Source organism: Oncorhynchus tshawytscha, linkage group LG02 (genome assembly GCF_018296145.1).
Source record: "Oncorhynchus tshawytscha isolate Ot180627B linkage group LG02, Otsh_v2.0, whole genome shotgun sequence".
Taxonomy (NCBI): domain Eukaryota; kingdom Metazoa; phylum Chordata; class Actinopteri; order Salmoniformes; family Salmonidae; genus Oncorhynchus; species Oncorhynchus tshawytscha.
Genome location: NC_056430.1, coordinates 32488367 through 32559104, shown reverse-complemented (window position 1 = coordinate 32559104; position 70738 = coordinate 32488367). Strand labels below are relative to the sequence as shown.

The 70738-nt window shown below is 43.3% G+C and overlaps 4 protein-coding genes across 5 annotated transcripts in view; all 4 read left to right on the top strand.

The window, feature by feature from the left end:
- itgb7 (integrin, beta 7) overlaps window positions 1-14813 on the top strand; it is a 15500-nt gene extending 687 nt beyond the window's left edge. The window contains exons 2-15 of one of the 2 annotated variants that reach the window (XM_024378120.2): window positions 1413-1492; window positions 7130-7325; window positions 8100-8270; window positions 8407-8648; window positions 8813-8968; window positions 9116-9211; window positions 10503-10592; window positions 11093-11239; window positions 11378-11568; window positions 11981-12207; window positions 12321-12528; window positions 13023-13216; window positions 13554-13714; window positions 14045-14813. In XM_024378120.2, the coding sequence (XP_024233888.1) occupies window positions 1413-1492; window positions 7130-7325; window positions 8100-8270; window positions 8407-8648; window positions 8813-8968; window positions 9116-9211; window positions 10503-10592; window positions 11093-11239; window positions 11378-11568; window positions 11981-12207; window positions 12321-12528; window positions 13023-13216; window positions 13554-13714; window positions 14045-14113 (2228 nt within the window). In that variant the 3' untranslated portion in view covers window positions 14114-14813. Of the gene's footprint in view, window positions 1-1412; window positions 1493-7129; window positions 7326-8099; window positions 8271-8406; window positions 8649-8812; window positions 8969-9115; window positions 9212-10502; window positions 10593-11092; window positions 11240-11377; window positions 11569-11980; window positions 12208-12320; window positions 12529-13022; window positions 13217-13488; window positions 13715-14044 lie in introns of those variants that run through there. The other variant, XM_024378129.2, reaches the window with a different exon arrangement.
- A 10167-nt stretch (window positions 14814-24980) lies between these two features.
- On the top strand, window positions 24981-54137 carry espl1 (extra spindle pole bodies like 1, separase). Its single transcript, XM_024378139.1, has 32 exons — window positions 24981-25151; window positions 25256-25344; window positions 25651-25953; window positions 26091-26834; window positions 26954-27055; window positions 27237-27348; window positions 27558-27685; window positions 28591-28790; window positions 43178-43420; window positions 43604-43748; window positions 43967-44126; window positions 44343-44482; window positions 45477-45611; window positions 45755-45871; window positions 46012-46183; window positions 46677-46802; window positions 47169-47325; window positions 47839-47948; window positions 48071-49215; window positions 49377-49797; window positions 49941-50099; window positions 50219-50432; window positions 50649-50851; window positions 51101-51228; window positions 51411-51533; window positions 51806-51955; window positions 52133-52300; window positions 52528-52632; window positions 52720-52835; window positions 52940-53023; window positions 53337-53501; window positions 53686-54137. Exons 2-32 carry the CDS (start codon window positions 25258-25260, stop codon window positions 53885-53887), a joined length of 6564 nt encoding a protein of 2187 aa, XP_024233907.1. The 5' UTR covers window positions 24981-25151; window positions 25256-25257; the 3' UTR covers window positions 53888-54137.
- Window positions 54138-54233: 96 nt separating this feature from the next.
- Window positions 54234-64020, top strand: pfdn5 (prefoldin 5). The gene is made up of 6 exons (XM_024378158.2): window positions 54234-54352; window positions 60979-61081; window positions 61292-61323; window positions 62660-62734; window positions 63334-63439; window positions 63551-64020. Exons 1-6 carry the CDS (start codon window positions 54287-54289, stop codon window positions 63628-63630), a joined length of 462 nt encoding a protein of 153 aa, XP_024233926.1. The 5' UTR covers window positions 54234-54286; the 3' UTR covers window positions 63631-64020.
- A 1049-nt stretch (window positions 64021-65069) lies between these two features.
- Window positions 65070-70292, top strand: LOC112217685 (methylosome protein 50). The gene is made up of 10 exons (XM_024378150.2): window positions 65070-65822; window positions 66415-66600; window positions 66792-66930; window positions 67176-67225; window positions 67498-67568; window positions 67772-67829; window positions 68425-68493; window positions 68611-68719; window positions 68809-68877; window positions 69014-70292. Exons 1-10 carry the CDS (start codon window positions 65714-65716, stop codon window positions 69168-69170), a joined length of 1017 nt encoding a protein of 338 aa, XP_024233918.1. The 5' UTR covers window positions 65070-65713; the 3' UTR covers window positions 69171-70292.
- Window positions 70293-70738: the final 446 nt, after the last annotated feature.

Genomic DNA, 70738 nt, shown 5'->3' with positions numbered 1-70738 from the left:
TTAATTGGGGAGAACGGGCTCATGGTAATGACTGGAGCGGAATTAGTGGAATGGCAACAAATACATCAAATACATGGTTTCCAAGGTTTCCAGGTGTTTGATGCCAATTAATTCGCTCCGTTCCGGCCATTATCATGAGCCATCCTCCCCTCAGCAGCCTGTGGTAAGAAATGACAAATACCTTATATATTATTGATCTATTTACTTTAAGCGTTAAATGACCTGGTATGCATTGATCAGTTTAAATACTTTTTATTTAGTTTTACATTTTTTCCCAACCTAAAAAAGTCAACCTAAAAAAAGGTAACTGTCCAGTGTTTCCAGATTTCTATGAAATATGACTTATCATTAATTAGAATATGAGTGAAATAGTTTTCTTTCCAAATAATGGTAATTAAGTATGTTAAAAAGCCACTTTTCTGTGTTAGAATGGTGTGGTAGTACCCCAATCACAGACTGGTGTGGGCAAGGAAACCCCTGATTGGTCAGCTCAAATCATCTTCTATGAGGAAATGGCAAGCATTTTTAAACAATCTGTTTGAGATATATGTTTTTTTCCCCCCAATTTATGCTTTGGCTACAAATACAAGTATGGGGTCAACAACATTATTTGGGTAGGACTTTAAAACTGAAACATTTTTCTCTCTGCCCCATGGCAAAATGTGTTGAAATGCAGGAAGCTTGCTGTTTGTCGCCCCACCCAAAAAATCTGTTTTGGGGCCTCCCGGGTGGCACAGTGGTCTAAGCCACTGCAACAAGCCCAGGCTCTGCCGCAGCTGGCTGTGACCGGGAGGCTCATGGGGTGATACACAATTGGCCCAGTGTTGTCCAGGGTTAGGGAGGGTTTGGACGGCAAGGATATCCTTGTCTCATTGTGCACTAGCGACTCCTGTGGCAGGCTGGGCACAGTGCACGCTGACCAGGTCGCTGGGTGTAATGGTGTTTCCTCCGACACATTGGTACGGCTGGCTTCCGGGTTGGATGTGTGTTGTGTCAAGAAGCAGTGTGGCTTGGTTGGGTTGTGTTTCGGAGGACGCATGGCTCTCGACCTTCGCCTCTCCCAAGTCCGTACGGGAGTTGCAGAGATGAGACAAGACAGTAACTAATTATTGGATACCATGAAATTGGGGAGAAAAAGGGGTAAAATAATAAATTTAAGAAATCAGTTATACTTCCTTCCATTTATACTTTCAAAATCATTTATCCCTCAACATACCCCCTAGAACTGTTTTAAAATGTCAAACAAATTTCCGGAGGGGGTACCACCTGGATCTACTGTCTACTGTTCTTCCCCCCCAATATGTACGCCACAATTTCGCCCTTGTAGCAGACCCTCCTAGACCTTGCTGTGAATTTGTGCCTGAGAGAGTCAGGGATCATTAATGATGTCACTGTTGTGTTTGGTGTTTCAGGGGTCCCCCAAGGATGTGTGTCCCAGCCCTCATGTTCAGCTTGCCTGAGGAGCCCTGGATGTGCCTGGTGCAAACACAAGGTCAGCTTTATCATGCATCATCTGGCTTGCTGTTGCTTCCTCATTTCTTTGTTTCAAACTGTTGCATGTTTTATCCTTGAGTGTTGCTATTAAAATGTCAATAGCTACTTACAATAGGATCGAGTACAATTATTTGTCACATGCGTCGTAAACAACAGTGAAATGCTTACTTACGGGTCCTTACCAATAATACAGAGAGGGAAAAAAAGAGAAATAGTAGGGAAAAAGAAGAAGAAAAACAAGGGGTAATGGGTCTTCACTGCAGGCTGAATGGTGAAAATCTTTTGCAACTTGGGTGAGATCATAGACAATGATGTCCCATCAAGCTCATGTAAGATTTTGTGGATGTTATATTTTCAACATTTTCAATAGCTTCTACAGTTCAGCAGACATTTTACTTACAGTTATGGGTTTAATTATACAGGACCTTAAATTTAATGGTGGAAGAGATCACGTGACGTGTCAAACACTTTACCTCCTTACCTCCTGGTGATAAGAGGTGTGAAAGGTTAGATTGATGGAAAGCCCGTTAGGTCAAGTGAATGTTTACATTTCTCCTTCACATTGTCATACATTTAGAGGAAAAGTTATTTTCCAATCGTTTCATTCTGAACATAACATATTCTTTGTTCTGTTCCACTGTTCCGACCAGCAAAATAAAGTTCTGAACCAGTTCAAACCAAAAACAAGTAAAAATTACATTTAGATCAACATTAAATTACTTTACCAATGGATAGAGCAGCTTGCTGTGGAGTGGGCAAGCTATGTACATACATTGGTCAGAAAAGTGTAGTGTAAAATAAAATGTTGCGTGTGAGGAGAGTGCTGGGCATGAAGCGCTGGGCATCTTGTTGTTATGACATGCGTTATCTGAATTAGGCCCACAGTATTATACCTACGGAGGAGCGGCTTCTATGAAGGAACTTTGAATGTCTTTGAACTTCAGAGAGTTGTCTTAACTAACATTGGACCAGAGCTAGCTGTTGATCATGACTCTCACTTCCATTACATTACACATAATGCCACCGAGAGCTAACAAGCTAGCTAGCTAACTAACAAGCTTGTGTGTGCAGAGCGGCACCATAATTCAAATAAAAACACGTCTTAGCTTTTTGCAGTTAATAAATCCAATGTGAAACGTGAAAACTATAGTGTCCTTAACTAGCATTGAAAAGATAATCCATCGTTCTCTAATTCAAAATCTCTCTCCCTAATTTCTGAATCACACCTGTAAGTTACAGTAGTTACTTACAGGTGTGTTACAGTAGTTACAGTAGACTATAGTAGACTATGCATGGTTCGGAGGGAGGGGAGGTAGCCTACACACACACAAACCCTGGCAAAGATTTACAGCTGGCAGGCAGACACTGGAATAAGTTTATGAGTGACAGTGAGGTCTTTGTGTAGGCAATTTGTTGCATGTTTTGTGGGACTATAAAAAAAAATGACTTGAACGTAAAATTACTTTTCTAATCCGGAACAGTATATATCACTTTTGTTTTCATTTCTGATTCTATTCCTAGAAAAATGTCATCATTTTCAGGTTTTCTTTCTGTTCCCTGAACCGGCTCCAACCCCTGGCTATAACTGTTAGAATATCTTCTCTTTCTAGATCCTCAAACATTTATACTAGTGTCAAATTACAGACATATGGCACTGCATAGGTTCTTCACCATAGCACTACTCATTAAACAAAGTGTAGTGGCTAGGTTCTAAGATTCCAAAAGGACACTTCTATAGACCAGACCTGGGTTCAAATACTATTTCAAATATCTCAATTACTTTCACATACCTAATATTCAGATATCTTTCATTTGAAAAAACAAGTAGTTGAATAGTATAATGTATTTGGAAATAGACTTGGAAAGTTTTTGAAAATACTCAAATACACTGACTCAAATACACTCCCATGCATTAACCCAGGTTTTTGAAAATACTCTCAATTACAATTTGGTAGACTATTTGTTTGTTTTTTTAACAAATAATCATTCCAAATACTCAAATAAAAGTACTTGTTGTGGGTTGTGTATTTGAAAATTCTCAATGTTTTTATTTACATACAGTGGCAAGAAAAAGTATGTGAACCCTTTGGAATTACCTGGATTTCTGCAGAAATTGGTCATCAAATTTGATCTGATCTTCATCGAAGTCACAACAATAGACAAACATAGTGTCCTTAAACTAATAACACACAAATTATTGTATTTTTATTGTCTATATTGAATACATAATTTAAACATTCACAGTGTAGGTTGGAAAAAGTATGTGAACACCTAGGCTAATGACTTCTCCAAAAGCTATTTGGAGTCAGGAGTCAGCTAACCTGGAGTCCAATCAATGAGACGAGATTGGAGATGTTGGTTAGAGCTGCCTTTCCCTATAAAAAACACACACAAAATCTGAGTTTGCTATTCACAAGAAGCATTGCCTGATGTGAACCATGCCTCGAAAAAAAAAAAGATCTCAGAAGACCTAAGATTAAGAATAGTTGACTTGCATAAAGCTGGAAAGGGTTACAAAAGTATTTCTAAAAGCCTTGATGTTCATCAGTCCACAAAAAGACAAATTGTCTATAAATGGAGAAAATTCAGCACTGTTGCTACTCTCCCTAGGAGTGGCCATCCTGCAAAGATGACTGCAAGAGCACAGCGCAGAACGCTCAATGAGGTAAAGAACAATCCTAGAGTGTCAGCTAAAGACTTACAGAAATCTCTGGAACATGCTAACATCTCTGTTGACGAGTCTACTATGCGTAAAACACTAAACAAGAAGGGTGTTCATGGGAGGACACCAAAAAAAAAGCATTCCTGGACATCTGAAGTTTGCAAAAGTGCACCTGGCTGTTCCACAGTGCTACTGGCAAAATATTCTGTGGACAGATGAAACTATCGTTGAGTTGTTTTGGAAGGAACACACAACACTATGTGTGGAGAAAAAAAGGCACAGCACATCAACATCAAAACCTCATCCCAACTGTAAAGTATGGTGGAGGGAGCATCATGGTTTGGGGATGCTTTGCTGCCTCAGGGCCTGGACAGCTTGCTATCATCAATGGAAAAATTTAATTTCCAAGTTTATCAAGACATTTTGCAGCAGAATGCTAATTATATCTGTTTGCCAATTGAAGCTCAACAGAAGTTGGGTGATGCAACAGGACAACGACCCAAAACACAGAAGTAAATCAATTACAGAATGGCTTCAACAGAAGAAAATGTGCCTGCTGGAGTGGCCCAGTCAGAGTCCTGACCTCAACCCGATTAAGGTGCTGTGTCATGACCTCAAGAGAGCAGTTCACACCAGACATCCCAAGAATATTGCTAAACTGAACCAGTTTTGTAAAGAGGAATGGTGCAAAATTCCTCCTGACCGTTGTTGAAGGAAGAGTACCAAGATGGCTGCACGGTGGCTTCAATGGATAATTGATTTGAACCCAGGTCTGCTATAGCCACTTTTACAAAGACTGGTTCCAACACATTTTCCCCATTTAAAGACTTAAGAGAGTTATTGTTCTAGTTGCAATTAAAATGTAATTTATTACTCACAAAAAGGTCCAGGTTTGTCACAGATTCCAGTTGATGAATGGTAAAACAAAGCAATAGATTCTGGGTGTTCTAAACAGATTCCAGATAATATTGAAGTCACAAATGTATAATGCACAAAGGTAAAAAGGATGAAAAAAAGATATACATTAATGATTAAGTAAATGGTTCCAATGGTTGAAAACGGTATGTCTTTCGCATCTTCTATACAGATTTGTAACAACTTTTCCAATTAAAAAAATACTAATCTCAAAACTAGACATTTTGCAGATATAGTCTGCAAGGCTTTATAGTCTCAAGGCCTTGATTATACATATCATAGGTTCTGGTCCTCTTTTTAAATAATTTAGATTTTTTTTCACCACAATTTCAGACGAATTGCCAATACATAAGCTTCTTTTATGGTAAAAATAAATAAATACAGGTGCCTTAAAGTGTTGGTCCTGTGTTTCATGAGCTGAAATAAAAGATCCCAGAAATGTTCCATACTCACAAAAAGATTATTTCTCTCAAAATTGGTGCACAAATGTGTTAACATCCCTATTAGTGAGCATTTCTCCTTTGCCAAGATAGTACATCCACCTGACAGGTGTGGCATATCAAGAAGCTAATTAAATAGCATGATCATTACACAGGTGCACCTTGTGCGGGGGCCAATAAAAGCCTACACTCAAGTGTGCAGTTTTGTCACAAAACACAATGCCACAGATGTCTCAAATTTTGATGGATTGTGCAATTGGCATGCTGACTGCAGGAATATCCACCACAGCTCTTGCCAGATAATGTTATGTTCATTTCTCTACCATAAGCCACCTTCAATGTTATTTTTGAGAATTTATCAGTACGTCCAACCGGCCTCATAACCATAGACCACGTGTATAGCGTTGTGTGGGTTTGCTGATGTCAACATTGTGAACAGAGTGCCCCATGGTGGCGGTGGGGTTATGGTGTGGTTAGGCATAGGCTACGGAAAACCAACACAATTGCATTTTATCGATGGCAATTTGAATGCACAGAGATACCGTGATGAGATCTTGAGGCCCATTGTTGCGCCATTCATCTGCCGCCATCACCTCAGGTTTCAGCATGATAATGCACAGCTCCATATCACAATACTTGGAAGCTGAAAATGTCCCAGTTCTTCCATGGCCCCCATACTTACCAGACATGTCCCCCATTGAGCATGTTTGGGATGCTCTGGATCGACATGTACGATAGCATGTTCCAGTTCCTGCCAATATCCAGCAACTTCGCACAGCCATTGAAACCGAACATTCCACAGACCACAATCAACAGCCTGATCAACTCAGAAAGTAGGACAGCAATCAGAAAGTAGGACAGATTTTATTGCACGCTTATGTTGCTTAGATTTTTGAAGATTATCAGTGAGGTTCTTGCTCACAATTAAAAACGGTTTTATTGTTTCAAGTTAATACTTCAAGTCAGCTGACAAATCCCACTGGGCACAGGTGTCAGTTCAAGGTCAATTTCACGTTGTTTAACGTAATTTCATTGAAATGAATGGAAACAACATTGAATCAACCCGTGTGTGCCCAGTGGATTGATTTACTCAGTAAACACACTGTCTTGCTTGGGTGCTCATTGTCTTACACAACATGTGTATGTTCCCTATCCTGCTCTCAGTTTGGGGTTGATAATTGAATGGTGTATTGTGCTGCTGCAGCGCTCTGTGGTTTCCTAAACTAGTCATGCAACTGATGTCAGACTCACTTCCGTCTTTCTATTCTATTTCCACATGCATTTCCTGTTAATTTATGTGGTATATATTTTGGTGAAGATATTGGTGATACATTCAAATGCTTGTTGGCTTTGACTTTAACTCTGTCATTTCTCCCTGCAACCAAAACCCTCTTCCCCAAAGCAACAGTCTAATTTATAGGTCCTATCTACAATAATGACATGTCCTATGTATCTTTAAAGATAATAATTATACAGAGATGTACCCCCATCTGTTGGATTGACAGCAGGTAGGCCCACATGATAATCTGGCAACCCACGTGTATGAGTCAGTGTTTTATTTTCTCTATCCTTAGTCCGACACACTGAACTAAGACCATAATACACATCCTCCTGACAGGACTTCCTGAAGTCTGGAGAGTCCAGTGAGCGGAGGTGCGACACTGCTGAGTCTCTGAGGACCAGGCGTTGTGAGCAGATGGACATCATCAACCCCCGATTAGATCCAGTCTTTCTGAAGAATAATGATCTCAGCAGCAACTCAGACAATGTGGTCCAGCTTAAGCCACAAAACCTCCTCTTCAAACTCAGAGTCGGTGAGAGTTATATGACTCTTCCTAAAAGGAAGTATTTCTCAGAATACAAACGGGGACAGGTCGGAAATCTGAAATACAAACAGGGACAGGTCTGAAATCTGAAATTCAAACAGGGACAGGTCTCAAATCTGAAATACAAACAGGGACAGGTCTCAAATCTGAAATACAAACAGGGACAAGTCTGAAATCTGAAATTCAAACAGGGACAGGTCTGAAATCTGAAATACAAACAGGGACAGGTCTCAAATCTGAAATACAAACAGGGACAGGTCTCAAATCTGAAATACAAACAGGGACAGGTCTGAAATCTGAAATACAAACAGGGACAGGTCTGAAATCTGAAATACAAACAGGGACAGGTCTGAAATCTGAAATACAAACAGGGACAGGTCTGAAATCTGAAATACAAACAGGGACAGGTCTGAAATCTGAAATACAAGAAGGGACAGGTCTGAAATCTGAAATACAAACAGGGACAGGTCTGAAATCTGAAATTCAAACAGGGACAGGTCTGAAATCTGAAATACAAACAGGGACAGGTCTGAAATCTGAAATACAAACAGGGACAGGTCTGAAATCTGAAATTCAAACAGGGACAGGTCTGAAATCTGAAATTCAAACAGGGACAGGTCTGAAATCTGAAATTTGTAGTGGTGCTTTATAGATTATTTTTGAAGCCGTGCAAAGTAATAGAAATAACGACATCATGTGAAGTATTGTAGTGATGCATGTATTTGCAGTTGATAACTGTTCTAGCTGACCCGTTTGTTTTAGGAGTCCCTCAGACCTTCAATGTCTCATTCAAGAGAGCCGAGGGCTACCCCATAGACCTGTATTACCTGATGGACCTGTCCTTCTCCATGAAGGACGACCTGGACACCATCAAGAACCTAGGCCAGGACATCCTCTCTGCACTGAAAAAAGTCACCCAGAAGGTCCGCATTGGTGAGTGCTGAGGAGACAGACCTTTGCAGAAGATAGGATTTCATGTCAGGATTTCAATCAACTGTGTGTAGTCATCCGAATATGCCACCTCTCCTCATCCTGTCCATCTTTATCCCTCTCCTCTCTCCGCTGTCAGGCTTCGGCTCATTTGTAGACAAGGTGGCTCTGCCATACGTCAGCCAGGTGAAGGCCAAGAAGAATAACCCCTGTCCCAACCGCCTGAACATCTGTCAACCTGCCTTCAGCTTCCAAAATATTCTGAGACTCACAGAAGACGTGGACGAGTTCAAGACCAGGGTCAGCGACCAGATCATCTCTGGAAACCTGGACTCCCCCGAGGCAGGCTTTGACGCAATCATGCAGGCAGCTGTCTGCCAGGTAGTGTCATACATAACCAAACACAGTCACCTCCACTTTATAGATTGGAGGCAAGGATGTCTAGAACATCCATATTTCTTTTTCTATGGGTTTTTCCTTCTTTCTTTCTCTCTCTCTTACTTGCCTCACACCATCTCTGTCACTCTGTGTCTCTCTCTTTCCAGAGTGTGATTGGTTGGAACAATGTCACCCGGATCCTGGTCTACACGTCAGATGACACCTTCCATATTGCCGGGGATGGCAGGCTGGCTGGTATATTCGAGCCTCATGACGGCATGTGCCATCTGAATGGCACTGGCTTCTACGATGGCACTAAATATGTGAGTTATCAAGAGAGGAGAAGGGTGATCAACACTTAGAAGACATGAGCTTGTTTCAGTGATAGGGGCTAACATTTACTGCAGGAGAACTGGGGTACTACAACATCTTTCTGTGGTTATTTAATTCACTTCCTGTATGTGTCTCAGGACTACCCATCGGTTGGCCAGCTTGCCAGGGTCCTGGCAGCCAATAACATCCAGCTCATCTTTGCTGTCACCGAGGACAGTGTTGCTGCCTACAAGGTCAGAACTGACAGCAGAGGTTGATTGTAAGAGCAGATTACAAAATGTCACAAAATGTTTATCAAATAGCCCTTCTTACATCAGCTGATATATCAAATTGCTGTACAGAAACCCAGCCTAAAACCCCAAACAGCCAGCAATGCAGGTGTAGAGGCACAGTGGCTAGGAAAAACTCCCTAGAAAGGCCAAAACCTAGGAAGAAACCTGACTATGAGGTGTGGCCAGTCCTCTTCTGGCTGTGCCAGGTGGATATTATAACAGAACATGGCCAAGATGTTTAAATGTTCATAAATGACCAGCATGCTCAAATAATAATAATCACAGTAGTTGTCGAGGGTGCAGCAAGTCAGCACCTCAGGAGTAAATGTCAGTTGGCTTTTCATAGCCAATCATTGAGAGTATCTCTACCGCTCCTGCTGTCTCTAGAGAGTTGAAAACAGCAGGTCTGGGACAGGTAGCACGTCCGGTGAACAGGTCAGGGTTCCATAGCCGCAGGCAGAACAGTTGAAACTGGAGCAGCAGCACGGCCAGGTGGACTGGGGACAGCAAGGAGTCATCATGCCAGGTAGTCCTGAGGCATGGTCCTAGGGCTCAGGTCCTCCGAGAAAAAGAAAGAAAGAATTAGAGAGAGCGTACTTAAATTCACACAGGACACCGGATAAGACAGGAGAAATACTCCAGAAAAATGGCCCAAATGGAAAAAAGGCCCGATGTAGTCAAAAACATGATTTCTCTGTGTTTTCTATATATTTCCACACTGTGAGGTTGGAATAATACTGTGAAATTGTGAAAAGGATGATAATACCCTTTTAGTGTAAGAGCTGTTTTAAAGACCACCTGAAATTTCAGGCTGTTTTGGTGGGATGAAGTTTTGGCCTGCCTGGTGACATGAGTTAATAGACCAATAAGAAAGAGAGTTCCAAACCTTTCTGCCAATAACAGCTAGTTTTCATTATCCATTCCCCACTAAGACCACTTCCAGACAGTCCCAGCAAAATTCTTGCTTGAGAAACTTCTGTTTGCTAAGAAATTATTTTTGTTTCATTATTACCATTTTAATTGAAAACAATCACATTAAGGTACTTAATTGTTACCCAGAAATGCTTTGATGTTGAGATAAAAACAGCTGCCTTGGACCTTTAACCTCAGTATTTATACCTCCTCCCATCTCTCTCTATTGTGCCCACACACACACACACACACACACACACACACACACACACACACACACACACACACACACACACACACACACACACACACACACACACACACACACACACTTCTCTAGGCATTGAGTAAACTAATCCCTCAGTCAGTGGTGGGGGTCCTGAAGAACGACTCCAGCAACGTGGTCCTGCTCATCTCAGAGGCCTACAGTGTGAGTATCTCAAGCTTAGAATACAGTTAACAAGCTACTGCAAAATGGCGAATGGCTGCAATGACCAAAAAATAGGAATGCTTTATGTGAAACAGAGATGCTGAAGCTGGAAATAAAAGCATGTCTGTGGTTATGCTCATGAGTCACACTGCAGACTAAAAGGGTAGAACCTATTCATATGTATTTTCATTGGAAACCACGGCATCATGGTTACCTACTGATCTACAGTGTATAGTGTGGGCTGTGCTCTCACAGGTCTAAAAATAGGCTGTGGCAAATTATGTCTAAATCTTCCTAGTGGGGACTTCAAAGGTTTCATACATGATAGGCCTACATTTCTCTAGATAGGAGTATGTTAAAATAGAGAAATATATACTACTTTTCCAAATGCATTACTTACAAACAAAAGTGGCCTTGCAATGAAATGCCATTTATTGGACACATAGACATAGATGTAACATCATCAGCAGTTCTATCTGGTAATGCATATCTATTCACAGAACCTGTCCTCCACCATCTTACTGGAGCACCATGAAGCTCCCTCAGATCTGGACGTGACCTACAGATCCCACTGCACCCCTGAAAAAGGGGACAACACCCATTGGCAGAGGAGGGGCGAGTGCATGAACGTCAAGCTCAACCAGCAGGTCTGGCACAAAGCAGGGGCGGGGGAAGAGATCATAATGTGAATAAGAACAGCAAAGCTCATGTCTTCAAAGGATTTAGTCATGTAACTTGGACTGAAAGAACATTTTGTTGTGTATTATCCCCTCTCTTGCTCCCAGGTCAACTTCACGGTAAGCCTGAACATTTCAACATGTCTAAAGGAGAAGCAGACGTTTTCCCTAAAACTGCAGGGCATCAGTGAGACCCTGAAGGTCTCTGTGGAAACCCTGTGTGACTGTGACTGCCAAGACAGAGAAGAGCAGTCCTCACACTGCAATGAAATTGGAACGCTCACCTGCGGCATCTGCAGGCAAGTCCTAAAATTATGACTAGAACTCACAGCACCTCCTGTTTGGTGAGATAGAGAACTGTGCTTACAAACTGCACAGAGTGAGGGAAACAGCTGCAGTCTGCAGTCTGACTGTTACCATAGAGCAGTAAACTAGTTTTTGTAGTCAATGAAATGTATCAAAGATATACTGGATGTTATCAAAACTTCAGGTGATTCAAGCCAATTGTTCTCCAGATAAAGGGAATACAGAGAAAGTGATTAAAGTGTTGTTTAGATACTGATGAGTAGGAATAGGAGTCTTCTCTGATCACGTAACCTGACCAGAAACAACTCCTGGCCCAAAATAGGCTATAAGTATCAGAATTTCCCCTGTTTTTTTGTTGTTTTTCCCTGGCTTTTCATAGTTTTTGTAAAATACTATGCCCTTTAGCTGTGATGAGGGTCACCTGGGTCAGAGGTGTGAGTGTGAGCGGCCTAAGGACATGACCTCTGCCGAATCTATGGCCGCAACATGTCGCCAAGACAACTCCTCGCAGCTGTGCAGCGGGCTTGGGAGCTGTGAGTGTGGCATGTGTATGTGTCAGGGCACCCACCGTGGCAATTTTTGCCAATGTGATGACAACATCTGTGCACGCCACAACAACATGCTCTGCGGTGGTGAGTAAACTCAAACAGTTAGTTCCTGCCATGCATTTTGATTGGCTGAAGAATGTGTTCCTTAGTTGTATTTTATTGCAGCCCATTTTTCAGACATGTAATGTCTTCTGCAGGTAATGGGCAGTGTGAATGTGGAACATGTAAGTGTAATGCCAATTACACAGGCTCTGCATGTGACTGTTCCACCCTCACCGACCAGTGCAGGACTGTTGGGAAGCTGTGCAATGGCCAGGGAACATGCCAGTGTAACCAGTGCCAGTGCAACAAAGACTTCTTTGGCATAAACTGCTCAAAGATTGCTAACGCATGCCCAAAATTCCTGTGAGTACAAGACAATAACTTAAAGTGAGTTTGGATTGAGCTTCCAGGTTGACAAAGCTTAGGTCTTGAATAGTGACCGTACAGCAACAGTTTACTTTTGCTACAATAAAATCCCCAAAAGTCCCCACAAGGATAGTAAAACAAGGAAAATTCTCCCTCGTGGTGATATTTCCCCCATCCACGTGAGGACAAATTCTATTATAAGATCAGGGGTTAGAGTTAGGGTTAGAACTGGGTTTGGGTTAGAATTAGGGTTAGGGTAAGGGTTAGGAGTTAGGTTTACGATTTAGGTTAGGGTTACGGGTTAAGGTTAGGTTTAGGGTTTAAGGTCAAGGTTATGGTTATGGTAAGGGTAAGGGTTAGGTTTAAGGTTAGGGGTTAAGGAAAACAGAATTTTGAATATAAATAAATTTTAGGTCCCCACGAGGATAGAACAACAAAACGTGTGTGTGTGTGTACCTTCAGTATGTCTGTTAACCTGTCTTTATGTCCAGGGACTGTGTGACATGTGAATTGGACAATAAAAAGATTAGCGGCCTAAAGAGTAACTGCAGCCAACTCTGTGGCTCAGTCAAGCTCACTTGGATGAAGGGACCCCAGGAGTTCCCCTGCAGTAAAGACACCATCTCCTACAAAGTGGAGCTGTTGCCTGATGGCAACATCCTGATCTTCTACGCAGATCTGCCTCGTGAGACCTTCAATTTATCTCTAATCATCATCCTTTAGTTTCATTTTATGTTCTAATGTTTTCACTTCTTCGGATCTCACTGCTCATTGTAGCAATTTATAATATTACTAGTGTTTAGGCTCACCTAAAAAACACAATTCCTATGATGTATTTTTTCTGCTCTATACTGCTATAGTTGTTTGATCAAATATTGTTTACATTAGACAAAAAGTTTGTTCAATATTTGAAGCTGTATTATAATTGGGGTTTTCCTTACCATGTGACCTGACCAGGGAAACTGGGGCCCAGTCAGGACACATGTTCTACTACAACCGCTTCCTCTCCACATTCCTGGCAGGCTCTATTGACAAGACTTACGTGATCATCGGCAGCTCTGTGTCCAGCATCATCTTCATCGGCATCGCAGTGATCCTCATCAGCAGGCTTATGCTAGAGCTCCACTACCGGAGAGAGTATGACAGCTTCCTCAAAGCAAAGGAGGCCGAAGTCTGGCAAGATGTGAGAGAAAGAACAGCACACACATGACAATGAATCACCATGACGTGAGATAGGCTAAATGTCCCTGCAATAACTGGTTGCTTGTCATAACCAAATAACTTTCTATTATTCTGTTTCATAGTTTTTTTATATGAATAGCGGATTTCATCATTATTTGTGTGAATATGTTTGGTCTTTTTGTGGTTGTTTAGTATTGATCTTAAAGAAAATAATCAACTTAATGAGTCTTTAATGCAAGATTTGTAAGGTTAGGTGTTGAAATTGATTGATGATAACATGATGCTCCCTCTGTACTAAACTTCTCTCTTGTTTGGTCCTTTTGTGTTTCAGATGAAAAATCCCTTGTTCCAGGATGCCACGACCGTGGTCGTGAACCCCATGCACGTTCAAGAGGACTGATCCAAACCATTAGACTCTAAAGCCAACAAACACTTTCATTCCAGAAAACCTGTGATCTACTGTAATAAGTGAAAGCCAGACCATACTGTATGCCGATCATAACTTCAGGGAACCGCAAGAACCGTCTGTTGCTAAGAGGATCAAAGACTTTGTCATGAGAACATTACATTCTATTTCCCTGTATTTCAAGGCCAATACGTATTTCAGATATTGTTTGCAGCACGTTTATTCCCATACTCACTTATTGGTTCTCTTCAATTTGATTGCTTCCTCTTGTTGTACAGGAGTAGTAGTGAGACCACTCCACTCTCTCTCAACTTTCAGTCTTTTTCTCATGATGAAGTCCCCCATCTCCTTATGTCCTCCTTCTCCTCTGCATTTGTCTGTTTATTTAAACATTTGATAGTTCAAATGTTCTGAAGTTGGTATGAATTATTAAGTCTTGTGAAGGGTCATTCGTTTTTAGTCTGTGCATTTAGTTTGTGTTGCATTATATTCCATTTTTCTTAATTAATTATTTTCGAATTATTATTATCAGCTGAATCATATTTCAAATTATTCTCTGTACAGTGTATTAATTAAGAAGGCCTATGTGAGCAATGTGTGATTGAAATTATATAGTACCGTTTTTAATTATATCAATTATAATAAAGTAATTTGTAGTGTAATGAGCAGGCAATAAAGGAGGGAAAAACATGAACCAGACAGATGTCAAAATTATTATTAAACTAAGATTAGTCTCTCGTCAGACTCCACACCGTCTATTAGAAAAAAAGTGTTAACACACTGTGCTGGACAATAAGGCTGGTGTTCTTATAAGGCTAGACATTTTCCAATCCTCACTGAACCAGCAACACGTGCCAGTATTGTGGAAAAACTCAATAATTATACCCAATTCCTCTGTGCTGAATGACTACCGCCCTGTCTCCTTGACATCCTTAGTAATGAAATGCCTTGAGAAAATTGTAAAAGTCATATTCTCAGTGTCACCCAGAAGCTTCTCGACCATTTCAGTTTGCCTATCAGCCTAGCAGAGGAGTTGATTATGCCATTCTTACCCTCCTTAACATGGTCTATATTTTATTTATCTGTTATTTTACCAGGTAAGTTGAATGAGAACACATTCTCATTTGCAGCAACGACCTGGGGAATAGTTACAGGGGAGAGGAGGGGGATGAATGAGCCAATTGTAAACTGGGGATTATTAGGTGACCGTGATGGCCCGATTGGGAATTTAGCCAGGACACCAGGGTTAACACCCCTACTCTTACGATAAGTGCCATGGGATCTTTAATGACTGCAGAGAGTCAGGACACCCATTTCACGTCCCATCCGAAAGACTGCACCCTACACTGGGCAGTGTCCCCAATCACTGGCCCGGGGCATTGGGATATTTTTTAGACCAGAGGAAAGAGTGCCTCCTACTGGCCCTCCAACACCACTTCCAGCAGCATCTGGTCTCCAATCCAGGGACTGACCAGGACCAACCCTGCTTATCTTCAGAAGCAAGCCAGCAGTGGTATGCAGGGTGGTATGCTGCTGGCTAGACATCTGGAGGGTGCCAAATCCCATGTCAGGGTTCTGTTTGTTGACTTTTCCTCTGCCTTTAATACAATCCAGCTTTACATTCTGGCACAGGGACTCATTCGGGCCAACGCTCACAGCGAGTCCCCACGTGTCGGATACACGCAATACCAACACAGGCTCTCCTCAGGGATCTGTTTTGTCCCCACTCCTGTACATCTTGTACACTAATAGTTGTACTAGTTCCCATACTGACAGACACCTCGTTAAGTTCACTGATGACACTGCCTTGATCAGCCTGTTGCATGATGACGAGGAACATCATGGCCCGGTCCTAGATGACTTTCTAGAGTGGTGTGAGGAATCACACTTGGTCCTCAATACCAACAAGACCAAAGAGACGTGCATAGACTTCAGGAAGCATATAACACCTACCTCTGCAACATCTATCAGAGGTCAGAACATAGACTTCAGGAAGCATATAACACCTACCTCTGCAACATCTATCAGAGGTCAGAACATAGACTTCAGGAAGCATATAACACCTACCTCTGCAACATCTATCAGAGGTCAGAACATAGACTTCAGGAAGCATATAACACCTACCTCTGCAACATCTATCAGAGGTCAGAATATAGACTTCAGGAAGCATATAACACCTACCTCTGCAACATCTATCAGAGGTCAGAATATAGAGATTATAGAGGAATACAAACATCTGTGTGTCCTTTTGGACAATAAGCTTCAGTGGTGTAAATGTACAAACCTGATCTACAAAAAGAGACAACTTTCTCAAAAAGCTGGATCTTAAGTAGACTGTACTATATTGACTCTGTTTTACAAATCTTTTATTGAGAGTATTTTAACTTTTTGTATTGTTTGTTGGTTTGGCAATGCCACTGTCAGCCAGAGAAATATGTTGAGAAGGATTATTACCACAGAAAGCAAGGTACTTGGAGTCAAACAGTCAGGCCTGGATGAGATCTTTAAGGTCAGGGCCCTCCGTAAGGCTCACAAAATCATTTTAGACCCAAGCCACCCCCTGTACCTGGACTTTGAACTACTCCCCTTTGGGCGCAGGTATGGGCACCCCTCAGCAGGAAAAACAGAACTAGACAATCATTTGTGCCGGGTGTGATATCCCTCCTAAATAGCTTGGGCTAATGTGCCTATCAACTCCGTAAGGCCAGCAGGCTAGTCTTTAAAAAAATAAGTTTTATTTCTTTATTTACTATAATAATTTTTTTATATTGTTTTATTGGTATGTAACTGTTATGAAAGTTGTATTGTCAACTTGTTTTGTATTTAAATGCCACTTTAAATGTGTACATGACACTGCAACAACTTTTCCCCATTGGGACAATAAAGTCAGTAAGTAAGTAAGTAAGTATGAGAATGACCTAAACAATTGATCTTTCTGTTACATAGACTGTACACAGTATTTACAATTCTGCTGCTGCTGCTGGGTATTTTGGACATGAAAATACATTTCTATATGAACTAAACTACATTAGGAAAGGAACTCTGTTGCTACCTCGCTCTCCAACCACTGTGCATGAATTGTGAAGATGTTCAGCAACTTGTGTGCAGTTGAAGTTGCTAAAATATTTTTCGGCCCTCATCCACTGGTCAGGATTTATGAAGGAGGCTTTTATAATGAGGGAGTTTGAAGGTTCATCTGTGCTGCTCGGTCTTATTGTCAACAACGCAGCATGGTGCATCATTCAGAAACATACATCTTTCCCATAAAGTATACTGTATGTTCAAATGTTCAAAATAGGTTTCTTTGGAAAGGCAAATAAAGGTTGTACATGTACAATATAACATTTTGTTTCACATTTGTTTCATTATGTGTGTGTGTGAGCACACTTAGGGAGAAAGGTGGAGAATTGGGACGTAGCCCTCGTGTGCTCTCTCAACCACCTCTACCCCCAGATCTGTACTGAAGGCTACGGCGATATTACAACATAACTATTCCAAGGCATGAATTAAAATGGAATTATATTCATATTGTAGTCCCATCCTCCCCCACTGAGTTCTTGTATGTGACATTTTATTTGTTGCAAGTCAAGCTTTTGTTTCATACCAGTAAATATTGTCTATTGTCAACAGTGGGGACAGTACCAGAGACTCCGAAAGGGGGCTGATCTATGATATGGACTGGAATTAGTCTGATTCATTTTCATTTTCCTGTCGTGATATTTGAAGATTACAAATGTGATTTTTTGGAAGAAAATACTTTTCTATATAAGTTAATTTGCTCCAGACCTGACAGTGTGCCTTTCAAATAATCTATTTTGTGTTCCAACCCTCAGGAAACTATGAGAAGGTAGTGGTTCCGCTGACCAACGGCATTGTTGTGTGCGGGCAGCCCCAGCATCTTCTCTAGCAGATGCTGCCCCCTCCTGTCTTTCAGCTGCTGCTGACCAAGCTACCCACCATCAAACAGGTGAGGATTCTCTCCCACGGGTGCAAGGTTTCATTTAAGGACCATTGACCACTATTGTTTTCCCTATATATTCTACCTCTTGGTGATCTCATTCAGTCACACAATGTCAACTTTTACTGCTATGCAGACGACAAAAAGCTGTACATTTTGATGAAACATGGTAAATCCCCAAAAAGACCATATTTCAGACAACAGGAAGTGGATGGCGACAAATGTTTTACTTTTAAACTAACATAAAACAGAGATGCTAGTTTTAAGGTCCCAAGAAACAAAGAGATCTGCTGTTTGATCTGACAATAAATCTTGATGGTTGTACAGTCGTCTCAAATGAAACTGTGAAGGATCTCGGTGTTACTCTGGACCCTGATCTCTCTTTTGACGAATATATCATGAATATTTCAAGGGCAGCTTTTTTCCATCTTCGTAACATTGTACAAATCTGAAACTTTTTGTACAAAAATGATGCAGAAAAGTTCATCCATGCTTTTGTCACTTCTAGATTAGACTACTGCAATGCTCTACACTCCAGCTACCTGGATAAACTACTAAATAGACTTCAGTTAGTGCCAAATACAGCTGCTAGAACCTTAACTAGAACCCCCAAAATAAATCATATTATTCCAGTGCTAGCTACTCTACACTCTAGGGTTGATTTCAAGGTTTTACTTGCTAACCTACAAAGCATTACATGGACTCGCTCCTACCTATCTCTCCGATTTGTTCCTGCCGTACATACCTACACGTACGCTACGGTCACAAGAGGCAGGCCTCCTTTTTGTTCAGTAGAATTTCTAAGCAACCAGCTGGAGGCAGGGCTTTATCCTACAGAGCAACATTTTTATGGAATGATCTGCCTATCCATGTGAGAGACATAGACTCGGTCTCTTCAGTAGGTCCTATGATTGAGTGTAGTCTGGCCCAGGGATGTGAAGATGAACGGCAAGGCACTGGAGTGACGAACCGCCCTTGCAATCTCTGCCTGGCCAGCTCCCCTCTCTCCACTGGGATTCTCTGCCTCTGACCCTATTATTGGGGCTGAGTCACTGGCTTACTAGTGCTCTTCCATGCCGTTCCTAGAAGGGGTGCATCACGTTGTGCCAGGCTTTTTTCGCTATACTCGACTTGAGTGGGTTGAGTCACTGACCTGATCTTCCTATCCGGTCGGGCGGAGGAAAACTTTGTGGGCTATACTCAGCCTTGTCTCAGGGGAGTAAATTGGTGGTCTGTTGATATCCCTCTAGTGATGTGGGGGCTATGCTTTGGAAAAGTGGGTGGGGTTATATCCTGCCTGGTTGGCCCTGTCCGGGGTATTGTCGGACAGAGCCACAGAGCCATAGGAGACATCGGCAGCCGCCTAGGGCGGTATCTTGCCGGGGGCAGCACGGGGTGCCCTCACCAAAATAATTGGAATGGTGACAATTGCGCGATCGTTTTTTTATCGCTCATCTGCACGTCAAGTCAATGATATCATGTCACTGCGTGGGACTGTGGGTCAATTAACCTTGTCAGAGTGGGCGCCCTGATTCTAGTTTGTGAGCTAGGCAGGCTACTGCATGGGATGGTCTCCCACTCAGAAGTACGAGATGGGGAGGGTAGCGGGGGTAAGTTAATCTCAGGTCTCTCCACTGGAAGTCCGAGATAGGGGGAGCAGGGGAATCTATCAAAAAGCACACCTCTAACTTTGTACAGTACTAATGCAATTAGTAAAATCAGTCACACTACAAAATGCTACCAAATAAAACACAGTTGCATTTTTTTCTAGTTTGTGCGAAATCGTTAAGAATAATATAAAAGCAGTCTGCACAACACCAAAGTGAATTGGTTTAGTCTTGACTCTTGGTTGACAGTGTTAGGGGATGGGTAATGTATTGATGCTCCAGTGCCAAATCAACACAAATTTGTTTCTATTTGTCTTTGTTAATTCTTTTAGATATTTATGAGTCTTATTTTTGTATATATTATTATATTTATATAGTTTAAAATGTTCTGATTATTTCTTTGTGTTGTTCCAAATGTCTGAATAAAAATGACAGTTAGTGCAGAATGGTGCTAACTCTGGCGGGGGTTCAACCAGGGAGCCATACAAGCTAGAACCATCACTGGCCGGGGGGCTAGGGTCAGTCTGTCCTATCTGGGGAAATTCTCCTGTCTTATCTGGTGTCCTGTGGGAACTTTAGTATGCTTCCTCTAATTCTCTGCTCTCTCTCTCAATCCCCCCCCCCCTCCCCCCTTCTCCTGGAGGACCTGAGCCAGAAGACAATACCTCAGGACTACAGGACTACTTGGCCTGATGACTCCTGGCTGTCCCCGTCCCCAGTTTCCTCTGTTTTGCCTGTGGCTATGGAACCCTGATCTGTTCACCAGACGTGCTACCTTGTCATGCTGCGGCTCCAGTTTCAACTGTTCTGCCTGCGGCTATGGAACCCTTGTCCTGCTCACCGGACGTGATACCTTGTCCCAGACCTGTTATATTCGACCCCCTCTCTCTCTCTCTTTATCTCTCTCCTCCCTGTTTCTCTCTCTACCCACCTGCTGTCTCAACCTCTGAATGCTCAGCTATGAAAAGCCAATTAACTTTTACTCCTGAGCCGCTGACCTGTTACCCCTCTACAACCATTGTGATTTTTATTTTACTCTACTTGAACATCTTGAAGAACGATCGGGCATTAATGGCCATGTACTCTTATAATCTCCATCCCGCACAACCAGAAGAGGACTGGCCACCCCTCAGAACATGGTTCCTCTCTAGGTTTCTTCCTAGGTTCCTGCCTTTCATGGGAGTTTTTCCTAGCCACCATGCTTCTACATCTGCATTGCTTGCTGTTTTGGGGTTTTAGGATGGGTTTCTGTATAAGGACTTTGTGACATATGCTGATGTAAAAAAAAAAAACCTTTATAGATGCATTTGATTTGATTTTGATTTGGACTGGCACCAAAATGGCTGAAAAATGCATTGGTGCTGTGATGTAAAATGCTATATTGGTGCATTTTATATTATTTATTTAACCTTTATTTAACCAGGTAGGCTAGTTGAGAAACCAAGGCTGTCGAGTCTGCCAATAAGAATGTTGTGATTGACAGAGTCGAAAGCCTTGGCCAGGTCGATGAATACGGCTGCACAGTAATGTCTCTTATCGATGGCAGTTATGATGTCGTTTAGAACCTTGAGCGTGGCTGAGGTGCACCCATGACCAGCTCTGAAACCAGATTGCATAGCGGAGAAGGTATGGTGGGATTCGAAATGGTCAGTAATCTGTTTGTTAACTTGGCTTTCGAAGACCTTAGAAAGACAGGGTAGGATAGATATAGGTCTGTAGCAGTTTGGGTCTAGAGTGTCACCCCCTTTGAAGAGGGGGATGACCGCGGCAGCTTTCCAATCTTTGGGAATCTCAGACGATACGAAAGAGAGGTTTAACAGGGGGTTGCAACAATTTCGGCAGATAATTTTAGAAAGTGAGGGTCCAGATTGTCTAGCCCGGCTGATTTGTAGGGGTCCAGATTTTGCAGCTCTTTCAGAACATCAGCTATCTGGATTTGGGTAAAGGAGAAATGGTGGGGGTTTTGGCGGGTTGCTGTGGAGGGTGCCGGGCAGTTGACCGGGGTAGGGGTAGCCATGTGGAAAGCATGGCCAGCCGTAGAGAAATGCTTATTGAAATTCTCAATTATAGTGGATTTATCGGTGGTGACAGTGTTTCCTAGCCTCAGAGCAGTGGGCAGCTGGGAGGAGGTGCTCTTATTCTCCATGGACTTTACAGTGTCCCAGAATTTTTTAAATTTAGTACTACAGGATGCAAATTTCTGTTTGAAAAAGCTTGCCTTAGCTTTTCTAACTGCCTGTGTATATTTGTTCCTAACTTCCCTGAAAAGTTGCATATCACGGGGGCTATTCGATGCTAATGCTGCAAAACGCCACAGGATATTTTTGTGCTGGTCAAGGGCAGACAGGTCTGGAGTGAACCAAGGACTATATCTATTCCTAGTCCTCATTTTTTTGAGAGGGGCATGCTTATGTAAGATGGTGAGGAAGGCACTTTTAAAGAATAGCCAGGCATCATCTACTGACGGGATGAGGTCAATGTCATTCCAGGATACCCCGGCCAGGTCGATTAGAAAGGCCTGCTCGCAGAAGTTTTTCAGGGAGCGTTTGACAGTGATGAGGGGTGGTCGTTTGGTCGCAGACCCATTACGGATGCAGGCAATGAGGCAGTGATCGCTGAGATCTTGATTGAAAACAGCAGAGGTGTATTTGGAGGGCGAGTTAGTTAGGATGACATCTATGAGGGTGCCCGTATTTACTGATTTGGGGTTGTACCTGGTAGGTTCATTGATAATTTGTGTGAGATTGAGGGCATCAAGCTTAGATTGTAGGTTGGCCGGGGTGTTAAGCATGTCCCAGTTTAGGTCACCTAGTAGCACGAGCTCAGAAGATAGATGGGGGGCAATCAATTCACATATGGTATCGAGGGCACAGCTGGGGGCAGAGGGAGGTCTATAGCAAGTGGCAACAGTGAGAGACTTGTTTCTGGAAAGGTGAATTTTTAGAAGTAGAAGCCCAAATTGTTTGAGTACAGACTTAGATAGTAATACAGAACTCTGCAGGCTATCTTTGCAGTAGATTGCAGTAAATTTTCTATTTTATACATTTGTGTGTTCTATGTTTGTGCTTTTCTAATAACCGTTTTCTGTGTTCATGGAAGTGATTGATTGAACAAATCCTCTGTAATTTTGCAGTTTGCCCAGAACCTTTTTTTTCACCTTTATTTATCCAGGTAGGCTAGTTGAGAACAAATTCTCATTTACAACTGGGACCTGGCCAAGATAAAGCAAAACAGTGCGACACAAACAACAACACAAAGTTACACATGGAATAAACATGCGTACAGTCAATAACACAATAGTAAAAAAGAAAGTCTATATACAGTGTGATTCAGAGAGGTGCGGGGGTTAAATGTGTTAAATGTGGAAGATGCATTCAGTTGTATAACTAACTAGGTATCCTCCTTTTCTTAAACCCCCTTCTTCCATTGGTCGTTAGTTACTCCCTTTCATTGACTTGAGAGCAATGGTATAATCATGGCTGGAGGCAGTTCCACCATATTCCTTACACCATCAGTCCATTAATTTTAATATTTTTAAGCCCATGAGGGTGATTGTATGAGAGCTTACGTCGACTTAGGGGTCAAGGGTAGGCTTATGTCCTGATTGTTCACCCTTCTCCCAAAGTGTGCACTGCCATGGATTTTAAAACGATGGAATCTCCCTTTATAGCCAATGACTACACAAATCCAATGTTTATAAAGGGTGGTGAATCGGGAAGCAGATAGTCATATTCACCCTTCATTTGCCCTTGACCCTCTTAGTGCATTAGACTGACCTCTTCTGGAATAGTTGTGCCAATAGTCTTTAGTCTAGTTCACACTCAAACTCAGTCCTGCCTGTCTAGCTCAGTGTTCCTAATTCTTGGTCCTAGTGGGAAACAGTGTGTTAATTGTCATCCCGACCTGTGCTATAACTACTTAATAAGTGAATTAATGCTTGGAGCGTACAGTTATTGCAAACAATAAAAAAGTAGGGTATTTGAATTGTGACTAGTGCAATTGACACGAGTTGTACATAATCAGTTTTAGGCTTCCACACATGTTAACCATTGCATAATATGCACTACTTTTTCGCAGGTGGTTCCACCTGATGACCTGTCGCCATATCTGAGAGAAACTGAGGAGGAATATCACTTTGTCCCCAATGCTGCTACTAATGTTTCTAACTGTACTGATGAAGAAGAAAAGGGCAGACTTATCCATTGTTGCTAAACTATGTTCAGTCAAATTGACAGTGCCACTTTGTTACCAGAAACTATTCACATGTTCAATAAGGTATTCTGCAAATAGAATTACAAAAATGTTCTTGCCCCTCAGTGAAGTTCTGCCAACCGTATGTTGGAAACCATTATCAAGGAAACCTAGTGGAATACTTTGTGTGAATTGTAACATGTTTCTTGAACACCAGTGATTCTCAGGACAAGTATAACTGTGCTACCTGTATGACAATATCTATATCACAGGTCGCTAATAAAATAATTTGTTAATTGTGCAGACTGATTGCTATGGCTTGGGCATGACAAATCAATGAACTAATTAAATTCTGTTATTGGCTATTATGCCTCAAATTCCAGTCGTCATTGGCAAGGAAGAAGTCAATATGCAGTATAGCAATACCTATGGCTAGCAGCTTTCACAGTATTGAGTCAAGCAACAGCTTTACTGTTTCAGAAAATATGATGTCACAGTGCTGGAGGGGCAGAGCAGGAAGGTGGGCTTCCTATCTCCTATTACCCTGATGATGCACACTGGCAGAGATGACAACCAACACTATTTGTAAAGACTGTCTCACCAAGGATGAATACTAAGACTGTAAAGGCCAAAGGTGTCCTTCTCCCTCTCTCACACACACACACGCACAAAATCATTGTGTGCAAAAAAAAAGTATTTTAATGTGTTCAACCAGAATTATTGCAGTAGGTTATGTCCATCTTCTCAAAACAAATGTAATCAACACATACCCGAAGCATTAATATAACTCCCTCATTTAAACTACAGTACCTCCTATGGATTCAGGCAGGGTTTCCACGAGTCACCACAGCCACAAAGTCAACATTTGCGATATTGTAAAAATGTATTAAAACAAAAAAGTGATTTAAAGAGGATAAATTGAAGAAATGGACGGGGTTTATGACTTTGTGGCTGTGGAAACTAGTCAGGTAGGCACAAATCACAATGGGAATGCAAAGCATAATGTGATTGGTCAATGACACATCTGTAGACGTTATACTGATTTACATTTCTTGAACTACATTACCCAGCGAGACTTCAGTAAGTATGCGGATGTGCAATCTGATTGGCTAGATACATATTTTAAAATACAGTGCGCGAGTTTTCGCCTTTGAGTGTTGTGGTTGTCATTTGACTTTTTTACCTTTTAAGATAAATGTTATATGTAATATTTTAGAAACTCGTTAGAACTGTAGTATAAGACGAGGATAAGAGGATAAATTGTCGGTTTAACGTGGTAAGTAGCTAACGTTAGCTAGCTTGCTAACGTTACCGTTAACTGAGCTGCAAAACTAGCCAACGTTATTCAATAGCGAAAATATGCATTCATTTGTTTTGCAGATATGAAAATGAAGTGCTTAAAGGTTGACGAATACATCAAACGGACAGCGTGTCCAAAAGAGACAAGAGTTCTACATGAAGAATTAGAGGTGAGTGTGTTTTAGCTAACGTTAGGACAATTGGCTACCTAGCTAACGTTAACTGTTAATTTTAGCTAGTTTACTAACCACTGTAGCTAGTTAATCTTTGCAACTGACCTTGCCCTGCAGTGTGGCTACTAGCTAGCGCCTGCTTGGTCTCAGTGGACTCCGTCATCATGCGTCATCTCATCAGTTAAATTTAGTTAGTTTGGTAGGTGTAAAATATCCACCTAGCAATGTTCTGACCATGGATAATAAATGCCTCGCCTGTGGCCAAAAGTTTCATTTGCATACTTTGTCCTGTATTTCCTACAGACTTACATGAGAAATGGACCAGGGCCACAAGGTCGAACATTGTATGACCGAGTTGTCAGGGCCTGTAATCACCAACTTGGAGTTGGGCCCCTGGACAGTGACCATATTGCTGGACTCATAAAGCTGGTGGAGCTTGCACTCAGAGGGTATGACATCTCAGGGGAGCTCGGTGTGCAAAGCACCCCTTTGTATATGGAGAAAATCACCTTTCACGTACTCAAGAAACTGGCCTCCTTGGGAGTGTACCATCCATGTAGCTACTTGGGAAGCCTACTCTACCAGAGGTTGGCTCCAGCTCCACAGGTAAAGGATGGATGATAGAGTATTAGTACAGTACTTCCTATTATAGTAACTGTAGTCAGCTGTTTTTACATCATCTTTGATTGTGTCTTCTCAATCTCTTTTTGAATGTGTCTTCCTTCCTCTTGTGTGCCCCATAGACAGAAGACTACTGTGTGCTTGTACGCAGCTGCTTTGCTGTACTGTGGAATGGACTTTCTGCAGCACAAGACGGTGCCTGCCTTAAACCCAGGGACAAATTCTGCTGCCAGTTGCAAGCCCTGAGCTTCCTGCTGCTGCTGGACAGGGAGAGAACCTCACCCCCCTCCTGCTCCAAAACCCCCATATATGTGGAAGATGCCCTGACTGAGTTTGAGAAGGGCTGTGGGACCCTGACTAAGGAGGATGCCTCCTTGATCTTGGAGGAGACCCATCGTCATCTCCTGTCCCCCTGGGCTGGGGGACGGGGCAGGGATGGGCAGCCTTCGGGGCGGCCCTGCCTCTCTACACTCTGTGAGGTGGTGCTGATCACCTCAAAGCTTCTGTCTAAGGCAGGTTTCTGGAGCCTAGCTGCAGGGCTGGTGGGTGGAGCCCTGGGAAAGGTCAGGAACTCAACAGACTGCCTCAGCCCAGCTCTGGTGCTTGGCAGGCTGGCAGTAGACATCCACCGTTCCATGAGCTCCGGAGAGGAGAGTGGACAGGCTTTTACAGAGTGTGCCCGGACCCTCCGATCTCTCCCTAACACCCTTGGGGACCGGGAGGCCCATGTGATCCTGGAGGGGTGCAGTCTGGTGGTATGGGCAGTGGAGGCAGGGCAGAGCAAGGGGCTAAGTGGCGCTGTGCTCCTGGCCTGGTTCTCATTTCTGGAAGAGCATCAGGAACTCATGCAGAAGAGATTACAGAAGGTTAGTGTCATTCACTTATCATTGACCAGAAAAAACATTAGGGAACATCTCTGCTGTCAATGATGATTGACAAATGTTACATTGTGTGTGTTTGTTTGTGTGTGTGTCTCCCCGGACAGGACTTGGGATCACAGTCTGAGGAGACCCGACTTCAGCAGTCCCTATGCTTCAGCATGTACCAAGGCTTTGTGTTTTCTTATGAGAGCATGCTGGCCTCACAGGTAAGGAGGGTTTCACCCCAAACTAGTTTTATCCTTAAGTTACAGAGAAGTACTGTTTCAGTAGCTGCTAGTCATCGGGTGTACACGTTTAGCCCTGGTCTGTCAGTGTAGCTAGTAAAGATATTCAGATTTGACATGTGCATTATTTGACTGTTGACACAATATATTAAATGTATTGTAGCTGGAAGATACTGAGACCCTGGACAGAGTACTGCTGTACTGCCAGGCAACAGCTGGCCGGATGATGACTGAGCTACGCAAGCTGCCCAGTGACAACATCCTCATCAAAGCAGGTATACTAACTGATAGCTCTGATTTCTCATTTTTACAGGCTTCTTACCAGAGTGCACTGCAGATGTTGTGATAACCGTTAAATGCTCACCGTATCATTGTACGCTCTTGTGAATTTGTGCCTTTTACATTAAATCTACGTTATCGATTATTATAATAATATTCTCCCTCTTGCTTCCCTATCTGACTCTGTGTCACTTCATCTCCTCAGTGACCGCGGTCAGTAACCTGGTGTGTGGTCTTTATAACCGTCGGCTATACGACCAAGCCTTCACCCTGGTGGAGATCCTGTGCCAAGAGCTATGCAAGAACTGCCCCCCCTCGCTGTCTGTGGACAGGGTAAGATACCCACCCGCTATCTAATTGGTTCACTGTGTGTAAAGTGTTGGTCCCATGTTTCGTGAGCTGAAATAAAAGATCCCAGAAATGTTCCATGCAAACAAAAAGCTTATTTCTCTCAAATGTTGTACACAAATTCGTTTACATCCCTGTTAGTGTGCATTTTTCCTTTGCCAAGATAATCCATCCACCTGACAGGTGTGGCATATCAATAAGCTGATTAAACCGCATTATCATTATGCAGGTACACCTTGTGCTGGGGACAATAAAAGCCCACTCTGAAATGTGCAGTTGTCACACAACACAATGCCACAGATGTCTCAAGTTTGATGGCGTGTGTGATTGGCATGCTGACTGCAGGAATGTCCACCAGAGCAGTTGCCAGAGAATGTAATGTACATTTCTCTACCATAAGCCACCTACATCGTTTTAGAGGATTTTGCAGTACATCCAACCAGCCTCACAGACTACATGTAACCACACCAGCCCAGGACCTCCACTTCTGGCTTCTAAACCTGTGGGATTGTCTGAGACCAGCCACCCGGACAGCTGATGAAACAGGAGTTTTTCTATCTGGAATAAAGCCCTTTTGTGGGGAAAAACTCATTCTGATTGGCTGGGTCTGGCTCCCACGTGGGTGGGCTTACCCCTGCCCAGTCATGTGAAATCCATAGATTAGGGCCTAATATATTTTATTTAAATTGACAGATTTTCCTTATGAACTAACTCAGTAAAATAGTTGAAACTGTTGCGTTTTATTTTTGTTCAGTATAGTTTTTGGTGGGTGGATGGCTTTCATATAAAGTGCTTGGAGAATTGCAAAAAGTGCTATAAAAATCACTATTTATTACAAATGTAATTTGTTTCTATTATGTAATCTGAATAGTCATCTATTTCCCCTTTAGTTGAGCCGGGCCTTCATGCTGGCGGTGCAGAGCTCGAGGCGTGGTAGTCATCTGGAGCGGGCGCTGGACTGGGTCATCCTGTGGCTGCAGACCCTGGGGCCGGGGGAGCGGCTCACTCAGCACATGACGGAACCTGTGTCCCTGTGGGTCAGGACCAAGGCTGACGCCGCCCGGGCTGGTCAGGAGGACACACGCCTCAGGTAAGCTACACTCAGAGACGTGACCGAGCCATGAGCTCTCGTCTTCACATCAGATTTTCCTCATCCTTCACTGGGCTGGTGCTAAATAGCATAACCACTTTTGCATTTTCTATGCATATATGAGCTTAAGTTGAAGGCTATTTCTGCCATTGCCACACAATTTAAAAACAAATATTATTTGTCTCATTTAAAAACATGAATTTTCTTCTTTCTGAGTACTCTGACAAGTGTATATATATCTCTCTCTCTCTCAAACTACTGGTCAAAGGTTTCAGAACCTACTCATTCAAGGGTTTTTCTTTATTTTTTACTATTTTCTACATTGTAGAATAGTAGTGACGATGTCAAAACTATGAAATAAGATATGGAATCATGTAGTAACCATAAGTATTGAACAAATCAAAATATATTTTAGATTCTTCAAAGTAGCCACCCTTTGCCTTGACAGCTTTGCACACTCTTAGCATTCTCTCAACCAGCTTCACCTGGAATGCTTTTCCAACAGTCTTTAAGAATTTTTTTTATTTTTAAATAAGTTTTACAACTCCCGTACGGGCTCGGGAGAGACGAGGGTCGAACGTCAAGCGTCCTCCGATACACAACCCAACCACCCCACACAGCGTGCATCCAACCCGGAAGCCAGCTGCACCAATGTGTCCGAGGAAACACCGTGCACCTGGCAACCTTGGTTAGCGTGCACTGCGCCTGGCCCGCCACAGGAGTCGCTGGTGCGCGATGAGACAAGGATATCCCTACCGGCCAAGCCCTCCCTAACCCGGACGACACTAGGCCAATTGTATGTCGCCCCACGGACCTCCCGGTCGCGGCCGGTTGCGACAGACCCTTGGCGCGTACCCAGAGTCTCTGGTGGCCCTTAACCACTGCGCCACCCGGGAGGCCTTCCTTTTCCAACAGTCTTGAAGGAGTTCCCAGATGCTGAGCACTTGTTGGCTGCTTTTCCTTCACTATGCAGTCCAACTCATCCCAAACCTTCTCAATTCGTTTGAGGTCAGGTGATTTTTGGAAGCCTGGTCATCTGATGCAACACTCCATCAGCCTCCTTCTTGGTAGCCCTTACACAGCCTGGAGGTGTGTTGGGTCATTGTCCTGTTGAAAAACAAATGATTGTCCCACTAAGCGCAAACCAGATGGGATGGCATAAAGCTGCAGAATGCTGTGGTAGCCATGCTGATTAAGTGTGCCTTGAATTCTAAGTAAATCAGACAGTGTAACCAGCAAAGCACCGTCACACCTCCATGTTTCACTGTGGGAACCACACATGCGGAGATCATCCTTTCACTTACTCTGCATCTCACAAGGACACGGTGGTTGGAACCAAAAATCTCAAATGTACCTGTATTTGTGGAAAAATCACCATTATGGTGGAAAATAAGTATTTGGTGAATAACAAAAGTTTATCTCAATACTTTGTTATATACCCTTTGTTGGCAATGACAAAGGTCAAACGTTTTCTGTAAGTCTTCACAAGGTTTTCACACACTGTTGCTGGTATTTTGGCCCGTTCCTCCATGCAGATCTCCTCTAGAGCAGTGATGTTTTGGGGCTGTTGCTGGGCAACACGGACTTTCAACTCCCTCCAAAGATTTTCTATGGGGTTGAGATCTGGAGACTGACTAGGCCACTCCAGGACCTTGAAATGCTTCTTAAGAAGCCACTCTGTTGCCCGGGCGGTGTGTTTGGGATCATTGTCATGCTGAAAGAACCAGCCACGTTTCATCTTCAATGCCCTTGCTGATGGATGGAGGTTTTCACTCAAAATCTCACGATACATGGCCCCATTCTTTCCTTTACACGGATCAGTCGTCCTGGTCCCTTTGCAGAAAAACAGCCCCAAAGCATGATGTTTCCACCCCCATGCTTCACAGTAGGTATGGTGTTCTTTGGATGCAACTCAGCATTCTTTGTCCTCCAAACAAGACAAGTTGAGTTTTTACCAAAAAGTTCTATTTTGGTTTCATCTGACCATATGACATTCTCCCAATCTTCTTCTGGATCATCCAAATGCTCTCTAGCAAACTTCAGACGGGCCTGGACATGTACTGGCTTAAGCAGGGGGACACGTCTGGCACTGCAGGATTTGAGTCCCTGGCGGCGTAGTGTGTTACTGATGGTAGGCTTTGTTACTTTGGTCCCAGCTCTCTGCAGGTCATTCAATAGATCCCCCTGTGTGGTTCTGGGATTTTTCGAGGGAGATGATCAGTGGTCTTGTATGTCTTCCATTTCCTAATAATTGCTCCCACAGTTGATTTCTTCAAACCAAGCTGCTTACCTATGGCAGATTCAGTCTTCCCAGCCTGGTGCAGGTCTACAATTTTGTTTCTGGTGTCCTTTGACAGCTCTTTGGTCTTGGCCATAGTGGAGTTTGGAGTGTGACTGTTTGAGATTGTGGACAGGTGTCTTTTATACTGATAACAACTTCAAACAGGTGCCATTAATGCAGGTAACGAGTGGAGGACAGAGGAGCCTCTTAAAGAAGTTACAGGTCTGTGAGAGCCAGAAATCTTGCTTGTTTGTAGGTGACCAAATACTTATTTTCCACCATAATTTGCAAATACATTAATTAAAAATCCTACAGTGTGATTTTCTGGATTTTTTTTTCTCATTTTGTCTGTCATAGTTGAAGTGTACCTATGATGAAATTACATGCCTCTCTCATCTTTTTAAGTGGGAGAACTTGCACAATTGGTGGCTGACTAAATACTTTTTTGCCCCTCTGTAAATCCAAACTGGTTCTCTAGTAAATTGGTAGGAATGTCTCATCCTATGTTCAAGAATGGCCCTTTCCCTTTATTCAGATTACATCTCTCTTTCGGTTGTTTTGAAAAGGAAATCATCTCCAATATCGTTATTTTTTTAAACAAGCCTTAGAAAGTTGGTTGCAATTTCAGTTTGATCCACCTGAAAAGATAGAACAAATATTGTGGTTAAACTCAAATTTACTAATTGATAAAAGAAATTAAACATTTTTGAAAAATGTTTTAAAGGGTATCTTAGTGAATTATATCATAAATAGGACTGGTGGTGTTATGTCACACATGCAGCTAACACAGACATATGGAAATGTCTGCTCTACCCCAAATTACAACCAATTAATTGCAGCATTACCACAAAAATGGAAGACGCAAGTAGAAAGGGAAAAAAGTATGTCGGCCCTGTAAGGAACTAAAATGGTTAAAGAAAAGTGTGATAAATGAAATTGGTATATGTTTTTATTTAAGGGCCGCAAAACTGACAGCTGTGCCATATAAATTGCAAGATATTTGGGAAGAGATTTTCGATGTACCCATTCCATGGCACATGGTTTATGAACTGATATGCAAAACAACGCCATATTCAAAACTTAGAATTTTTCAATTTAGATTCCTATACAAAATTATTGCAACCAATAGAATTATTTATATATATATATATATATATGGGGATACAATCTTCCCAGCTCTGCAGATTATGCTCTGAGGCAGATAATTTATTTTGGTATTGTCCATATGTAGCTTGTTTTTGGTCACAGGTCCAGGAATGGCTGAATAATTGCAACATTTGCCTAGTACTAATGCTGCAGATGGCAATACTGGGTGATTTGAAAAGCCATAGTCAATCAAAATATAATATAATTATTTTAGCAAAAATGTTTCTAAATTAAAAAATACTCTGTAGAAGCTATGAGAATAGAAAGGTCTATTACTTTTGAAGTATCACAGCACAGTTGAAAAATATATATGGCAAATAGAAATCCAAAATGGATGTTGAGAGATAGATGAGAGGTTGAATGGAGCAGAAGGGTGGGATTAATAACAAGAGAACCAATGTAAAACATACAGGATCTGCAAAATGTGTATATAGGTTCAGAAAATTTGAAATAGCACAGTTACAAATAGAAATCAAACTGGATGGACATCAGAAATAGAGGAAGGGCTAAAAACAAAAAATAACTATTTTAAAATGGCTTGTCTGTAAAATGTTTTATGTAGATGCCTAAGTGTTTATTAGTTTTACTCCAATTGGGGGAAGGGTAGTTGGGTTTGTGGGGAATAATAAAGGTATATTCTTAAAGTATGTATATCTACAGTGGGGCAAAAAAGTATTTAGTCGGCCACCAATTGTGCAAGTTCGCCCACTTAAAAAGATGAGAGGCCTGTAATTTTCATCATAGGTACACTTCAACTATGACAGACAAAATGAGAAAAAAAATCCAGAAAATCACATTGTAGGATTTTTAATGAATCCAGTGTTGGATGGTATAGAATACAGTATATAGAGATGTTTACATATTATATTACTCATCTTTTTAGCCTTCCTGTGACATCGTCTGCTGTATGTGTCCTGCAGGGCAGGTATATTGCCCCTGATGATGCGCCGTGCTACCCTCTGGAGAGCCTTGCGTTTGAGGGCGGTGCAGTTGCCGTACCAGGCGGTGATACAACCCGACAGGATCCTCTCGATTGTGCATCTGTAAAAGTTTGTGTTTTTAGGTGACAAGCCAAATTTCTTCAGCCTCCTGAGGTTGAAGAGACACTTTTGCACCTTCTTCACTACGCTGTCTGTGTGGGTGGTAAATTTCAGTTTGTCTGTAACGTGTACATCGAGGAACTTAACTTTTCACCTTCTCCACTACTGTCCTGTCGATGTGGTGCTCCCTCTGCTGTTTCCTGAAGTCCACAATCCTCTCCTTTGTTTTGTTGACATTGAGTGAGAGGTTATTTTCCTGACACCACACTCAAAGGCCCCCCCCCTGTAGGCAGTCTCGTCGTTGTTGGTAATCAAGCCTACCAATGTAGTGTTGTCTGCAAAATTGGTGATTGAGTTGGTGTGCATGGCCATGCTGTCATGGATAAACAGAGAGTACAGGAGAGGGCTCAGAACGCACCCTTGTGGGGCCCCAGTGTTAAGGATCAGCGGAGTGGAAATGTTTCCTACCTTCACCACCTGGGGGCGGCCCGTCAGGAAGTCCAGGATACAGTTGCACAGGGCGGGGTCGAGGCCCAGGGTCTCAAGCTTAATGATTAGTTTGGAGGATACTATGGTGTTAAATGCTGAGCTGGAGTCAATGAACAGGATTTTACAGAGGTATTCCTCTTGTCCAGATAGGATAGAGCAGTGTGCAGTTTGATGGCGATTGCATCATCAGTGGACCTATTGGGGCGGTAAGCAAAAGAAGAGAATTCTCTTGGAAGATAATTCGGTCTGCATTTGATTGTAAGGAATTCTAGGTCAAGTGAACAAAATAACTTGAGTTCCTGTATGTTGTTGTGATTACACCATGAGTCGTTAATCAGGCATATACACCCAGGCATACACCCCCGCCTTCTTACCAGAAAGATGTTTGATTCTGTCGGCGCAATGCATGAAGAAACCGGGTGGGTGTACCGACTAACAACATTCCAAGTGAGCCATGTTTCCGTGAAACAGAATGTTACTATCTCTGTCTCTCTGGAAGGCAACTCGTGCCCTAATTTCGTCCACCTTGTTATCTAGAGATTGGACATTGTAGAGTAATATGCTCAGAAGCGGTGGATTGTGTGCACGCCTTCTGAGTCTGACCAGTAGGCCGCTCCATCTGCCTCTCCTGTGGCGACCATGTTTTGGGTCAGCCTCTGGGTTAAGATCCCATGTCCAGGGTGGAGGTCCAAACAAAGGATCTGCTTCGGGAAAGACGTATTCCTGGTCATAATGTTGGTAAGTTGACATCGCTTTTATATCCAATAGTTCTTCCCGGCTGTATGTAATAACACTTGATATTTTTCTGGGCTAACAATGTAAGAAATAATACATAACAATACATACCACGTTCATCTGTAAAAACAATGGTACGCAAGTATAAACACCATGGGACCACGCAGTGTCATACCGCTCAAGAAGGAGACTCTTTCGGTCTCCTAGAGATGCACGTACTTTGGTGTGAAAAGTGCAAATCAATCCCAGAACAACAGCAAAGGACCTTGTGAATATGCTGGAGGAAACGGGTACAAAAGTATCTATATCCACATTTAAAAAGATCCAATATCGTCACAACCTGAAAGGCTGCTCCACAAGGAGGAATCCACTGCTCCAAAACCTCCATTAAAAAAAGCCAGACTACGGTTTGCAACTGCACATGGGGACAAAGATCGTACTTTTTGGAGAAATGTCATCTGGTCTGATGAAATAGAACTGTTTATCCATAATGCCCATCTTTATGTTCGGAGGTAAAGGGGGAGGCTTGCAAGCCGAAGATCACCATCCCAACCTTGAAGCACAGGTGTGGCAGCATCATGTTGTGGGGGTGCTTTGCTGCAAGGGGGTCTAGTGCACTTCACAAAATAGATGGCAGCATGAGGCAGGAAAATTATGTGGATCTAATGACGCAACATCTCACGACATCAGTCAGGAATTTAAAGCTTTGTTGCAAATGTGTCTTCCAAATGGACACTGACTCAAAGCATGCTTCCAAAGTTGTGGCAAAATGGCTTAAGGATAACAAAGTCAAGGTATTGGAGTGCCATCACAAAGCCCTGACCTCAATCGTTTGGAAAATTTGTGGGCAGAACTGAAAAAGCATGTGCGAGTAAGGAGGCCTACAAACCTGACTCAGTTACACCAGCTCTGTCAGGAGGAATGGGCCGAAATTCGCCCAATTTATTGTGGGAAGCTTGTGGAAGGCTACCCAAAACGTTTGATCCAAGTTAAACAATGTAAAGGCAATGCTACCAAATACTAATTGAGTGTATGTAAACCTCTGACCCACCGGGAATGTGAGGAAATAAATAAAAGCTCAAATAAATCATTCTCTACTATTATTCTGACATTTCACATTCTTAAAATAAAGTAGTCATTCTAAGTGACCTAAGACAGGGATTTGTACTATGATTAAATGTCAGGAATTGTGGAACTGAGTTTACATACACTTTAGCCAAATACATTTAAACTTCTGACTTCATCTCTCTTGCTCTCTCGCTCGCTCTCTCTCATATTACTCGGCAAAAAAAGAAACACCTTTTTCAGGACCCTGTCTTTCAAAGAGTTCATTAATATCAAAATAACTTCACAGATCTTCATTGTCAAGGGTTTAAACACTGTTTCCCATGCATGTTCTTTAATTGTTTATGGTTCATTTAACAAGCATCTGTGGAACGGTCATTAAGACACTAACAGCTTACATACGATAGGCAATTAAAGTCACAGTTATGGAAACTTAGGACACTAAAGAGGCCTTTCTACTGACTGAAAAACACCAAAAGAAAGATACCCAGGTTCCCTGCTCATCTGTGTGAACTTGCCTTAGGCATGCTGCAGTGAGACATGAGGACAGCAGTTAATATAATTGCACTGTCTGTACTGTGAGACATTGTCTGTACTGCTTATGTCCTGTCTCCCTGTAGCGCTGTCTGTCCTCGCAGTGGCAGACCACCTGCACAGGATCGGTACAATCTGAACATCACACCTGCGTGACAGTTACGGGATGGCAACAACAACTGCCCGAGTTACACCAGGAACGCACAATCCCTCAATCAGTGGTCAGACTGTCCACAATTGGCTGAGAGATGCTGGACTGAGGACATCACAGGTAACAATGTCGCCTATGGGCACAAACCCACCTTCGCTGGACCAGACATGACTGGCAAAAAGTCCTCTTCACTGATGAGTCGCAGTTTTGTCTCACCAGGGGTGATGGTCGGATTCATGTTTATCGTCGAAGAAATGAGCGTTACACTGGGGCCTGTACTCTTGGAGCGGGGTGAAGGGTCTGTCATGGTCTGGGGCGGTGTGTCACAGCAGCATTGGACTGAGCTTGTTGTCATTGCAGGCAATCTCAACGCTGTGCGTTATGGGGAAGACGTCCTCTTCCCTCATGTGCTACCCTTACTGCAGGCTCATCCTGACATGACCAACCAGTATGGCAATTTGTGGTTGACCGATTATGATATTTCAACTCCGATACCGATTTAATCGATTGGCCGATTTTAAGAAACAAAAACAAAACAAAAACATTAGCATTTTCTTTATATGTATGTATGTATGTATATATATATGTGTGTAATAATGCCAATTAAGATAATACTGAATGAATACGTTTATTTTAACTTAATGTAATGCATCAATAAAATCAATTTAGTCTCAAATAAATAATGAAACATGTTCAATTTGGTTTACATAATGCAAAAACAAAGTGTTGGAGAAGGAAGTAAAAGTGCAAATGTGCCATGTGGGGGGAAAAACGAACCTTTTAAGTTCCTTTTGCTCAGAACATATGAAAGCTGGTGGTTCCTTTTTAGAGGTCGACTGATTAATCGGAATGGCCGCTTTAATTGGGGCTGATTTCAAGTTTTCATAACAATCGGTAATTTTGGATGCCGATTTTTGCCATTTTTTTTTTTCTCTTTAGGCAAGTCAGTTAAGAACACATTTTCAATGACTGCCTAGGAACGGTGGGTTAACTGCCTTGTTCAGGGGCAGAACAACAGATTTTTACCTTGTCAGCTCAGGGATTCAATCTTGCAACCTTGCGGTTAACTAGTCCAACACTCTAACTACCTGCCTTACGTGGAGCCCGCCTGTTACACAAATGCAGTAAGAAGCCAAGGTAAGTTGCTAGCTAGCATTAAACTTAAATCAATCATAATCGCTAGTTATAACTACACATGGTTGATGATATTACTAGTTTATCTAGCGTGTCCTGCATTGCATATAATCGATGCAGTGCACATTCGCGAAAAAGGGCTGTCGTTGCTCCAACGTGTACCTAACCATAAACACCCATGCCTTTCTTAAAATCAATACACAGAAGCATATATTTTTAAACCTGCATATTTAGCTAAAAGAAATCCAGGTTAGCAGGCAATATTAACCATGTGTAATTGTCACTTCTCTTGCGTTCATTGCACGCAGAGTCAGGGTATATGCAACAGTTTGGGCCACCTGGGTCATTGCGAACTAATTTGCCAGAATTTTACGTGACTATGACCTAACATTGAAGGTTGTGCAATGTAACAGCAATATTTAGACTGATGGATGCCACCTGTTAGATAAAATACGGAACGGTTCCGTATTTCACTGAAAGAATAAACATCTTGTTTTCGAGATGATAGTTTCTGGATTTGACCATCTTAATGACCAAAGGCTCGCATTTCTGTGTTATAATTAAGTCTATGATTTGATAGAGCAGTCTGACTGAGCGGTGGTAGGCACCAGCAGGCTCGTAAGCATTCATTCAAACAGCACTTTTGTGCGGTTTTCCAGCAGCTCTGCTGTTTATGACTTCAAGCCTATCAACTCCCGAGATACGGCTGGTGTAACGATGTGATGTGAAATGGCTAGCTAGTTATCGGGGTGCCCGCTGATAGCGTTTCAAACGTCACTCGCTCTGAGACTTGGAGTGGTTGTTCCCCTTGCTCTGCATGGGTAACGTTGCTTCAAGGGTGGCTCTTGTCGATTTGTTCCTGGTTCGAGCCCAGGTAGGGGCGAGGAGAGGGACAGAAGCTATACTGTTACACTGGCAATACTAAAGTGCCTATAAGAACATCCAATTTGAAATACAAATGGTATAGAGAGAAATAGTCCTATAATAACTACAACCTAAAACTTCTTACCTGGGAATATTGAAGACTCATGTTAAAAGGAACCACCGGCTTTCATATGTTCTGAGTAAGGAACTTAAACGTTAGCGTTCTTACCTGGCACATATTGCACTTTTACTTTTTCTTTTCTTTTTTTGCATTATTTAAACCAAATTGAACATGTTTCATTATTTATTTGAGGCTAAATTGATTTTATTGCTGTATTATATTAAGTTAAAATAAGTGTTCATTCAGTATTGTTATTGTCATTATTACAAATTTAAATTATTGGCTGATTTTTAATCGGTATCGGCGTTGAAAAATCATAATCAACCTCTAGTTCCTTTTAACATGAGTCTTCAATATTTCCAGGTAAGAAGTTGTAGGGATTATAGAACTATTTCTCTCTCTACCATTTGTATTTCATATACCTTTGACTATTGGATGTTCTTATAGGCACTATAGTATTGCCAGCCTAATCTCGGGAGTTGATAGGCTTGAAGTCATAAACAGAGCAATGCTTCAAGCAAAGCGACGAGCTCCTGGCAAATGCAGGAAAGTGCTGTTTGAAGGAATGCTTACGAGCCTGCTGCTGCCTTCCACCGCTCGGTCAGACTGCTATCAAATCTTCGACTTAATTATAATAAACACACACATATGAGCCTTAGTTTCCGGATTTTACCATATTAAATGACCTATCATTTTGAAAACAAAACGTTCATCCTTTGTGAAATACGGAACAGTTCCGTATTTTATTGAATGGGGGGCATCCATAAGGCTAAATATTGCTGTTACATTGCACAGCCTTCAATGTTATGTCATAATTATGTAAAATTCTGGCAAATTAATTACAGCCTTTGTTAGGAAGAAATGGTCTTCACACAGTTCGCAACGAGCCAGGTGGCCTAAACTGCTGCATATACCCTGACTCTGCTTGCACAGAACGCAGGAGAAGTGACACAATTTCCCTAGTTAAAAGTAATTCATGTTAGCAGGCAATGTTAATTAAATATGCAGGTTTAAAAATATACTTGTGTATTGATTTTAAACCATAAACATCAATGCCTTTTTTGTGAATGCGTTTGATAAATCATCACCCGTTTGGCGAAGTAGGCTGTGATTCAATGATAAATTAACAAGCACCACATCGATTATATGCAACACAGGACAAGCTACATAACTACACATGGTCGACGATATTACTAGTTTAACTAGTGATTATGTTAAGTGTAATGTTAGCTAGCAACTTGCTCCTTGCTGCACTCGCGTAACAGGTAGTCAGCCTGCCACGCAGTCTCCTCAGAGTTCAATCCCATTGAGCATGTCTGGGACCTGTTAGATCGGAGGGTAAGGGTTGGGACCCCCCCCCCAGAAATTTCTGGGATCTTGCAGGTACCTTTTGTGGAAGAGTGGGGTAACCTCTCACAGCAAATCTGGTGCAGTCCATGAGGAGGAGATGCACTGCAGTACTTAATGCAGCTGGTGGCCACACCAGATACTAACTGTTACTTTTGATTTTGATCCCCCCCTTTTGTTCAGGGACACATTATTCCATTTATGTTAGTCACATGTCTGTGGAACTTGTTCAGTTTGTCTGTTGTTGAATCTTCTGTTCATACAAATATTTGCACATGTTAAGTTTGCTGAAAATAAATGCAGTTGACAGTGAGGATGTTTCTTTTTTGGTGTGTGTGCACAACCGTTCAAATGTTCGGGGTCACTTAGAAATGTCTTTGTTTTAGAAAGAAAAGCAAAAATTGCCCATTTAAAATAACGTAAAATTTTATCAGAAATACGTTGTAAATGACTATTGTTGCTGGGAACGGCTTTTTACATTTATTTTTATGGAAAATCTACAGAGGCCCTTTTATCAGCAACCATCACTCCTGTGTTCCAATGGCATGTTACCTAATCCAAGTTTATAATTTTAAAAGGCTAATTGACCATTAGTAAACACTTTTGCAATTGTTAGCACAGCTGATTAAAGACGCAATTAAACTGGCCTTCTTTAGACTAGTTGAGCATCAGCATTTGTGAATTCGATTATGCTGGCCTTCTAGGCAGAGTTGCAAAGAAAAAGACACGTCTCATACTGACCAATAAAAATAAAAGATTAAGATGGACAAAAGACCAGACACTGGACAGAGGAACTCTGCCTAGAAGGCCAGCATCCCATAGTTGCCACTTCACTGTTGACTTTGAGACTGGTGTTTTGCGGGTACTATTTAATGAAGCTGCCAGTTGAGGACTTGTGAGGCTTCTGTTTCTCAAACTAGACACTAATGTACTTGTCCTCTTGCTCAGTTGAGCACCGGGGCCTCCCACTCCCCTTTCTATTCTGGTTAGAGCTAGTTTGCACTGTTCTGTGAAGGGAGTAGTACACAGCGTTGGTCGAGATCTTCAGTTTCTTGGCAATTTCTCACATGGAATATCCCTAATTTCTCAGAACATGAATAGACTGAGTTTTGGAAGAAAGTACTTTGTTTCTGGCGATATTGAGCCTGTAATCAAATCCACAAATGCTGATGCTCCAGATACTCAACTAGTCTAAAGAAGGCCAGTTTTATTCCTTCATTCAGAAGTTTTTCAGCTGTGCTAACATAATTGCAAAAGGGTTTTCAAATGATAAACTTGGATTAGCTAACAACGTGCCATTGGATCACAGGAGTGATGGTTGCTGATAATGGGCCTCTGTACGCCTCTGTAGATATTCTATAAAAAATCTGTAGTTTCCAGCTACAATAGTAATTTACAACATTAACAATGTGTATACTGTATTTCTGATCAGTTTTATGTTATTTTAATGGACTAATTTATTTTGCTTTTCTTTAAAAAACAAAAATTTCTAATTGACCCCAAACTTTTGAACGGTGGTATGCATGCATGCATACAGTGCCTTCGGAAAGTATTCAGACCCCTTGACTTTTTCCACACAAAAAAAGAATCCTCAGCAATCTACACACACTATCCCATAATGACAAAGCGAAAACAGGTTTTTATAATAAACATTTTCTTATTTACGTAAGTATACAGACCCTTTTGCTATGAGACTCAAAATTGAGCTCCATTGCATCCTGTTTCCATTGATCATCGTTGATGTTTCTACAACTTGATTTACCACCTGTAGTAAATTCAATTGGTTGGACATTATTTGGAAAGGCACACATAATCCTGTCTATAGAAGTTCCCACTGTTGACAGTGTATGTCAGAGCAATAACCAAGCCATGTGGTCGAAGGAATTCTCCGTAGAGCTCTGAGACAGGATTGTGTCGGCACAGATCTGGGGAAGGTTTCTGAAGCATTGAATGTCCCAAAGAACACACTGGCCTCCATCATTCTTAAATGGAATTAGTTTGGGACCCACCAAGACTCTTCCTAGAGCTGGCTGCCTGGCCAAACTGCGCAATCGGGGGAGAAGGGCCTTGGTCAGGGATTTAAAAATACTTTGAAGATAAATACACAATGCAGAGGACTAAAGGTTAAGAGGGAATTAAAGATCAATGGAAATGGTGTGTTTTTGTAATCGGGAATTAATGATCAATGGGTCAGAGACATGGGAGGAATTTGTCTATACATTGAGCCTGAAATAGGATACTTGTTATTTGGGCATTGGTCCAGTTTTATTGCAAGGAATTCTAATTGGGCAACCACGGTCTAGGGTTGGGTTATAAAACTTCTTCTGTGGAGAGAATCACTGAGGACAGGGGAGAATGAACATCTTTCTCTCAGCGTAACATCTATGATTTTTGTCCTCATTGAATATATGTATTTTTCTCCCACTGATTTGCTTTGGGGTCTGTGTTATTGAAGAGTAACATCAACTGCTAACAAGGTGACCAAGAACCCGATGGTCACTAACAGAGTTCTAGAGTTCCTCTGTGGAGATGGGAGAACCTTTCAGAATGACAACCATCTCTGCAGCACTCAACCAATCAGGCCTTTATGGTAGAGTGGCCAGATGGAAGCCACTCCTCAGTAAAATGCACATGACAGCCCACTTGGAGTTTGCCAAAAGGCATCTAAAGACTCTCAGACCATGAGAAACAAGATTATCTGGTCTGATGAAACCAAGATTGAAGTCTTTGGCCTGAATGCCAAGCGTCACGCCTGGAGGAAACCTGGTACCATCTCTACGGTGACGCGTGGTGGCAGCATCATGCTGTGGGGATGTTTTTCAGCGGCTTGTACTGGGAGACTCGGGTTCAGAGAGCTCCTGGATGAAAACATGGAGTCCTTCCAAGTCCTTCCAACAGGACAATGACCCTAAGCACATAGCCAAGACAACGCTTAAGTGGCTTCGGGACAAGTCTCTGAATGTCCTTGATTCACCCGGACTTGAACCCGATCGAACATCTCTGGAAAGACCTGAAAATAGCTGTGCAGCATTGCGCCCCATTCAACCTGACAGAACTTTAGAGGATCTGCAGAGAAGAATGGGAGAAACTCCCCAAATACTGGTGTGCCAAGCTTGTAGCGTCATACCCAAGAAGACTCAAGGCTGTGCTCGCTGCCAAAGATGCTTCACCAAAGGGTCTGAATACTTGTAAATGTGAAATTTCAGTTTTTTTATTTAATACGTTTGCCCAAAATTATTAACTGTTTTTGCTTTGACCTTTTGTGGTATTGTGAGAGAAACCAAATGATTTAGTCAATTTTAGAATAAGGCTGTAACGTAATGAAATAGTCAAGCGGACTCCAAAACAATTTCTACACAATGTTTTCAGCATAGGGAAGCCTGATGAGGATAATTTACTTGTGAATGTTTGATAAATTCCTCTTTACCGCTTAAGAGACCCCATTTGAGTATGACTGTCCCTGTGCTGTTGTGTTGTCAGGACCCTACGTGATGGCTTTGGGCCTGACGTCCCTGACGAGGGGGTGATGCTGTGCCTGTTGGAGGAGGAGCTGCGTGCCTACAAGGAGGTGGCAGGGGACAGCACTCAGGAGCGCTACAACACCCTGTGTGACTTGCTGGACATCTGCCACGAGGACAGCCACCACTCACACCTGCGTGCCGTCTACCTGTGTGAGATGGCCCAAGTGGTGTGCTTTCAGGATTTCAGTGAACAGACAGACTGGTAGGACAAAATATGCTCTACTGTGGAATGGCAATCCTACTGTAACTAACTTATTCTGCTTCAGATGGACTGATAGGAAACAAATACTACTCAACTGTGGAATGCCAATGCTATTAATATAACTTATACTGACGTGCTTTAGTAGTTCTTCAGCAGTTTATTTTTGTTGCGTTGCCATGGCAGCTCTGCCGTTGATTTTACCCACGAGGCCCTGAGACTGCTGGAGGAGGAGCCAGAGATGGAGGAGAATGCTGATAGGCTGAAGGACGACAAGGCCCACGCCTCTCTGTGGCTGTATGTCTGCACCCTGGAGAAGAACCTGCAGGAGGTGGGTGGTAATGTGTTTGAAGAGATTTAATTTCTCATTATTCATGACATCTAGATTTCACCCCGTTACATTTTAATCTTAAATTTGACATTGTAATTGCTAGCCTTTTGTTTCTTGTATATTCTCAGTTGAACAGATTACGTGTGGTTCTAGATGTTTTGATAGCCTGTTTATTGATTCGCTGCCATTTTTATATGAACCACTCTTCCCTTGACCAGGCCATAGATAAGGAGAAGAGGCTGCAGAATGTGCGGCAGCAGGCAGGGGGCGACACCAACCCTGTGGAGACCAATGACCTAGATTACGAGGACAAGCAGAAGCAGCAGGACAGCAACCTGGTGTACGAGGGCCTGCGCTTCAATCTTGCTGCTGAGAGCAGTAAGGATCTTCTTTCACTTCCCAATCATCCTTGTCCAGTAGAGCTCGTTTAGATTGACGTTCACTGTATTCTTTACATTGTAAGTATTTGGCTCATACACCATGCAGTTAGAATCCACCACATTGTCAGTGTATGAGTCTGTATGGCAGGTTGACCATTGCTGTTTCTCACTCAGTAACGAGTGAATTACTGAGTGTGTGTTTTTCTCTACTCAGAGTTGAGCCAACCTCTTGACAAGGCTCTTGGGGAGTGGGCCTCTCTACTGCAGAGGAACGAGCTGCCCTCTGTAAAGAACCCTAAACTGACCTGCACCTCCATCGCCCTCACTGCTGCCCTCTACAAACTCATGGGCAAGGTAACACTAACACCCAAAGCTTCTACACACTGTAGTCCTTGACAGGGCTAGTATTTACTTCCTAGTATCTACTTCCTGTTCCAGCCCATATGACTGGCCCTTCATATATCCATCTTCCAGTGTTTTTCATTAATGCCAACTGTTGGCTAATCAGCCTGTTCCCACAGTTGTGTGAAGTTGGCTGGATGTCCTTTTGGTGGTAGACCATTCTTGATACACATTGAAAACTGTTGAGTGTGAAAAACTCAGTGGTGTTGCAGTTCTTGACACACTCAAACCGGTGCGCTTAACACCTACTGCCATACTGTTTAAAGGAACTTAAATATTTTGTCTTGCCCATTCACCCTCAATGGCACACATACACAATCTATGTCTCAAGGCTTAAAAATCCTTCTTGAACATGTCTCCTTCCCTTCATCTACACTGATTTTGAAGTGGATTTAATGAGTGACATCAATAAGGGATCATAGCTTTCACCTGGTCAGTCTGTCACGGAAAGAGTAGGTGTTCCTAATGTTTTGTGCACTGTAATACTTCAGTCTATCATTTGAAATGTTTTCAGTTTAACATTGAATTTACTTTTCAAGAGAATGTAGGCTATTTGTCATTTTTTCTGTTTTAATAATACGTCATTTGAAGAACAAACGTGGCAGTTCATATCTTGAAGTGCTTCTACACCTGCATTGCTTGCTGTTTGGGGTTTTAGGCTGGGTTTCTGTACAGCACTTTGAGATATCAGCTGATGTACGAAGGGCTATATAAATAAATTTGATTTGATTTGAAGTAAACTGTAAATAAGACTCTAATCTCACGAGAAAAGTTTGTCATCTTACTATGAAAATGATCCTGATCATATAGGCCTAGACCCAGAAGCCACCAAAATAGAGCTCCTTTGGCCAAATAGGTTTACCTCTGGGGGCGCCTGGCTGGCTACTTTTTCTATTTGACTGGCTACTCTATGTAATTTTGGAAAACACTTATCTTCCTCTCCTAGCCTCTGCAGGCCCTGGAGGCCTACCAGTTGGCTTCTGGCCTTTCCTGTCTCCTTGGTGATGCTCAAGGCCATGCCTCCTCCCTGTGCCACTCTGCCAGGCTGCTGCTGGAGCTGGGTGCCCCTGAAATGGCCCAGGTAACCCACCTGCTGATTAAATGTTTATGTTTGAAATTGTAAGCAGTCAGGAACGTCATGTACTGAATGTTACCCTTAGATACTGTGCTCCTTTGTAATGTGTATGTTTATTGTTTTTAACGTTTCAATACTGTGTGTTTTAGGCCCAGCTGGAGGAAGCAGAGAATTGTCTGACCCCCGATCCCAACACTGGGGGCCCCTCCCTTCTCTTTGTGCTGGCCAAACTGCTGAGGGCTCAGCTCTGCTACAGCAAAGGACAGGTAACACACAGAGTATCAGCCACATTACAGAGGGAGCTCACAAAGCGACAGCACAAGTGTTGCTACCATCAGTCTACCCTAAGCCTTTTTTGTCAATAGTCATCCGTTAACTCTATCCTCTTCTCTCTATATCTCCACAGGTGGCACAGGGTGTGCCTTACCTATGTGAGGTTCTGAAAGAGGTGGGAGAGCAAAGGCACTCTAAGAGCTGGTACCTGCTGCGTGCACGGGCACTACAGACCAGTAGTACATACCTGAGTCTGGACACAGCCGCACTGCCACCGGCACTGCGCCAACGCATCACCCAACATGGTCTGCACCCTTTACTACTCTGAGTCTAGACCCTTCAAACTCTGGACCTCAAAGCCAGTTCCACTGCGTTTGTTCATTGTTCCCCTCTAATCAGGGCTGATTTAGACCTGGGACACCAGATGTGTGTGCAGTTAATTATCACGTAGAACAAAACAACAGCAGGCTCTGGACCTCGTAGTGTCGACTGATAGATGGCATGTCATGTTTCATTTGTAAATGTCACTGTTCTTTGGGCACTACAGGCACTACGTTTAGCCGTTTGTCATGTTAGTGTGTGACCCCGTACATTGACTCTGTACCGGAACCCCTTGTATATAGCCTCGTTATATTATGTCATTTTATTGTTACTTTATATTTTCTTCACTCTGTTTCTCAAACTGCATTTTTGGTTAAGGGCTTGTAAGTAAACATTTCACGGTAAGGTCTACCTACACCTGTTGTATTTTGCGCCTGTGACAAATAAAATTGGATTGGATTTGACTGTGTGTTGCAGGGCTGAAGACCCCAGACACTGCCCTGTATGAGAGCCTGAAGCTTCTGTGTAGTCTGCTGGTGACTCTGGTGGGAAACGGCCTGTATGGAGCCTGCAGCAGCACTGACACACGCTTCATAGACCAAGGTACTGTACGGCTGGCAGCTTCCACTTGTTCTGAAGGGTTAAATATTTTTCTCAGTGGGCCTCGAGCTTTTGATAGTTGCCTAAATTAATGTTTTTAATGGTGAACAAGCGTTACGCTTTTTCAAAGATGATCACATTTTTGGGGGGTTGCACCTTGACTTGCGTTGATTGTGTTCCCTCCACTTCTTGCCATCAGTGGCCTTATAGCCGTTTGGTGTCAAATCAACATGACCCAGGTAAAGCTGTAAGACTGGTCTACTTGTGTCTTTGTACTTTTCCCACACGCCCACCATAACCTACCATGTCAGCCCCCATCTGAGGTAGATGCCATTCTATCATCTTTGACCTTTGACCCTCCCCTCCTAGGTGATAATCTGGTGTTGAAGTGGCAGCTACTGTCTGAGCTGCTGGGCTGTTCTGTGAGAATGGTGTCGGCGAGGAGCAGCAGTGGAGCCGTCCATGAGGCCAAGCTCCAGTGTCTAGAGGCCCTCAAACTGGCCACCAAGCTGCAAACTCTCAGCCAGTAAGTGTCTGTCTCGGCTTCCTCCACTACAGGAGGAGTTCTCAAAAGTTCTAAGAAATAATTGAGGCCTAGCCATGTTGTCATTTTTATTTTATTTTTTATCATCACTGTATGTCTAATAAATAAATGTTTGTTTATTTAGTGACAATAACTCTAAAATGTTTTTAAAAATAATTTATTTCCCTGAACCTCCAGTATTGATTGTGTAGGCGTTAGGAAACATATCTGAAGAGATTTCCATACTCAGCCCTAATTGGTTCATAGGATGGTGTTTGAGCCCACCACCTTACCCAGACAAACAGTCATTGGTCTATTATCAGATCATGATGTGGGATCTGATATGTTCCATCCCACCTGAACAGGGTAAAATTCCAGGAATGTTTTCAAACCGCTCTTACACAAAAAGGCATTATCGTCTTTTTCATAATTTCAGTGTTATTTTGACCTCTTGTATGTGCATAATATACAATACATTTTGGGTGTTTCAGAAACTCATATTGTGTGTGTTTGTAGGTGTGCCGAGCTGCTGGTGATAAAGGCTGAGCTGGAGCTGATGAAGGGGGAGAGGGAGGAGTGTGGCTTTGACTTGGACAAAGTCAGGAACCTACTGGAACTCTGCACCGGTACAACTTTACTTACATATTCCAATGACTGTGAAATATACATAATGTTGGTGGAAGCATTTGAGTCTTGCTGCCATTCTTTGTAACAATACCACTGTCAACCCTCTTCTGGACTCCTCTAGACTTTACTAATGGGGCGCAGAAGGCGGAGGTGAGGATCCAACCGAGGAAAGGCCGTAAGGCTCCGAAGCCAGAGTCTCCCCTTCCCAGTGGTGAGGAGGACTGTAAGGCCTTCCTGAGCACCCGCTGGTTCCCCAAGGAACCCATCGAGCGGGACCTGGCCAGCTCCCCTCCCCTCAAAGCCAGGGCCCAGCGCTTGCTTTCTTCCCTGGGCCATGTTGCCGACTGCCAATGCCCCTGCTGCTCTGAGCCCAGCCTGGGAAGGGTGACTGCTCGTTGGGCCACCACACAGGCCGACCTGGCCCTCCAGCTAAGCCCCACTGAGGTCCGAGCCAGTCGTAACCTCCACCTGGCCGCTCTGGCCCGCTGCAAGAGCATCACTGTCAAGTTGGCCACCAAACTGACCAAGCTCTTCCCCCTCAAGACCCTCCCACCTAAACCCTGTTTGCTCCAGGATCTAGTGGCACGGGTGTACCTGCGCATTGCCATGTCGGGTCTGGAGCTAAGGATGGGGAAGGCTGCAGATACCTGGAAAGTCCTAGAGGCTGGTTTGGCGTTTGTGGCCTCCAAGCCCTCTCCGGAGCTGGGGCCCTTGAGGGCCAGGCTTCTGGGGGCCAAAGCCCAGGTCTCCTGTCTGGCCCTGGCCACCCAGAGAGACTGCCCCCCTGAGGAGCTTTTTTCTGCAGCCTGGGCCTGGAACCCTCCGCCCAAAGGAGCTGTGGAGGTGGACCACAAGCCTAAAACACTACCCCCACCTCCAACCCCACTTAAGAAGTCCAAAGACCCAGTGGTCACAGCTGCTAAAGCTAAAGACACCAAGAAGACCAAAGACCACATCCCCAAGATCAAAGTGAGTTTCTCCTCCAAGGGCCAAATGTCTCTGGTCCCCAAAACACCTGTGGTGGTCAAACATTCCAGCGCCAAGTCGTCTGTGGGGGAGCTCAAATCATTTGAATTCAACACAGAGGTGCCCACAGTGGCATGCACCCCCGTCCAGAGGGTCAAGGCTCCCTCCTCTGCTAGGCGAGGAGCAGCCAAGGTCGCCGCTAATCTGCCCTTCCAGGTCTATGAGGAGCTGTCACCATCTCAGGATAAACCACAGCCTGTACCTGCAGCCCCCAAACGCACCAAGAAATCTCGCTTTAAGGTACAAATAGGGGACAGGCTGCAAGACCAGATTATTCGTATCTATAGTTATAATGAATGGATTGTATGCACGGATGAAAATTGGTATGGCGATGTACTTCTTAGTGTGGGTGTTGGCCATAGAGGGTGCAGTCAGGTACTAATTTTTGTCTCCTGGTATAGGTGGAGTTCAGTGATGAGAGTGACACTGAATCCAACCCCAAAGTGGAGCTCAAAGAGAAACCTGTGGTCTCCAAAAAGCGCATCACCTCCACCAGGACACTCCGTGCCCCAAAAGAAGTCTCAGCCCCTGACCCCCATACAGCGAAGGCCCCTCCTAAGAGGGGCAGGAAGAAGGACGCTGCCGCCCCCCTCTCCTGCACCTCCTCTGAGGACGAGCTGGTCGCCTCTGTGTCATCCTCCTCCCAGTCTGCCCCGGACAGGAGAGGCAGACCCAGAAGACAACAGGCTGGGACAGGGGGACACAGTGAGGCGCCAGAGAGGATGAGGACCATTGAAGAGGAGATGGATGGACTTAATATGGACTCCAGTATTGAGGAGCTGAGGGCGTCAGACACCGAGACTGAGGAGACTGGTGCAGCCAGTAAGAGTATTTCATGTTGCTCGTATACTCCATAGACTAGAACTGCCTGCCTTCAAGTCAAGCTCTAAGGAATAGGGACTTGTATTCTACTGTAATTCAATAACTTTTTAACCAATGGTATTTTGCTTATTCTCTGTCTACAGGCATGGTGTTGGACGGCCCAGACACAGACTTTGAGGTCCTGAGGAGAGACTTGTGTGGTGATAGAGAACGAGACTGTCTGTCTGAGCTGAGGCGTGAGGGTCACCCAGGGGGGGCCCTGCAAGCCCAGGCCCAACTCCCTCACTCTAACACTGGGCCTGGTGAGGCTGCTGGCTGCACCTTGTACAGTGACAATGAACATGGTTTTAGGGTGAATAGAAGTGCTCAGTTTGAACCTAACCCTCTTTCCCTTGTTCTACTCTCTCTGTTCTCTCCATAGACGGTCTCTCTGTGGAGGCAGTGCAGTCTTTGCTTCGCTCTGCCTGGTTGGCCCTGCAGCATTTCCCCCCGCCCACCCTCTACCCCCGCCTCTGTGGCCTGCTGGCCCTGTCGCTGGGGCAAAAGGATTCTGTCACTACGGCGATGCTCCACGTCCAATCCCTGGGTGTGACCTCCCGCCATCACATGACACGGCACCTGGCCAATCGCCTCAAGTAAGTCATCATACTTTCTCTGGATCAGGCTGAAAACAACCGCTAGATTACCCCTACTATATTCACAGATCTGAAGGAGCTGGATACATGTGGGTCTAAACCTATAGGAGGCTAGGTGGAGAAATCAACATGTTGCTTACATCATTCTGTCCCCCCCCCCTTTCAATCCTGTGTGCTTAAAGATGAAATGATTCCTTTGCTGTGTCCCTCCTGTAGAAAGCTGAAGAAGAGTTCATCTGAGCTGGCAGACAGACTGGGTTCTCTGAGTCTAGAGGAGCCCTCGAGCCAGACTGGGAACCCTATAGAACAGAGGCTGTCTCAGCTAGAGAAAATCTTCTCCTTCCCCACAGCTGAGCCCTCTGTCTTCCCACAGCAACACTGCCAACAGTTCATCACACAACTACAAGACCTCCCCACCGGTACCACAGGCAGATTTCAATGTTTTATTGTGGCAAGAAAGAATATTGTTAATTTATTTCAGTTAAATAACATTGGTTATCAGGGTTAACTCAGTATTTTGTGATGGAAATTAAATTGTATTTTGAAAAATTAAATGTAATTGACCATAACCCTGAAGTCCACAGCCTGTGCATTAGATGGACTGCAATGGATGTATGGTGTCTTTCTAGTGGCAACAGTGATGTGGTGATACTTTGTCCCCTTTTTAGGGGTGACTGTGTGTGTGCTGTCTGTGCTGGGGGTGCACCCAGGGGAAATGGGGGACACCGTCCTGCTGTCCCGGCTGGAGAGGGACTCGGATCCCATCACCGTCCGCATCCCCACGGCCCAGCGAGAGGTTGGGTACCCACCCACCCCCCAAGCACACATATATTTCTATTATCCTTGTATTCTCTCGCACTCTATTTCTCTCTCCTCTTGCTCTCTAAACCTTTTCTAATTTTCTCAACCTGGGTTCCTACACAGTATATTTAAACGCATGCATTGTGAGTGACTTCTGTCTTCCCTGTGTATCATCAGCACCCTATGAGCTGGTTGGTGCAGGAGATGGACAGTGTTCAGAAGGAGCAGAAGGCTGTGAGCTGTGTGTCGGAGAAGGTCAAGTGGTGGGAGGGGAGGAGGGCCCTGGACACACGCATGGAGGTAAGACTGGTGGGAAGGAAAGTACATCTGGGTTTGGGTGAAAAGAGATCATGTAAAATGAGAGGTTATGTTGCTGCAAGAAGCATATTCATTCCAAAACATATGTTGAAGGAATGCTTATACTGTAGGTAAGATTGAAGGTGGTTATGATAAATAAAGTAAATGCAAAATGGTGTGGTATTGATTACAACATCTCTTTATGGTAATGAGAATGGTATGTCCCTAAACATCCCTTTCTCTCGCTCTCCCTCACTTTCTCTTGCTTTCCTCAGAGGCTGCTGGAGGAGATGGAGGGGTTGCTGGGCTGCTGGCGGGGGCTCCTCCTACCCCTGACCTCTGACCCTGAGCTGTCTGTCCAGGCCAAGCACCTCCAGAAGACCCTCGCTGCCTGGGGGGCACAGACCTCAGAGGAGATGTTGAAGGTGCTGCTTCCACATGCCTTCCCATGTATATCATAGATATGACATTTGTCTATAAAGCCCTTTTTACAACAGCAGTTGTCAGTGCTTTCACCATAACCAGGCCATGACTCCAAAGAGCATGCAGAGGCACATTGGCCAGGAAGTACTAAAATAACTTATTTTAACCCTGTGTTCCAGGCTGTGCTGTCTGCCTCTCCTCTGCTTTCCCAGTCCCAGCTGCAGTGTTTTGCCCAGGGAGTGTGTGTAGAGCAGGGGAAGCAGTGTGTGGACCTTCTGCAGACCGCTGCGGCTGTACTGGCAGAGAGGCCCGAGCCAGAAGGCCACGTGGTGCTCATCTTGGACAAGGTTGGTTTCTCTCGCACTAGTCTTGCACACAAACACTTTCTCCCCACTCTATCAACACTCAAATCGACTCTAGTGTGCCAAGCAAGATCAACGTACAAAGCAAAACAATGCACACTCTTTGTGTAGAGGAGGATTGGGGAGAGTCTTGCATAACGTGAACACATTGCCTGTGAGTGTGACTATTGTGGTAAAGCCAGGTGCAATGTCGGTCTTGTCCTCTCATGCAGTACCTCCAGAAGTTGCCATGGGAGAGCATCTCCTGCCTCAGGCCTTGCTCTGTCACCCGCATGCCCTCTCTACACTCACTGCTGGGTCATTGTGCTCTAAAAGAGGTCAGACCACACACCCATTTGGCCCAAATTTATTCCACAAAGATTAAAGTTGAATACTGATGTCTGCATGTCTCTCCTGGCCCTCAGTCTGACCTGGGTGGTGTCCTGAATGGAGGTGTGGACCCTAAGCAGGTGTTCTACGTGCTCAACCCTGACGCCAACCTGGGAGACACAGAGGAGCGTTTCAAACAGTCGTTCACCAGGTGAGTGCAGCACCAACGACACTGTTTGAGGGCTTTAATTGTCTTCCTCGTCTGTGTCCTTTAGAATTTGATGAATCTCTGACTCTCACTCTGTCTGTCCTAAGTGAACAACATTGGCAGGGGGTGTGCGGTGTGGCTCCTGACCCAGATCAACTGCAAGATGCAGTAACTGCCAAAGACCTCTACATGTGAGTCTAGAAGGAAGTGAAGTGTCCTGTTACGGAGAAGATATATTAGTTATCGTTCACCTGTATGACAGCAAAGCATACCCTACCAACCTGCCTTTAGGCTTAGTTGTCAATTAATTGCCTTATTACACAAACAAATGTAGTTTAACATGAAGTTTGACTGTCTTTAGTGTGTGTTGTCCACTTGTCTTGCATTATGCTAGCTGTGAGATGCTTTGAATTGGTGTCACAAATCACCAGATCTTACTTCACTTGTTTCTGATTACTTGGGTGCTGAAGAGTCTGGCTCACATGCCTCTCACTGTCTCTGTAGTTACGTGGGTCATGGGGCGGGAGCGCGGTTCCTGGATGGGCAGAGGATCTTGAAGAAGGAGATGAGAGCTGCCTCCCTGCTCTTTGGTTGCAGCAGCGCTGCTCTGGCTGTACGAGGGGAGCTGGAGGGGACAGGAATCATCCTCAACTACCTCATGGCTGGCTGGTAAGACTGGTGCACACACACCTGTAAAGATTGAGACACCATGCTTTCTTCATCTTTTTTTTGTTGTTGAAATAAATGCAAATGTTAGATGCTGTAAGGGCATTTCATGTGTTCTGTTTTACTGCCATACACTGACTAAAAGTCCTAGATTAACTTGCCTATCTGTCTCTTCTCTGGCCTGCAGCCCATTGATTCTGGGGAATCTGTGGGATGTGACGGATCGGGACATTGACCGCTTCACCAAGGCTCTGCTGGAGTCCTGGCTGTCTGCAGGTCCTGGGGCTCCACTCCTGGACCACATGGCCCTGTCCCGCCAGGCCACACACCTCAAACACCTCATAGGGGCAGCACCCGTGGTCTACGGCCTCCCCATCCATCTGCGCTAGGATAAGAGGACATCTTGCCAAACACACACAAAGCCATTGATCCCCAACACATGAATTGGATATGATTTTAAACTTGGCTGTATTATCTGCTTCACAGGGCTGCTGCCTTAAATGTCAACTAATGTTGGTGATCCTTTATTTTTTTTATTTTGGATATGGTGAATCGTTTTAGATGTATATTAATTAATGCATTGTGTACATGAATGTATTAAGTCATGCTTGTCAATAAAATGAAGTATTTGCCAAACAATCCCTGTGCTTTGGTGTTGAAAGGAATTGTATGTATGCTCCAGCTCAGTAGGGGGCAGTATGTCACATCTTCACCTTTGTAATGGAAAAGGGCGTTTTCTCAACCTGGAAATACTTGCACTGGAAGGGTCATTTCTCACATTTTCTAACATGGCGGTGAATCTGACAGAGCTTTCTCTTCCTCAGTTGGAGGGACTAAAGACTCAACTTGAGCAGGTAACACGGCGATATTGACTCTTTCTAGTCGTAGTTGAAATGTAACCTCAAGCTGGGGACATTTTCTATTATCCCAAGTGTTTCCTTGTCCCAGCCCAGCTGATTAGCTTGCTAGCCAGCCAGTCATGCCATCTGAGTTACGTTAGCGGTTCCATATGTAGCTTTTTTTGTCGTGCTTAATTTACTTACCTACTGCAGTGCTTAATTTGAGCAGGATCCGGCATCTCTCCGTTTTGTACCTCTCACTTTTTGCAATGTAAGAATTATAATGCGATCAAAGTTAATTCGAGTACGTTATTTGTTCATTATCCTGCACCAACAAAAAAACGTAATGTGAAAAGTACAATTTCAGCTCGGGCCTAATATTCTAAGAATTGATTCGGTTTGGGCCGGCCCCGGTTTCTGGTTTGCGCAACATTGTACAGCCAACACGTGGCTGTAACTCATAACTAGAGTTATATTTTTTGTTGTTGTATATGTGTATATATATATCTGCACTGATGGACATGAGTTGCAGCCTGCAACTCATCTCTCCAGCTTTGCACTTCATTTACAGTGCAATCGGAAAGTATTCAGACCCCGTTGAATGTTTTCACATTACACGTTACAGCCTTACTATAAAATGGATCAAATTAAAGCTAACTCGATCTACACACAATACCCCATAATAACAATGCGAAAAAGTTGAGAAAAAATAGATACCTTATTTAAATAAAGCTTTCAGACCCTTTGCAAACTCAGGTGCATCCTATTTCCATTGATCATCCTTGAGCTGTTTCTACAACTTGGAGTCCACATGTGGGATATTCAATTCATTGGCCATGATTCGGAAAGGCACACTGGTCTATATAGGGTCCCACAGTTGACTGTGCATGTTAGCGCAAAAACCAAGCCATGAGGATGAAGGAATTGTCCATAGAGCTCCAACAAAGGATTGTGTCACGGCACAGATCTGGGGAAGGGTACCAAAACATTTCAACATTGATGGTCCCCAAGAACACAGTGCCTCCATCATTCTTAAATGGAAGAAGTTTGGAACCACCAAGACTTCCTGGAGCTGGCCAAACTGAGCAATTGGGGGAGATGGGCCTTAAGAACCCAATGCACACTCATCTGGTCTGATAAAACCAAGATTGAACTCTGGCCTGGATGCCAATTGTGACATCTGGCAGAAACCTGGAACCATCCCTACGTGAAGCATGGCGGTGGCAGCATAATTCTGTGGGGATGTTTTTCAGCAGCAGGGATTGGGAGACTAGTCAGGATTGAGGGAAAGATGAACAGAGCAAAGTACAGAGATCCTTGATGAAAACCTGCTCAGGAACTTAGTCTGGAGCGAAGGTTCACCTTCCAACAGAACAACGACCCTAAGCACACAGCCAAGTCACGCGGGGGTGGCTTCGGGACAAGTCTCTGAATGTCCTTGAGTGGCCCAGCCAGAGACTTGAATCCAATCATATACATGTAAGCCAAGCTTGTAGCATCATACTTGAGTCTGTAATCGCTGCCAAAGGTGCATCAACAAAGTACTGAGTAAAGGGTCTGAATACTTATCTAAATGTTTTCAGTTTTTTTCTATTTTTATACATTTGCACACATTTCTAGAAACCTGTTTTTGCTTCGTCGTTATGGGTTATTGTGTGTAGATGAGTGGGGGGAAAAAACTATTGAATCAATTTTCGAATAAGGCTGTAATGTAACATAATGTGGAAAAAGTTAAGGGGCCTGAATACTTTGCGTATGCACTGTATTTTCTTATAGAATCATTCCCGCGCAAAGAGTCCTGGAGGAGCTGCAACACCCTTGATTAATTGAAATACATTTGCCAAAGTTACAGGCTACTGCTGTGTTCATAAATAAAATTATTCAGAAAGCCTACTATACCCTGAAGGCCTATAATTTAGCCACAAAGGATTAATAGCTTCTTTAAAAAAAAATAGCCTAGTTGTGAATTGTAGCCCAATAACAAGGGACATTGTGGCAAATCTGTCAGTGGAAAAAAAAATAATGTATACAAAACAGGCATTTCGCAGTATTTCAAATACAATCGAAGGGGAAAAGGTTGGAGAGTAAATGGCTCCTGCAGAAAAAAGAAGACCATCTATGTTGTAGGCTAACAAAATATTTGATCAACTTCCAAATATTGTTTTACAAAAGAGGGAGGCTTTTGGCAAAAAGGTATCGGCCATCACCAGCAAGTGAGCTGCTCATCATTGGGCGAGTCAGTGAAACTGGAAAGCATTTTTACGACTAATTTCCTCCTTACATCGTAGCCTACAATATGTCTCCACACACCTAGACCAAGGTTATTGATGGATTCAAGACACGGTAGTTTTTATTAATCTAATTTTGTCAGTGTCAAAGTAGCCTGCCATTTCAATTATTTGTGTGGTATTAAAAAATATTATACCAAAGTCTCCAGTCATGTAAAATGACGAAGAATTGCTTGAAATGCGTTTATAAAAAGGTGAGATTTTTCCTGGACCCTAGGCTAATAAAAATGTTCCCAATGTGTGTAAATCTGTAAGTGCCTCGACTTTTTTATTTTTATTTTTTTATTTCACCTTTATTTAACCAGGTAGGCCAGTTGAGAACAAGTTCTCATTTGCAACTGCGACCTGGCCAAGATAAAGCATAGCAGTGTGAGCAGACAACACAGAGTTACACATGGAATAAACAATTAACAAGTCAATAACACAGTAGAAAACAAAGGGGGGAGTCTATATACAATGTGTGCAAAAGGCATGAGGAGGTAGGCGAATAATTACAATTTTGCAGATTAACACTGGAGTGATAAATGATCAGATGGTCATGTACAGGTAGAGATATTGGTGTGCAAAAGAGCAAGTAAATAAATAAAAACAGTATGGGGATGAGGTAGGTGAAAATGGGTGGGCTATTTACCAATAGACTATGTACAGCAGCAGCGATCGGTTAGCTGCTCAGATAGCTGATGTTTGAAGTTGGTGAGGGAGATAAAAGTCTCCAACTTCAGCGATTTTTGCAATTCGTTCCAGTCACAGGCAGCAGAGTACTGGAACGAAAGGCGGCCAAATGAGGTGTTGGCTTTAGGGATGATCAGTGAGATACACCTGCTGGAGCGCGTGCTACGGATGGGTGTTGCCATCGTGACCAGTGAACTGAGATAAGGCGGAGCTTTACCTAGCATGGACTTGTAGATGACCTGGAGCCAGTGGGTCTGGCGACGAATATGTAACGAGGGCCAGCCGACTAGAGCATACAGGTCGCAGTGGTGGGTGGTATAAGGTGCTTTAGTGACAAAACGGATGGCACTGTGATAGACTGCATCCAGTTTGCTGAGTAGAGTGTTGGAAGCCATTTTGTAGATGACATCGCCGAAGTCGAGGATCGGAAGGATAGTCAGTTTTACTAGGGTAAGCTTGGCGGCGTGAGTGAAGGAGGCTTTGTTGCGGAATAGAAAGCCGACTCTTGATTTGATTTTCGATTGGAGATGTTTGATATGAGTCTGGAAGGAGAGTTTGCAGTCTAGCCAGACACCTAGGTACTTATAGATGTCCACATATTCAAGGTCGGAACCATCCAGGGTGGTGATGCTAGTCGGGCATGCGGGTGCAGGCAGCGATCGGTTGAAAAGCATGCATTTGGTTTTACTAGCGTTTAAGAGCAGTTGGAGGCCACAGAAGGAGTGTTGTATGGCATTGAAGCTTGTTTGGAGGTTAGATAGCACAGTGTCCAATGACGGGCCGAAAGTATATAGAATGGTGTCGTCTGCGTAGAGGTGGATCAGGGAATCGCCCGCAGCAAGAGCAACATCATTGATATATACAGAGAAAAGAGTCGGCCCGAGAATTGAACCCTGTGGCACCCCCATAGAGACTGCCAGAGGACCGGACAGCATGCCCTCCGATTTGACACACTGAACTCTGTCTGCAAAGTAATTGGTGAACCAGGCAAGGCAGTCATCCGAAAAACCGAGGCTACTGAGTCTGCCGATAAGAATATGGTGATTGACAGAGTCGAAAGCCTTGGCAAGGTCAATGAAGACGGCTGCACAGTACTGTCTTTTATCGATGGCGGTTATGATATCGTTTAGTACCTTGAGTGTTGCTGAGGTGCACCCGTGACCGGCTCGGAAACCAGATTGCACAGCGGAGAAGGTACGGTGGGATTCGAGATGGTCAGTGACCTGTTTGTTGACTTTGCTTTCGAAGACCTTAGATAGGCAGGGCAGGATGGATATAGGTCTGTAACAGTTTGGGTCCAGGGTGTCTCCCCCTTTGAAGAGGGGGATGACTGCGGCAGCTTTCCAATCCTTGGGGATCTCAGACGATATGAAAGAGAGGTTGAACAGGCTGGTAATAGGGGTTGCGACAATGGCAGCGGAAAGTTTCAGAAATAGGGGGTCCAGATTGTCAAGCCCAGCTGATTTGTACGGGTCCAGGTTTTGCAGCTCTTTCAGAACATCTGCTATCTGGATTTGGGTAAAGGAGAACCTGGAGAGGCTTGGGCGAGGAGCTGCCGGGGGCAGAGCTGTTGGCCGAGGTTGGAGTAGCCAGGCGGAAGGCATGGCCAGCCGTTGAGAAATGCTTATTGAAGTTTTCGATAATCATGGATTTATCGGTGGTGACCGTGTTACCTAGCCTCAGTGCAGTGGTCAGCTGGGAGGAGGTGCTCTTGTTCTCCATGGACTTCACAGTGTCCCAGAACTTTTTGGAGTTGGAGCTACAGGATGCAAACTTCTGCCTGAAGAAGCTGGCCTTAGCTTTCCTGACTGACTGCGTGTATTGGTTCCGGACTTCCCTGAACAGTTGCATATCCCGGGGACTATTCGATGCTATTGCAGTCCGCCACAGGATGTTTTTGTGCTGGTCGAGGGCAGTCAGGTCTGGGGTGAACCAAGGACTGTATCTGTTCTTAGTTCTGCATTTTTGAACGGAGCATGCTTATCTAAAATGGTAAGGAAGTTACTTTTAAAGAATGACCAGGCATCCTCAACTGACGGGATGAGGTCAATGTCCTTCCAGGATACCCGGGCCAGGTCGATTAGAAAGGCCTGCTCACAGAAGTGTTTTAGGGAGCGTTTGACAGTGATGAGGGGTGGTCGTTTGACTGCGGCTCCGTAGCGGATACAGGCAATGAGGCAGTGATCGCTGAGATCCTGGTTGAAGACAGCGGAGGTGTATTTGGAGGGCCAGTTGGTCAGGATGATGTCTATGAGGGTGCCCTTGTTTACAGAGTTAGGGTTGTACCTGGTGGGTTCCTTGATGATTTGTGTGAGATTGAGGGCATCTAGCTTAGATTGTAGGACTGGCGGGGTGTTAAGCATATCCCAGTTTAGGTCACCTAACAGAACAAACTCTGAGGCTAGATGGGGGGCGATCAATTCACAAATGGTGTCCAGGGCACAGCTGGGAGCTGAGGGGGTCGGTAGCAGGCGGAAACAGTGAGAGACTTATTTCTGGAGAGAGTAATTTTCAAAATTAGTAGTTCGAACTGTTTGGGTATGGACCTGGAAAGTATGACATTACTTTACAGGCTATCTCTGCAGTAGACTGCAACTCCTCCCCTTTAGCAGTTCTATCTTGACGGAAGATGTTATAGTTGGGTATGGAAATCTCTGAATTTTGGTGGCCTTCCTGAGCCAGGATTCAGACACAGCAAGGACATCAGGGTTAGCAGAGTGTGCTAGAGCAGTGAGTAAAACAAACTTAGGGAGGAGGCTTCTGATGTTGACATGCATGAAACCAAGGCTTTTCGATCACAGAAGTCAACAAATGAGGGTGCCTGGGGACATGCAGGGCCTGGGTTTACCTCCACATCACCCGCGGAACAGAGAAGGAGTAGTATGAGGGTGCGGCTAAAGGCTATCAAAACTGGTCGCCTAGAGCGTTGGGGACAGAGAATAAGAGGAGCAGGTTTCTGGGCATGGTAGAATATATTCAGGGCATAATGCGCAGACAGGGGTATGGTGGGGTGCGGGTACAGCGGGGGTAAGACCAGGCACTGGGTGATGATGAGAGAGGTTGTGTCTCTGGACATGCTGGTTGTAATGGGTGAGGTCACCGCATGTGTGGGAGGTGGGACAAAGGAGTTATCAGGGGTATGAAGAGTGCTCTATGCCACAACGCAAATGTGATGATATGCATGCAATGCTTTATTATAAAGGTCCTTTTTTTTGTGCTTTCCGGTACCTCAGAACTCCCCCAGGTCACCCCCCTCTCTCGCTCACTTTTTGTTCCGGTACATCTCGATTTACAAATTAAGCACTGCCTACTAGAAAATACTAGTCTGCCTGGTCTTATGTAGTGCCTGCCACATTTTACGAGAAGTGTTCATAATGTAAATAAGTTGTCTCCATTTATTGCCAGCATGCTTGCTACCCTGGTAGCCAGTTTGCAGCACAACGCTTGCTAATAATAATGTTTTGGAACGCTGTCAACTAGTGTCCATTCATTAGGAAACAAACTTAGCATGATCTCAGCTTCCACATTCAGTTTATTTCAGGCCAGTATTCGTATAAGCATTCAATGCAATATATTTGGGCCAGGCGTACTTAGTTCATCAATGGTCATTAATGAAATTACTGCAAAGAATGTGTCTGTCTGATAAGTTGGATCATCAACTGGTTCTTCCATGTTTTGCAGGAGACAGAGTTTTTGACCTCTTCTATAGGTCAGCTCAAAGTTGTCCAGACGAAATATGTAGAAGCTAAGGACAGTTTAAGTGTCCTCAACAAAAACAATGCAGGTGAGCTGCTCAAACTACCTTGGTTTGTAATGGACTTTTTTGTAACTTTATATGCATTCTATGCTTTTGTTTTCTATGGAAGCTTTTATGGATACAAAAATCAATTGATTGAAATGATCTTTGCAGATCTCACTCCACATTAGTGTTTGAAAGTATGATACACTTAAATTGTTAACTTACATTTTACCTTTTTTCTGGTCCTCCTTTTAGGAAAAGAATTGCTGGTGCCCCTCACAAGCTCTGTATCCTTATGTTACTGATCGGCGATGCCAAAAAACAAGGGTTTCATTAGACTTTTTCATTACTCTACAAACATACCAGGAAATACATTCTCACATTCAACATACTTGAGGACTAATTTGAGATTGATTGAAAGTGCATTGTTAAATACAGTTTTGAATGTAAATGGGACCACAGCACCTTCTCTGCCTTTATATTGTTGCAACCTTAACCCAGTGTTTCTTAATCCTAGTCCTGGGGACCTGAATGTGGTGCATATTTAAGTTTTTTCCTACACACCTGATCCAAATAATAATCTTATTATCAAGCCATTGGTACTGGGTCTGAGTGGAATCGGGTGTATAGTGTATAATTTGCACCCTTTGGTTCCCCAGGACCGGGTTTAAGAAACTGCACTTAACCCAATACCAAGTCCCTCTGTGGCGATGTTTTCCATTAACTGTAAAGCATAGCCACATACATAGAAAAAAAAAACTAAAAGTCCCTCGTCTGTCACAAATGTTGAATAAAATTATATTTGAACTTACTCTGCCCGACTGTCCATGGGGTTGATCCTTCAGTGGGCTGAAATGTTTGTCAAAATATCCACAGGAAAATATTAAACAGACAAGACGAAAGTGCATGCATGCAAACTAACCGAAGTCTTGCAGGTGTTAACATGGTTTTGCTCATGTGCCAGGTGATGGATATTTCAATGGCAGTACCAACACTCTAAAAAGTTGGGTAAATAATAGTTTCCTGTGAAAATTGTATACAATTTGGACCCATTGAAAGACCAACCACACAGACAACCGGTAGAGTAAGTTCAAATGTAATTTTATTCAACATTCTGGCTTGTAAAGAACTTTGACTGTATACCATGAATTGGTATCACAGTCTGACTTTTCTTAGGAAACCCAAAACCAAACGACCACGTTGAGATGTTTGGGACCTCTTGGTGTAACAGTGAAGGTGTTGGCTTGACAGTCGCTGGAACCAGGTCCCGTTCGTGGCTACGCTCCGAATTCACTACATTTGTGTCAGAAGTGGGATGGTGCCTGTGGGGCCACTGGGGAGACGTGTATACATGAGGGACTTGGTATAGAGAAGTGTGGGGACATGCTCTCCCGAAGTTTGGGGGTAGTGTAGCGACCTTAACCCAACACTTAGTGACCTCGTCAAGAGGTTTCGATTTCTTGACATAGCTGTTAAGGTGTTGGCTTGACAGTTTCTGGACCAGTGTTCGAGTCTTTGGGGGGACTACCCCCAGAATTCGCTATAATATCTTCAGTATGCTTTAATTTAATAGTATTTTTGTTGAAGTTTCCTGTTGTGTTTTTTAACATCACTTGCTATTAGATGTACGTCCCTGGAACACTTAATGACGTGGAACATGTCTTAGTGGATGTGGGGACTGGATACTACGTTGAAAAGGTGGGCAGAAAAGTAATTGATAATATCCTTCATTGTACAGTCAACTCATGATTTGCTCTTTGGGTAAGTACCAGTCCCAATTCAATTTGTTTCCATTTAATTGCTCTGTCTGGGCAAGCTTATCTTCCAACTTAGTGTATGCTGACATGTACCAGCCCTTTGCATTTATCAGGGTTGTGTTCATGAAGGCACACCATTTTCTTGTTTTTTAAATTCACGGATAGTCAGGGGCACACCAACACTTAGACATAATTTTAAAATGAAGCATTTGTGTTTAGCGAGTCCACTAGATCAGAGGCAGTAGGGATGACCAGGGATGTTATCTTGATAAGTGTGTGAATTGGATCCTTGTCCTGCTAAGCATTCAAAATATAAAGAGTACTTTTGATGTCATGGAAAATGTATGGAGTAAAAAGTACATTCTTTTCTTTAGGAATGTAGTGAAGTAAAAGTTGTCAAATAGTAAAGTACAGATGCCAAAAAACTACTTAAGTAGTATTTTTACTTAAGTATTTAACACCACTAAGTACATTTTAATTGCATGTTAGTACAAATATTTGGAAATCTGAGTTTGAGCCTCATTTGAACTATCTCTGCAGAATGTCAATGATACAAAGGAGTTTTTCAAGCGCAAAATAGACTTCCTCACCAAGCAGATAGAGAAGATTCAGCCGGCTCTGCAGGAGAAATATGGCATGAAACAAGGTAACGCACACAAAAGTTTGTATTATATTAAGTATTTATGTTAAATGCAATAAAACCTCACTTGTATAGTTTATGTTGGTCATTCCTTCCTGTCTTTGTTCTGTTTTCTAGCTGTGATTGAGGTGATGAACATTAAGATCCAACAGCTTCAGAGTCAACAGGCGTCACAGTCGGGGACCACCAAAGCCTAACCAGTTGAAGATGGGGCTTACACCAGTCTGCTTTGGTTCTTCATGATTGGGGGGGGGTTGAGTTACTGAAAACAAATTCTGCATGAACTGTTAATGGGTTGAGCCAAGATAAAACTAGGCGAAAGACAAAAATGTACTCTACAAGCAGAACCTAAATTTGTGCTGCCAACACTACAATGGTGAAAGGCAGCCAATGTTAATGTTGTAACAAACTCTCCTGGAAAATGTGAGTCTTTATTTTTGATTCAGTTTATGTTCATTAGCCGGGTTGCAGAAATATAACTGAAATGTAGGTATTTATTTGTGTACCTTATGTTCTGTGTAGCAGTTTTTGATGCTTGTGTTGCTATAGCAATAGTTAATTTGAATAATAAAATAGGCTCCTCTGGTCATTGTCTCAGATTATAATTTCTGTTGACATGAAGTCTGCAACAAATATTTTGAATGGAGAAAAACATTTGTGGCCTCCTATATTACGCGTGTCTTTCAGATTTTGCTCAATGACTATGGTTCACTGAAACACAGTGCTTATCGCGAGGTGCGGGTGACCTGCGGAGTTCTGAGGTACCTGAACGCATTAGCTTCTTTTTTTAAAAACCTTTATTATAAAGCATTGAATATATATCATCGCATTTGCGTTGTGGCATAGAGCAGTAAAGAGGCACTTTCAGAATTTACACACATTGTGGCCGAAAATTGTAGCCTGGGGTCAGAGGAAAATCTTGGCTTTTATAAACTAATTTCATGCAATTCTACGTCATTTTACATGAATGAAGGTTTTGGTGTATTTTAATTTTTTTAAACATCACACAAATAATTGAAATGGCAGGCTACTTTTGACACTGAGAATCTGAGATCAATAAAAACGACCTTGTCTTGAATCCATCAATAGCCTAGGTGTGAGGAGACATATTTTAGGCTACGGTGGAAATTATAGTCCTAAAAATGATTTCCAGTTTCACTGACTCGCCCAATGATGCGCAGCTCACCCGCTGGTGATGGCCGATAGACTTTTGGCACAAATGTATCTCTTGTAAAACAATATTTGGCAGTTGATCGAATATTTTGGTAGCTTACAGAGATGAGGGTTGCAGGCTCATGTCCATCTGAGCGGGTAAGAGACATTTTTTATGATATCTCTCATTCTGCTGTGAGAGATACTGGCGCGCTTCTCACACAGCCACCACCAAAGGTTACAATGTTGCGCTAACCATAAACCCGGGCCAGCCCAACCCAAGCAACTTTTAGAATATCAGGCCCGGGCTGAAAATCTACTTTTTCACATTACGTTTTTTTGTGGGTGCAGGATAATTAACGAGGAAGCAACGCGAATTAACTTTGATCGCTTTTATTATAATTTTTACATTGCAAAAAGTTACAATTATTTTTCATGCCTCGAGAGGTACCGGATAGGGTGTGTAATTTAACAATAGGTTCTAGAACAAAACAGTCCAAAAACAGAGGTGCTGGATCCAGTTCCGGCATGATCCTGCTCAAATTAAGCAGTATACACCTCAGTGGAGGTTTTGGCATACCATGGGATTGTTGTATGGTCGTTTTTTAAATGCATTTGATTATTTTTCATTTTAGGATTTGAGCAAATAGTAAAGATACGTTTCATGTTCCAGCAGTGTACTGTAAAATGGAACCTGGTGCGCGTTCTGCAAGACACACCGTTTTAGAACGTTCAGATGGAAATAGGCTATGTAGAACAAACATGCCTCTGACGTCGATTAATAACGAATCACATTCGGCTCTATTCGTGGTTTTATCTGAAACGTTTCGTAACTGAACGTTGCCCTGGAAGCGGAAGTGTGCGGTCCACGTGGTGCGATGTGCTGTTTTTGAGTTCATTCATTTCTGGCATGAACAATGGAACAATGAAAAATAATATAATTCAAGACTAGAAGTTAAAAACCTAGTCTAACCTAAATCAGTTAGCTAGTTTATTAGTCCGTGTTTTCTTGACTATCTAGTGTAAAGTGAATACATTTATTGTATAAAATATCAAATAATTTGCATTGCAAACACTTGGGTGAATCTGACTACGCTAGCTTGAGTGAATCTGACTCAGAGTTGCCTGATGAAAAGTACAGTAAATACCAATATGATCAAGGAAAACCGATGGAACATACCCCCAAATGCCCCTGCGTGCATGGAGAAGCATTTGGACTCGGTGCAGTACAGGGCAGGTAAGCAAAGTCACAGCTAGTAAGTGATGCCTGCCTTGTGTGATAACGTAGGTCCCGACACTTGGCATGTAGAAAGATCTAGCTAGATACCGCAGCACGTGGTGGTGTCGCGGGAATACTGTTGTATAAACCAGATATTCGATGGCTTATCACATACGTTTGAGTATCTATGGAGCTTGCATCATTAACAGCAACAATGACTGCCCCTGGCCCTAGCCTGATAGATAGGTAGCTGCTAAAACGAACTTGTCACTTCGAAGATATGTCGCCTGTGTCCTTTAGCTAGCTATCTGGCTAACCACCTAAAGTATAATTTAACAATTGGAGCTAGCTATGCGTTGATTGTAAAATGACCTGTCAAAAGACACACCATGGCGTTAAGCAAGTTAAAATGGTAGATTCCCTAAAAAGAGAAGAGCAAGCTAGCTAACTTGGCTACAACTGTCAATTAAGACGTCACTGGCATCCAGGCTACAGGCCGTGTTTCTGCAGGGACCAAAAAACGTTATTTTCTGGGACCCAATCATATGGCACTTTCACACAAGACCTCAGATGATTCAGCTATTGACATTTCTCTATTTTCTTCCCCTAGATGGCACCCTGTTGCTGGGGGCCTCCAGTCTGACGGGCAGATGCTGGCTTGGTTCCATCTGGGTCTACAGTGACCCCAAGCAGTCTCCCAACGAGGGCTTCTGCAAGGCTGGTGTGCAGACAGAGGCTGGAGTCACAGAGGCAAAGTGGGTTTCAGAGAGGGGCGTCCTAGTTGCATCTGACTCTGGTAAGTAGGAATGACAGTTATTGTTACTCATGCATATCATATTCAGCTGTAAATATGGCTGTTCAACCACAGAGGGAAATGTATGTTAAAGCACAATGATTACATTTATTTCAGGCCACATTATCACTTAGATTACTTGGTATACAACAGTGTGGGTGCAATGGGGTTTGACTGGTGTCTGGGTGTTGTAGGTGCTATTGAGCTGTGGGAGCTAGCTGAGGATGAGAGTCTGCTGGTGAATCGGTTCACTAAACTCGAACATGATCACATCGTCACCAGCGTGAGCCCTGCTGGGTCAAACCACGCCGTCAGCGGCAGTATGGACTGCCGGTCAGTGGGGGGCATTCTTTGATTGTGTTTGTGTGTGTCACGCACATCTTGTATTTTGGATATGACATATAACAGACCCTAGGCCCTCAGTGTGACCAGCCTGGCTTTGAGTCTGTTTTAACAGCTGCAGGTTATGGAGTGTTTTGCAGCCTAGTATACGTTTCCTGGTAAAGATTTAATATAATTTTGTATGCTGTGAACGGCCTATGTTTTGCTCAGTTCTTTCTCTTTTCTTCATGCTGCAGAATCAAAGTCTGGGACCTTAGTCAGGGGGAAGTGGTCAGCACGTATAACGGTAAGGAAACTCTACATCTTTATATCGCTGTATCTTGAGCTGCACAGTGACTCCACTTTTAAAAAGTGTCAGTTACCATGTTTCTCATGTTTTATATAGCCTGTCTAGTTAATCGTTTGTCCAAATAATTGCAGAAGGTTTTGTAAATAAAACAAGTTTCTATTGGACAAATTCAGGTAGGTCCCTAGGTTCCATTTTCCTCCGTTTTAAGAAATGTTTTGCTACAGAATCTGTATACTTCATACGTTCCTGATCTGTCTCATGTTCCACAGCTCACTCTAAGCCAGTCACTTGTGTGTCCTGCAATCCATCCGATGACTCCCTCTTCCTCTCATGTGGCCAGGTAAGAGCCAAGACTGATTGGAGGGTTGTCTGTTTAAATCACTTGTTCCGATTGGAATGATGTGTGGCTTATATATTGTGTGCTGTGCTATACGAAAGCTAGATACAGTAGTAGGTTGTAAACTTACTGTACAATGGAGAACCTAGTAACAGTATGAAACTGTTAGTACACAGTCTCTCATTTCTCCATTCCCCTTCCCTCAGGATGGCCGTCTGTTGCTTTGGGACAGGAGGAAACCCACCAAACCAGCTTCTAGATTAGGTGAGTAGAACCAGTCTGAACTGCACAGCCAGCGAGGCAGCAGGGTTTTTCTGAGCCAAGATGCGTGGACTATTCAGTTGCCAGTTGATTGACACCTGTGATGTTAATCTTGGCTTGTCAGTGGGTCTTGTAGTTTTTCAGTATTGGCTAAGGAGTGTCGTTTTTAAGGCTGCCTTTGATTCTGTTGTCGAAGTGTACGTCCACGAGTAAAGCAATATTATACAATTCAATTTTGATATCCGCATGTCAGGTCACTGCAGTAGAAACTCACACTAACATGTCCTTGATAATCAATGAGGCTTGTTTCTATATTTCCTAAGCAACTTTTCCAGCAATCCTCGTAATTTTAATAAAGCTGTGTTAGGACAATAATTGTGTACATTTTGTAAACATCCACACCTCAAAAGTTTCCTGACTTCTGCAGCACACCAGAGTACCCATTCACTCTGTTCAAAGTACACATTCAGTGCATGTGAATAGTCTATTTTTGAAAGCATGTACATAGTCAGGTGTGGACAACCATGTTGTTCAGTCAGTGCATGTTGCTCTGCTAGGTGCTTTCCCAGCTAACTTTGGAGATTTGATCTTGTCTCAGAGGTAGAGCCCAGCTGTTGCCCTACCTCAGTGGCCTGGCATCCCCACCACAGGACCACAATTGCCTACGGTAAGGACTAGCACTACATTTACCGTAATGCATAGTGGTCCAACCACGTCATTGTTCTAAAAGATCAATCTTCCAGGCTTCAATGATCGATATTTGTTGACGATTGTGTTGGGTCAGGTGACGAGCTAGGACGCGTGACTCTGAAAGACTTTCAGGGCACAGAGCCTGCCCAGACGCAGAGCACCCACAGCCGTAGGGTCTCCAGCCTAGCCTTCTCCTCACACAGGTAAGCACCAGCTCACCTCACACACATCCATAGCAGTAAGTGGTTTGTCAGACTGGGCTAACACAATGATCTCTTACCTTCTACCACAGTGCCCCCTTGCTAGCCTCCATCAGTGATGACTGTTCTGTTGCTGTGATGAACTCGGAGCTTAAGGAAACGTGAGTCCCAATATCTATGGGCTTTTGTTCACAATCTCTCACTAGCTGATCCTTTTGGCTTGTCAACTCAGCCTTATTAAATTAAAATAGTACATCATTCACCACTTAATAAGGTGGCTTTGCTCTTCCTGTCCAGGTTGAGAGACAGGAGGCACCAGGACTTTGTTCGGGGTGTCTGCTGGGCCCCTGGTGGTTCTGACACACTGACCACCGTGGGCTGGGACCACCAGGTCCTCCACCACATCACGGGACAGGATGGACCGGCCACTGGTGACTCCACGTCCCCACCGTAGACCCACCACCCAGCCTGGGATAGGGGAAAGGTGGTGGTGGAAGTATGGTGTTTTGTAGAGGGGGGATTTGATGGGTTGGCATGAGGGTAGAAGTTGTCAATACCCGCCACACTGGAACAGAGAACAGGGCAGTGTACTGATGGTTTCCCCCAATCCTAGTCTCAAAGTACCCATGTTCATGCAGGTTTTCTTTCCAACGGATTTATAAATCAATTCTGTGTTAAGGTAGAGTCAGCAATGTACCAAGTCAATCAGGATGTTTTCTGCCACCAACTAAGAGTAAAGCTAAAATATTTCAGCTTTTTTTGTCCTGCAGCTATCACGTTGAGGCAGCAAAGTCTTGTGCTGCAGATTTGCGGTTCATCCTGTTGCTTGTAGCGATGTCATACGCCGAGTCTCAGTTCTAGGTTTATTAGCCACTTGTAGGACATTACCTGTGGTGTGCAGTTGTTTGTTCTTGGGGAAATTAACTAAGTGATGGATTGGGGTAATTATCGTGTGGGTTACTTGAAGACTTGGGTTTGGGAATGCTGCCAAAGGAAATGGGAATCTTTAATCTAATGAACCCATCTGATCACGTTTATAGTCCAACCCCATGTAACCTTTGTTTACCCACCCAGGGTTCTGTATTACGTGGCATGTAAGCCAGTCTGAGAAGTGTGAGCCACTGGCTCTTTGGATAACAAGATTATGTGGGTGAATTGGATTTACTAGTCAATTATACAGTGGCGCATTCTGATATAACTGGTCTGGAATAACCTGGTTCAAGTTGTGACCACACAATCAATGGCATGAGCAATTTGTTTTCCAAATGAATGAGGAATTTATGTACCTTTGAGAAGTCTGTAAATGTTCACTTCAGGGCTTGTTTGGATCAGTGCTTCCATTCCATATTCTCCCTTGTCCTTGGCAGTTTCTTTTGTTTAATGTTCTCATTTCTCTCACATGTGTACCAGAAACAGAAAGCGCTGTCCTTAACGGTTTTCTTCCACACAAAGGTGTTCCTTGGATTGTATGTACAGTACATGTCTGGTGGTGCTTTTTGGAAGTCGGAGGAGTACATCTTAATTGACATAATCAACTTTTTCCATTCTTCAATAAAGTTTGTGTCTGAATACTGTATATTTGCGAGGTGATTTTACTTTTCCAAACGCATGAATCTCACTATACTTTCAGTCTTCAGTAGGAAATTATTCTCAGACAATTTGGTGGAAACAATTCATGACTTTAAAAATAGATTTTATTACATAACCCCAAAAAATAACCAAACAAAGGAGTGGTCTGTGCCCTGGTATATTTGGCATAATTTTATGTTACAAGGAGAAATCCAACAGACCACCACATGAAAGACAATTCAGGGTAATTATAGTTTCAATCGTTAATTAATGTGGTGTTTTTTTTTTTTTGCTAAAACATTCTAAAAGGACATGACCAAAATTAGATGTCCACTTACACTATTCTTCCTCCAATGTCATTTACCAACCCTTAAGTTTTCTTCACATCCAGTATTTGATGCGTCGTGGTTTTAATTAGATTACATTTGGATGGAGATATATATGAGCAGCTTT

What these genes read in the sequence shown, in the direction of transcription:
- espl1 (XM_024378139.1), top strand. Translation starts at nt 25,258, where the DNA reads ATGAAAATGAAGTGCTTAAAGGTTGACGAATACATCAAACGGACAGCG. An exon ending in CCCTGGACACACGCATGGAG is followed by an intron (nt 51,534 to 51,805) that starts GTAAGACTGGTG and finishes TGCTTTCCTCAG; the next exon opens with AGGCTGCTGGAGGAGATGGA. An exon ending in ACTGCCAAAGACCTCTACAT is followed by an intron (nt 53,024 to 53,336) that starts GTGAGTCTAGAA and finishes CTGTCTCTGTAG; the next exon opens with TTACGTGGGTCATGGGGCGG.
- pfdn5 (XM_024378158.2), top strand. Translation starts at nt 54,287, where the DNA reads ATGGCGGTGAATCTGACAGAGCTTTCTCTTCCTCAGTTGGAGGGACTA. An exon ending in CTGGATACTACGTTGAAAAG is followed by an intron (nt 62,735 to 63,333) that starts GTGGGCAGAAAA and finishes CTATCTCTGCAG; the next exon opens with AATGTCAATGATACAAAGGA. An exon ending in GAAATATGGCATGAAACAAG is followed by an intron (nt 63,440 to 63,550) that starts GTAACGCACACA and finishes TCTGTTTTCTAG; the next exon opens with CTGTGATTGAGGTGATGAAC.
- LOC112217685 (XM_024378150.2), top strand. Translation starts at nt 65,714, where the DNA reads ATGAAAAGTACAGTAAATACCAATATGATCAAGGAAAACCGATGGAAC. An exon ending in CTCGGTGCAGTACAGGGCAG is followed by an intron (nt 65,823 to 66,414) that starts GTAAGCAAAGTC and finishes TTCTTCCCCTAG; the next exon opens with ATGGCACCCTGTTGCTGGGG. An exon ending in CAAACCAGCTTCTAGATTAG is followed by an intron (nt 67,830 to 68,424) that starts GTGAGTAGAACC and finishes ATCTTGTCTCAG; the next exon opens with AGGTAGAGCCCAGCTGTTGC.